General features: G+C 37.9%; 1 protein-coding gene across 2 annotated transcripts; it reads left to right on the forward strand.

Moving 5' to 3' along the window:
* Nucleotides 1-2,273: 2,273 nt before the first annotated feature.
* On the forward strand, nucleotides 2,274-45,210 carry LOC145988354 (uncharacterized). Of its 2 annotated transcripts, XM_083123229.1 has the most exons (6): nucleotides 2,274-2,726; nucleotides 12,030-12,181; nucleotides 19,276-19,553; nucleotides 31,616-31,780; nucleotides 36,003-36,439; nucleotides 44,714-45,210. In XM_083123229.1, exons 1-6 carry the CDS (start codon nucleotides 2,651-2,653, stop codon nucleotides 45,172-45,174), a joined length of 1,569 nt encoding a protein of 522 aa, XP_082979355.1. In that variant the 5' UTR covers nucleotides 2,274-2,650; the 3' UTR covers nucleotides 45,175-45,210. The 2 variants fall into 2 exon arrangements, with proteins under 2 accessions (XP_082979355.1, XP_082979356.1); XM_083123230.1 differs by lacking the exon at nucleotides 2,274-2,726 and having other exon boundaries at nucleotides 12,054-12,181; nucleotides 19,249-19,553.
* Nucleotides 45,211-72,089: the final 26,879 nt, after the last annotated feature.

Below are 72,089 nucleotides of genomic sequence, written 5' to 3' on the forward strand. Positions count from 1 at the left end.
GTGGATACGACAGAGCACTCCGGATTTTTTCAAAGAGGATTTGAGAGTTGGGTTCAACGATGGCGCAAATGCATTCGCTTTAAATGGACACTATGTTGAGTAGCTGGTTTGTATAGAGTAAGAGTCACTCCAACTACATGTGCAATTTGAAAGATCTACATCAGTTAATAAAGATGTTATGACCACTTTTGCGTTACTTTCGGTACGACCCTCGTACATACATACATACATACATACACACATACACACACACACATACTACTTCACAGCATGCTTATACCTAGGTATAATGTGAAGGCATGGAAAATATTTCATTTTAGAACAGTACACACGAATTTCCTGTTGATCCAATCACTTGAAGGGGAAATTGTGTGCAACGGCGCCGCCAGGATTAATCATCAAGGGGTGCTGAGGGGGTGCGGGAAGAAATATAGGGGGTGCGATGCTGAAAATAGAGAAAACCATGAAACACGCATGCAACCTGGTAGCCATACAGCGTTATTCGGTGGAATGCTTCAATTTTTGAACTTTTCAATGTAACCAATGGTGGGTACCAAATACATAGTACATTCTGTCTTCCACTTCAGGACAAAACGCGAAGTGCACAGCAACTTCGTCTTCGTTAAAATCCCTTCTGCCGCACTATACCCAACAACAAACTGTAAACTTTCTTCGTGAACATTGGGCCTCTTTTTAACGGGTTTTGAAAAAAAGCCTGAAATGGTACGTTTACTAGACATGTTACGTGGAACAAATACACAGAACGTATTAACATGAAAACTACCCTTCACGTTACAACTTGCGTTAAATGAAGTGCTCGGGTGTAAAACATGGTAAGTGCCATTTTGTTGATTTCTGAGTTCATTAAGAAAAAAGGTTATTGTTTACCGACTTCAGAAGGCTTCACTGAGTCCAATGCAAATTGTATGACATGGCAATTTCACTCGAAAATTGAAGGATGGCACATTTTATTTTGTAACTCAAGAATAACAAAAATGTCACTTACCATGTTTTACAGCCGAGCCCTTCAAATCATTTCCGGACCACGACTTGGTGATACCTTGAAAGCAGCTGAAATTTTTACTCCAGCGTGAGGAAAAACAAATAGGCGGAAAATAAACCGTTCATCAACAATGCAAAAGAAAAAGGAAGAAAAACATAATTCACATCAATCTGTAGGCAATTATCGAAAACAACAAACAAAGGAAGAAAAATTCATAACAATAATGCTGACGAAAGAAAATAAACGGCCGCTGATTTTTATAGAGGCTGCCGCCAGTACAGGAAAGCATGTACATCGGCACCTCTTTCAGTGCTTGCCTGATGCATACAATAATAACGGTCTTACTTCATTACCTAACATTCGACGCTCGATATGACGACATGACATAATATGATATTCTAAGGGTTAGTGTTTTTCAGTTGAACGTAGGGGGTGCTGAAGAAAATCAAGGGGTGCCCCCCTGATTGTGTGTAAAATTCGAGATTTTCAACGCATCGGGTAATTTCGAAAATTTTCCGACCTTGTCGGGAAATGGAGATTTTTTTCAGTCCCGAACGTCAGAATTATTAACATTACCTTTCCAATCCCATCCGGACCAAAAAAAATTCCGTCCCGCACACCCCTAGTCAAAATGTTTCTTGTGAAAACTTTCGTTATTTTGTTGGACATAGAAGTTAATTGCTGTAACTGACGGTCTGTAAATAACAGAAGACAATATTATTTGCATTAAAATATCGCTACAATTTTACCATTCGAATTAAACAATTTTTTCCCAGATATCTCAGTGGGGAAAGTGCCCTTTGCCCCTGCGGGAGCCCTTGTTACTAACGATAACGATCACGAATGTTCTTCTCTGGCTTTCTGTAAGATTGCACTGTTTCCTTCAGATGTCGGCACAGTCTTAAGGGAGGTCATATACAGCGAAGCGTAGTAGCCGATCAGCAAACTAACAAGGATTCAATGTCTTTCGACTGTCAAGACTATGTAATTCATACACTGTGATAGTTATGGATTTTTTTTTTTCAAAAGTTATAAACTTCATTATGTATTTTCCACTTTCATGGAGGACAAATAATAAAAATAACAAAATAATAGAAAATTCCACAAACCCAGCCAAATACTACTACTACTAATAATGTAATTATGATTTAATTGCATCTTGTGCAAGTGTGCTGTATAAACAAACTCTTTAAACCTTTCTTGAAGTTATCCACGAAATGGTAATCAGTGACAGCAAAATTGCAGTGTTACAAGCTACGTATTACTTCCCCCCCGCAAATCCAATTATTCAATGTTACATAATACTTACGAATTCGGATTTTGGAAATTCGCATTTGCGTTGAATGTACTATATATGTATGTATAAATGTAAGGTTTTCCCACATAATATTCTTACATTGTATACATATTCTTAAGGTTCTTTATAATATATGGTAACACTGCCATTTTAACGTTGTGGACCAGCTATATGTAGATATCTTCACATATTTACAACTGCATGCACGAGCATGTGGTTATTCCTTCATATGTCCGATATGTCATCGGTTTCAATAAATTTTGACAAATAGGAGGAGGTAGGAGGAGGTATATCTGTAGCACTTGAAGTGAATACTGTCCAGGCACAGAGTGAATGCAAATCCTTAAAAAATGACATCGCAGTGGAATGTGAGACATAATCGTCAGCCACCTATCCAAACCGTGGATACGTATATGACGAAATCAGGTAAGGAATATAATTTGGTAAGGTGTTTGTGTAAGTTGCAAACATGCATGAATGTGAGTTACACTGTCTGTAGAAGTATTATTAGTCATAACTTGCAGAATACTGTTGTCTCTTGGATGTCACCACCGAATTTCCCGTTTTGGGCAACAGCTACCATGATTAGGGTTACCAGATCGCTATAAAGGAAATGTAGAACATAAGGTACCAGTTTCATAGATCGGAGACACATTAAAATAGGATATTTTGTGTTTCGCATTGTTCGTACTTACCAACTGTGTATTGCGGAACATAGTTCAAGGTGCCATTATGCTTTTTACACGAAAACCCGTTACCCCCACACCCCCTATACGCCTTCATGGCGTGGTGCTATGCACAGGGGAGCACTTTACTTTTTTTTTTACACGAAAACAAACATTTTTCTAAGTAATACCGAACGCACGTAACGGTGCGATATCGCTTACTTTGCGAACGATATCGCTTCTTTTGTTTTCGAAAATCAGTGTTTCCAACCTTCTTCACCGAAAAACACCTCCTATCGGTTTCGTCACGTGTGCAAATTGTACATTATGCACGAGTAGCTGACAGATAACGCCACAAACCATCCCGATAAGGTTAGGTTAGGTTTAGTTAGGTTAGGCAAGCACAGTTAAAAAAAAAGTGGGTTGGAAACACTAACATGATTTCCCGGTCAAATAGATACCACGATGAAAGAAAATACCTCGACTAACGTTGGAAACCTTAGAGAAACTCATTTCCATAAGTAGTTTCTTCTGTAAAAAATGAAGAAATGTGTTAAAATGTAGGGGACAAAACGGTAACGATAGTATAAGCCGGAGACGGATTTCTTAAAATTTACAGGAGAAAAGACGAGAAAGTACTTACGGAATTGCGTTCTTGAGGACTTTCTGAAGCCGGGGAAATTGTTTTTTCGAATCGTGCAACTTATTTGGCCTGTAAGTAAGGTATTTTTCGTCATTCATGCATCTCCGTTGTACGATAGCTCGTGCCACCATTACCGTCGACTACGTGAATCAAATGTTCCGTGCGTTCGATCATGTAACCCCCTGTCAGTGTAGCAACCACGCGGTAGTTTTACAAGATGACGTGTGAGCAGTTTTTTTTTTCCAATTTAAGGTAAGACTCTAGTTTACGTCCTTTTCCTAAGGAATACGTGTCATTTATCGTTGGAAAGCTTATTTTATAAGGAATTCAACAACGTAAATCCCAAAGCGAGGAAAAAATTCCTGAAGGAGTGAATCGAGAAAAACCGATGTTGTCCGGATGTGCGTAATAGAACGTACTCTAGTAATTTTTTAGATGATGAAGCACATATTTAGGGGTGAAATGAGTGCTAATGGAACCTAACCTAACATGCCTAACCTAACCTCGTAGGCATACCTCGACCCCGTGAATGGATAGTGGGGCTATCGTGAACAGAAAGTGTAAAAAGAAAAAGGTACGGTACTAGTTAGATATAGTAAAAACACATTTAACTCATGTTGTAGTGACCGCGGTGGCTCAGTCGGTAACGTGACTGACTACCATGCTATAGGTCCCGGGTTCAATCCCCGGCCGGTTCAAATCCGGGAACTTTTCTAACATTGGAAGTGGCCCTGGTGTCCACCCAGCATCGAATAACATGGGTACCTGGGGGAAACCCTGGGGGTTAAAGGCGGTCAGGGGTGTGATGCTGATCACATCACCCAACTCACGACTGGATCAAGAATGTGTGGGGCATTACCCTCACACCCCTATACACCTTCATGGCATGGTGCTAAGCACAGGGGAGCACTTTAGTTTTTTTTCTTTTACATTTAACTCATTTATTTTCGAATTATTTACATTTGTACTTACCTGATATGCATAGCGGAACATTTTTCAACTTGGGATTATGTTTTTTTCACTGAAAAAAGCGTAATTTTTCACATTACAAGTATGTATTGGTCGGGCAGGCAAATCTTGACTCACGTTGTCTATTGTCAGCTGATATGCATTGTTTCCAAACGTATGAACCAAAAAATGCCGCACAAACTATTCACAAAAGGTGTTTAAGCGAAAATTGATCCACAAACCATTCACAGAAGGTTAGGTTAGGTTCAGTTAGGGGTAACATTATAGTATAGGTGAGACGGATTTCTTCAACTTTATAGGAGAAAGTACTTACGGAAACCATTTTCTGTAGCATTGTGGCAGTTCGTGAATGTAGTTTTGATCCATTTTAATGCGAATACATGTTGTTTTCTGCGAAAATCTCTGTCCGACACGATGTTTCTGCTGCCGCCATTTGCTTTCTGCACGAGAGCACAATGCTTTGTGTGTTAAGATGATGTAACCCCGTAGTCAGTGTTTCAAACTCGCCGTGTTTTCACTAGAACATGACGTGTCGAGTATTTTTAATTTTTTTGTAACTATGCTTGCCTAACCTAACTTAACCTAACCTTACGGAAAATTGTTTTTGGGGCTAACGTGAATGGTTTTTGGGGCTAACGTGAATGGTTTGTGGGCTAACGTCAAAGGTTTGTGGGGCTAATATCAAAGGTTTGTGGGGCTAATATCAATGGTTTATGAGGCTAACATCAATGGTTTGCGTCGTATTAGCATAGTTTCAAATCCGGGCACGAAAGTAGGTATTTTCGGGTGAACAAGGTTGCAACACTGCATAAATCGACAAAACACTCGCACAACGTGCCCTGAACCAGTACGCTATCGCCCGCCGTAATGTGTTACAGAATCGAAATAACAAGTAAAAGTAAGTACTCGTAAATGTAAGAAATCGACATTATCTTAGTTAGAAATGCATTATTTCACCTTAGGAAATGTTCCGTATTCCAAAATAGTACATTAGAAATGTAAAAAAGTGCGAAATATATGATTTATAGGTGTCTCACCTATACTATAATAGTACCCAGTTGGGTTAGGCAAACATAGAAAATTAAATTGGAAAAAAAAACCCGCTCACACGTCATCAAGTAAAACTACCGCGTGGTTGCTACACTAAGACTTATTAACCGAAAAATGATGGTTTTTAGGCTAACATTGATCCACAAACCATTCATGGAAGGTTAGGTTAGGTTCAGTTATGTTAGGCAAACATAGAAAATTAAATTGGAATAAAAAACAACCCGCTCACAGGTCATCTGGTAAAACTACCACGTGGTTGCTACACTGAAAGGGGGTTACATATTCGAACGCACAGAACATTTGATCCACGTAGTCGATGGTAATGGTGGCACGAGCTATCGTGTAACGGAGAAACATTAATGTTGAAAATGACATTATTCATTATTTACCGGCCGAATAAGTTGCACGAATGGAAAAAATCAATATTCACAGCTTCCAAAAGTCCACAGGAACTCAATTCCGTAAGTACTTTCCCGTCATTTGAAGAAATGTGTTTTCACTATATCTAACTGTTACCGACAAAACATTCACAATAAGTAATACAAATTTCCAGAACCTGTTAGACAATAATTTAAAATATACAGTTTTCAGATTTAAAAAAAAAAATGTTAATGAATTCTTAAATGCAAAATTTCTAAACTTGTAATCCTGTTTTAACTGATACTTCTCAGAGAAGCAAATTTTTATTAAAATTTCAGGTTGTCAAAATATATGTATGAGACACTGAACAGTCAAACTATGTGAAATTATACTGAACCCTAGTACCAAACATGTTACAGACATTTTGAAAAAAATATTCCCCTCGTGACTTCGTTATGCTGCTGGAAATAAAGGTAGGCCTACTGTCTCATTATGACCTGGAATGGCAAATATTTAGCAATTACCATAAATTGAAATGGTTCCAAAAGCTTCATCTAGGGTAGTTTTTAATTCAATAGCTTTGTTCTCTATACCTCCTACTTTAAGAATAGGAAACACCTTGTTCCATCAGTATAAACACCAAGGCAAGAAATTCCACTCAGGCACTCAACAGTGACATCATCAGAATGCGGCCCCAAACTTTGTTCATTAATTGCTTCAGTTTTTGTTATTGCAGAAACTTTTAATTCTTTTTGGATAATGACTCAATCAAAATAAATTTCATTATTGAGTTTGGAAGTGCAGTACATAGACTTGTAAATTGCATGATTTCTCTTTGTGTAACTAAAACATGTACAGCATGTCCATAAAGTCATGGTGCACTTTTGACCGGTCACAGTAAAGCAACAAAACAAGATAGAAATATGAAATCTTCACCAAATAAAAGGAAAACTCTCCAAGTTTCCGTATTATGATGCGCAAGCGTGTGCGCACACAGGTGATGATGCAATACCTCGAACTGAGCAGCAGCGGATCAGCCCTCGCCCACGCCAGTTGAGATGTGGATGGTACAGAGGAAAGTCCAGTGTGTTCTGTGGCTTGCGAAGTTCGAATCCGTGAGCAAAGTGCAACGTGAATATCGTTGCGTGCACAACGAAGCGCCACCACATAGGAATAACATTAATCGGTGGGATAAGCAGTTGAAGGATACTGGCAGTTTGTTGGACAAACCCTGTTCTGGTAGGCCATCGGTAAGTGACGAGTCTGTAGAGGCTATACGGGAGAGCTACCTAAGGAGCCCTAAAAAATCTGTGTGTGCGTGTGCTCGATAATTACACCTAAGCAAGACTACAGTTCATAAGGTGTTAAAGAAATGTCTGCATTTTTCAGGTTACAAATTGCAGCTGTTGCACGCTATCAAACCGGCGGATAGACCCACACGATTCGCGTTTGGTACAGATATGCTTCATAAGATCGACAATGATGAACGATTTCTGCAGAAGATTGTGTTTAGCGATGAGGCGACATTCCATGTCTGTGGACATGTTCATCTCCATAACATCCGAATATGGGCTGCTGAAAATTCTCGTGCCTACGTTGAGTATGAACGTAACACCCCTAAAGTGAACGTGTGGTGTGGCCTGATGCATGATAAAGTAATAGGCCCATTTTTCTTTGCGGAGCAGACTGTGATGGCAAACAACTATCTTGACATGTTGGAAATGTATGCATTGCCACAATTTCCAGAAGGTGTCATCTTTCAACATGAGGGCGTGCTTCCACACTACGCCAACATTGTTTGTGAGTTTCTGGATACAACATTCCCCCAGCAGTGGATAGGCAGGGGTTCTGTCCAGCCATGGCCACCACGATCCCCAGATCTGACGCCCTTAGACTTTTACTTGTGGGGTTATGTGAAGCAACATGTGTACAGTGAACATATCAACGACATTAATCATTTAAAACAGAGAATCACAGACGTTATTCACTCTGTTACACCAGACGTCCTTAACCGTGTGTGGGAAGAACTCGAGTATCGTTTAGATGTGTGTCGGGCAACAAATGGAAGCCACATCGAACTGCACTGAATAGGTAAGAAACTTGGAGAGTTTTCCTTTTATTTGGTGAAGATTTCACATTTCTATCTTGGTTTTTTGCTTTCCTGTGACCGGTCAAAAGTGCACCATGACTTTACCGACACACTGTATTTTCCTAATTAATATTATGTGACGCTCAAAATCTAGGACATTTATGATATTTTTCAAATTCCTCCCGGACGCCGAACATAAAGCTAAAATGTAGGACATGTCCGGGAAAAACCGGACGTCTGGTAACCCTAACCAAGATTGTATTTGTAGGACTACCCAATACTAAGAAAAAGTGGTTTCAAAAAATTGATAAGAACTTTTTTTTTGCAGATTTAAAAAAATCTGATAGAATTGTATTTTAAAACCTTTCTACCTGCACTGTGTTTAAATTTTATCACTATTTGGACCACAAGTTTTTTTATTTGTAGAATTTCAAAGAGCAGTCATTTGGAAAACACCAAAAAAATGGTAATTTTTTTGGTAACAGTATGGTATAGGGAAAACACATTTACTCATTCATTTAGTAATTTTTTACAATCGTACTTACCTATTATGCATTGCGAAACATTGTTTAAGGTGGGATCTTGCTTTTTTCACGAAAATAGCTTCAATTTTCCACATATTGAGTAATTATTGTTCGTTCCTCTCACACACAATATGGCGGAGAAATCTTGACTAGCATTGTCGATGATCAGTGGGTTTGCAGTGTTGCAACCTTCTTCACCGAAAAATACCTACTTTCGTGTTACTCATTTTGTATTTTTTTCCGGGTTCGAAAACCCCATGAACCATGCACGTGTAGCCCCACACACCATTCACGGATAACCCCACGAACCTGCATGGATAGCCCCACAAACCAATCATAAATACACAAACCATTCATAAATAGCCCCACGAACCATGCACGCGTAGCCCCACACACCATTCACGGACCATGCATGCAAGGTTAGGTTCTGTGAGGTTAGGCAAACATAGTTATAATTGTCATGTTCTGACAAAACAATGGCGAGTTACGTCATTGAATGCACGGAACATTTGGTTCACGTAGTCGAACGTAATGGAGGCAATAGCTTTTGTGCATCGGAGAGACATTAATGTCGAAAAATACATGAGTTACCAGCCGAATAAGTTGAACAAAAGGAAGAAAACACTTCCACGAGCTTTCAAAAGTCTACAGAAAGTCAGTTCTGTAAGGAGTTTCTCCTGTAAATTTGAAGAAATGTGTTTTCCCTATACCATACTGTTACCATTTTTTTTTAGCCAACCTAACTAGACTAACCACGATTTTATTTTTACTTAAAATATCTGTAGAAAGGATGTTTCTTTTAGTTAGGAGCAGACTACAATGTGAATTTCATCATTAGTACTGAAATGTCAACATAATTCAGATTTTAAGTTTTAGGAAAAAATTACAAAACTATTCATGAGGGTAGTACCATTCATCATGAAATCTGTTAATCATTCATGTCTCGCCAACATTCAAATTGCACATTTCCTACATACATATGTAGTGCTTTTCACGATCAATTTGTTCCGTGGAGCGGCAGAGAGGATGCCAGGCAGTGAGAGTGCATCTGCCAGCAAACTTCATGCAACATATATGTAACTAGAACCGCTAGCTATGTAATTATATTAAAAGTTACAATTCAAATGAGCATGTACCTTGTTCCGAGAGATGTTGGAGATGTTCTCCTGCATCCACACAGTTACGGCAGGAAATTTTCACTAATATGTATCAGTTACTCTTCCAAAATTGCTTCAATTTCTGTCCTATCATTTTCTTTCAATTTTTATAATGCATGGCTTCAGGTTTAAAAGCTTGGTAGCTCGCCATCCATACGTCATGGAAATATGTCTGTCTTTCATATGCAAGGTGCCGGAGGGATCTTTGAGGAGTATTTTCCAATCATGCTCCAACGTCATCTAGTTTCTCCTCAGTAAGCACATGCTGTTTCACTCTGCTTCTCATCAAGAACACCCCGTTTGCCTAAATTTGTTGACAAGTTTATGAACACTGTCTCTGTGTGGAACAGGAACATCTGGGAATTCTTCTGCAAAACACCTTCTAACTTCCCTACAATAATTCGTAATGCCATAAGATTTGTACATAAAACTCCGTTGTTCTAAATTGTACATATATCATGGCATTATTAGACTGCAGAAACACTTGTTATCACCTTAACACTTCACACACAAACACGTGCAAACTGGATACCGGCTGTCTGGATACTGAAGCACTGATGTGTCCAGTGCCAAGGTCAGTTCACAGATGTGGGTCTAAATGACGGCAGATGCACTCTCACTGCCCAGCATGCTAGCCGCGGCTCCACTCAACCGTGAAAAGCATTGTGTAAACACATATGTAATTTTACGTTTGTGTTTTAAGTCATAATAGGATCATTTCACATGAAATCACCCAATGGAAAGACAAAAAGTTGTTTCATAGCCACAGATTTGCTTCCAGTTTTTTTTACTGATGCATACATGGTCCAATGTGACAAATATGTAATATTAGACTTCTCCAACAAATATGTTGAAAGTTACAGATTTTTGAAAGATTTTAGATTTTCAGAAATTGGGTGGACAAACGAATGCACCATGTGACACAAAACATGTCATATCTCGGAAACTATGTGAAATATTGTGATCATTTAGGTATTATTGGAGAGGAGAAGGACTGGCCTAACAGAAAGTAACTGTGTTACCATTCTTACCTGCTCAGAAAATAGAAAAATATTCAAAGATAGAAATTTGTTGGGATAAAAATGACACTCAACTTTGGGTAATTGTTTGATGTGGAATCGCAGGTTTTACGACAATAAAAATTGTCACCCAGCATAATCAATACCTGTTCAACATAATATTAAAAAATCAGAAAGGTAATATTGTTCATAATAAAAATATCACAGGTTTCAGTATTGAATGTATGAACCAATGTTTACACTGGCATACAGATATATATTTTTGACAAATGGCCCTGAACAATGTTGTTAGAAATGTTGAATAAGCAGGAGAAACGCTGTTTCCAGTGGTTAGCACATCACACTACGATGCCAGGGGTCCTGGGTTCGAATCCCAGCCTGGGCATGGATGTTTGTGAGTGTCCATTCATCAATTTCATCATGCCATCACTCATCCACATCTTTGCTAATTAGCCAAAAGTGGCACGAAAACCAGTAGAATAAAGCAAATCAATCAAAAGTTGGAGAAGCATTACTATGATGTTTATCCACTTTTAATTCACAGAAATATGGGTCAGTTCATACCGAATGGTCCAGCACTGGTTGCTCGACAATTTTTAAAATTTTCAATATATAGGTATTTTTTTTTATCTAACCTCTCTGCAGGGGTAGTTCAAAGCAGGCATTATTATTCTAAAACTTGACTTATAAAAAGATTTCATTAGGTATTAAAACAAGCAATTTGTACAATTGAAGAGAGAATCCTTTTATCTCTTCACAACTAGAAATACCATAACTCGAAAAGTCTTCTTCAGAGCTAGGTGCCAGCTCTGAAAATCAGGTTCCAGGAAACCACCTACTAGCAATTGTGCATACTGTAAGAAGTTGAGCATCACTGTATTCAAAACATCGCTAAATCATGTGAGAAAGCTGGAAATGGAGTGGGGGGAGGGGGTAAGAGTAAGGAATAGTTAGTGATTCTATGAAATGTTCACAAAGTTGATAAAAAAAAAACATTTGCTAACTTTCGCTGTATTGCAATTTGAATTTAGAATCGTCAAAATTTCGTACGTGCAAACTTAAAAAAAATGGGAATTTTACAGCAAAAGATCACAGTCGCCAGGCTGAAATATTTAGTCGCCACGGTGATCTGGTGACTGGGATTTTTCGAGCCCTGGTTATATGCTTCTTGATTTGTATTTAAACAAAAGTATTAGTAACATTGATGATATATTAATTAATAAGCATTTTGTTTTCAAATTATTTCTTTCTAGATATTATCAATCTCCGGAATATTTGTTCAGGAGTGCTGAATGTCTTACGCAGTCAAAATGGACTCCAGCTTGAAGGTGCTATCCTGTCTAGATACATCTATCGAGTAAAATCAAGTCTTTCTGGGGATAAATCAGTGATGTATATGAAACTGGTATGTTGCAAAGAGCATGCTGCACTTTTTTTTTTGTTACTGCTTGAAAAGGATATATTTCATCAAACACTGCAGTAGATGTTACCTATGGATTAATGGCTGTCATAGTTCTTATGGCTTCTTTTCTTTTGCTTGTGTTTGGTTATTTAATATCACTTTCTTGTACGGATGAATGATGAATTTGACAGCAGTAACTTGCTAAACGTGTGCATTGCTGCATCATTTATATACACCCAAGAAAATATACAAATTGGTACAAACAATATGAAAGTCTGCGGGTATCAATGTTTTGCATATCAATAATATTTATGTGTGAAATACCCATGGTTCTTTCTACTACTTGTATCAAAATATCTTACTATATTTTATAGTATATACAGTTTTCGACACACTTTTATCAATATTTCAAAAATCAATGGAATAATTGTAGTCTATTAATATTATTTTTTTTTGTCCTCCTCCGTAGTCGAGCGGGTTAAGGCGTTCACTCGTCTTGAGATCGTTCGCTGCGGGACGGCGTAGGTTCGAATCCGGCTCTGGTCGGAATTTGTTCAGCCTGCGTATAGGGCCGGTGGCAACCCACCATCGTGAGGAAATTGGGGAGCTCCGAGTGAGTGAGCGTAATCCGGTCGAGAAGACCTACTATAACGGCTGGGGATACGTCGGGCTGAACCCCCGACTATTCCAATACTGGTTGAAGATCTCCACGCTTAGAGGTGACGAAGGAAAGCGTGGGAGGGAGATCGGCAGTCGGTAGGTATGCCTAGGCCCTTCATGGGCTGTTGCGCAACGGATTATTATTATTATAATATTATTTTTTAGAATATGGCATTTGTCAGATTGTCAATTTCATCTTTTCATAATTCATCCTCATGGTTTGGCAGAGTGGTTAGCACAGCATGTAATGATGCCAGGGGTCCCAGCGTTGAATCCTGACCCAGGCATGGATGTTCTTTGTGAAATCATCATCTTCATCATATCACTCATCCTCTTTGTGATTAGCCAAAAATGACAGAAAAGAAAAGTAAAATAAATCAAATCAATCATCGTTGTCATTCACCAAAAGTAGCAGAATAGTGAAGTATTAGAAATTAAACCAATCAATCATCCTCATTGTTTCAGTTACCCAAAAAAGGAAGGAATGCTACATAAAATACCCAAACTATGAACACATTGGAGATGACCATTGCATTTGTGTAACATTTTGAAACAGTGGATGACATGTCCAAACCCTGCATCTTGTTTAATGCTCCCATTATATTCCCATTAATCCTTAACTGTTGACATATGTCGGCCATAGTTCTGCTGGAATATAGCATCAGGAATGCACTGAAACAAGTGGTTGCTGTTGAGGGTATTCTCAATTCATACCAATCAAGATTGTGAAATATACCCAATCCAGCTTGAACATTGGAACTTCGGTGGCAAGATAAAACGTTGACCATGTGACCTGCTCAGCCACCGAGCTGGCAACTTTACTGATGAAAATGCCATGATACTGGATAATAGTAAGAGATTGTAAAAATGCTCACATATTGACTCACTAAAAAATAGAAATATACATGTTTTCTTGTTATATATTAAAACATGCAGTACTATGATATGACAGTTTTACTACAAAGTCACTCCCAATATCACTATCACCATCACTAAATTGCTCTTCTAACACTCAAACTATGCTACAAACCTGCTAAACTGGAGTAGCGCCCCACACATTCACAATTTTGGACATTTGTGGAGGTGATGTGATAAGCACCATGCTCCATCCACCTTTTCACCTATAGCAATTTATTAGAGGCTGGATTGACCTCATAGCGGCTCCTTGTAGGGTCATTGCTAGGATAATTACTTCCTGAAATCATCCACCCATCGAACCTGGCACATGCTTTCAATAAACCAAAAAGTACACACATTTTATATTTGATTGTCCCAAAGACCTGTATGTGGTCTTTGCAACACAACAAATACAAGGATATAATTGTAAACCTTCAGGAAATGGAAGACGAACCAAGGAAGAAAAGGTACAGAAAACCATTTGGAAGGTTTCATAGAAGATATCTGATCTTTCTTTTCTTCGGAATTACTAGAAAAACTGCTGAGAAGCTGAACCACACAGGTAAGAAGACAGCCATAGATTTCTCATTGACATTCTTTCTGAGATCAAAATGAAAATTATTTGGGTGTCCGGCGTACCTAACAAATACTTAATTTTGATTTTGGTGGATAGGCATTGGTTAAAATATTCTTGGAAAAATTTTAAATTATAAGGACAGCAAAGTTGTAGTTAGAGGGAGGAGGGCTTAGCAGGGTGATAGCTCCAAGCACATGAGGGAAGCAAAAAGAAAAAAAAAAAGCTGAAAAAGGCACAAAAATAGATTTGTTAGCTCAACTGTAAGTGTGAACATTTCTAAAAGAGTCATGTTTAGTTTTATTCACTTAAAAATTATTCCAAGAAGAGTATATAAAAGTTTGCTGACGAGTGCTCGGGCCTCCTGAATCCCTCCTCCCTCTCCTGGATGCAGAAATCTGCAAATGTATTTTTATATATTTTAGTTAATTTATATTACCTGGCTTCATCTTTGAGGATGAATGATCAAGTGATTAAATTGATGTGACAAATACCTATCCATACCCTACCAAGGATTTAAACCTAGGACCAGGACCTGTATTGTTGTGGCATCCTATGCTCAACTCTTCCATGAGACTGACTGAATCAAAAAGAAACTGCATTTCTGTCCAATAATCTCAAAAAATTTTGGACAACTTATATGTAAAAATTTAAAATTAATTAAAATGTACATAAGTGAAAATAATTAACAATAGATACATATTTGTTGCAACAAACATTTTTCATTGAAACACTGTACAAAAGTTAGGGATACTATGTAAGGCATGAACACTTCATTGTACAGTGTGCGGCACAAAAAACTAGCCCCATTCCGATTAGTATACAAAATGTACATGCGGAACTGCAAGCTAGGGTGACCAGACGTCCTCTTTTATCTGGACATGTCCTTTTTTGGAAAGAGTATACTGCATGGGCATGTGCAACACAAAGAATGTATCCCTTCATAAGGATCATCATTTGTTATTGGACTTTGTTATTTCACATCAAAAGCTTGCATGTTTTACATCGTTTGGAGCACGTTAAATATTCGAGCAATGCTTGCTGAGCATCTGAGAGCTGATCTATCATCACTTTATCCAAACATGTCATCAGTATCATAAGAGAGCATACTGTTATACAGTCTCTACATTTCCGTTATGAGTCATACATACGCGATATATGCTGCGCTTTCCAGAATCCACCGATGGACGTGATGGTGCACCGCTGATGCACGCTTTGGCTTTCCGTATTTCACCGGGTTAAACCATGACGTCATCAATTTACACCAGCCTCAAGAGCTGGTGCGACTGGTGAATCAAAATGGCATCTGCACTGAAGCTTCTTCTGATTTGTGATATGCATTCTGCAGGCAATAGTATGGAATGTTACGCCGATTTTGTTGCATGGATGGCGAATAAACTGGATGCAGGCATAAACTGTCGACACTTTAAGTACTACTACTTTTTCACTTCCACGCAAAGTGAAATAAAGTATACCGATGTATCAAAACATGCGTCCATCTTCTGCTGCAACATGCAGGAAAGCATCCATTTGCAAAATTCAATATCATTACAAAAGAATACCACTTAAATTTGTACTGCATATGCAAAATAAAATGTTGTTAAGTGAAAATATATAATATTTATTAAATATCTTCTGTGATTTAAGTCACAATCAGTGATTTTTCCCTAATAAACGTGAATATGCGTGCACATTCTGAATTTAGCTTGCATGAAGCTTTCCGTATTTCACCGAAATTGATGTCATTTTTGATGCACCAGTCTGATGCACGCTGGTGAAATCTGGAAAGCGCAGTAAGGTTTTAAGGATGGGAGAAACTAATGTGAGGCAGGATGTAAAGTAGCCAGTCACTTTCCCTTGTTAATGAAAGAGTGCCAGAAATGTTCACGGCAATAAAATTATATTTTTTGTCCCAACCTAAACTCCATAAAATATTAGTTCAGTTTTGGAAATAGGTTAAACGATCCCTAACAGTCAGGATTCCAAATGGACATTTTAAAAAGTGATAAGTTGTTGGTGTTTTCTGCATTGTAAGTGTCTCAAACTTCTTGGAATTATTTCAGAAAGAAAGAAAGAAAAGAAGAAAAACAATCACTCAAAGGGAAATGACGTGTAGAAATCGAATATTTTCTGTCCCGAAATTGCAAATTTTTCCCATCCTGAACGCAGGAATTTTAAAACATTTCCTGTGCCGATCCCAACCTGACCAAAAACTTTTCCATGGGTATCCCTCTATGTACGTTACAATCATGCAATATATATATGTACAGCTTATGGCTCGCACATGAAAGAATAAATCTAAATCTAAATCTACGTCTTTATGATGAAAGAATAAATCTAAATCTAAATCTACGTCTTTATGAAGAGGTGGTGGATCTGACAGTCCCCCCTTTTCCACCTCCCTCGGGTTAGCTAGGGTAAGAGTAATAATGGCAATTTTTTTTCGATTTTTTTGTGGTGTCCTCCTTTTTTGCCATGCTCTGTCCTCTTTTTTGAATGTATGTGTCTGGTCACCCTACTGCAAGCTGTCATGCGACATGTTATCCCGAACGCAAATCTGTCTTCAGGTTAATGGTGAGCACTTTCAACATCTATTGTAAACAGTAAGTACATGCTTCATTATAATTTCAAATGTACTGTACTTCTTGTATACTGATCAGAACGGGACTAGTCTTCCATGCTGCACCCTGTATTTGTTCCATCATCTCTTTATCAACATATCATCATCATAATTAACCTAGAGATGTAGGAAGAGGTGCTCATGATTTCTTTTTTTTTAATTCATCAACTTAGTCAAAATCCATGTACTAAATGAGCATACACTAAATAAAATACACTTGTTTAATTATATGAACCTTTCACCAATTATTTTACAAGCTGAAAATACTACTAGAACACAAGACAATTAATACACGATTGAAAAATATGCCTTCCTGCTTCATCATGTCAAGTTCAATATGGATTCTGAATATTATTTGTGTGTGTGTGTGAAATATTCCTATCACTATCTTACAATAAATATTGCAGAGCTCAATTATTTATTTTTCCTTCATCATTGTAAAACTCGTAATTTGTATTTCAAGCAAAAATATGTGAATATGTCATCGCAAGAGTTATCTTCCAAAGTTAAATATTGATTTCACTTAAGTATCTTGCATATGAATTGCAGGCCCCTCAGTAAAATATTCAAAATATATTTATTAAGACAAGACAAATTGTAATATCGTTTATGTGATACTAGTGTGACATTCCAGTCTGGTTTTGAGCTTTCTTTATTGCCTTTTAATGTTTCTCTCTATTTCTATCTCTTTTTTGGACACACACATCATATTCAAAATTTTAGATTAATGCACAACGAACGACATGTAGGGTTGAAATGTTGCTTGCAAAGGATCAGTAAGTTGTAAAATTGAAATTTGCAATTATTTTACGATTTTATGAATGGATTATATTTTTAATTAACTACAGTACAGTTACTTCCCAATAAACACATCATCACAAAAATATGTATTACTGTTTCATTTTTAAAAACTAGTGAACATTTTAGAAGTCTCACTAAATCTAAATACACTGTACGGCTGGAGAATATGTGCTTTCAACACACTGCCAACAGAAGGCAAATATTTGTACACCAGGTCGAACAATCAGGAACAAGAATCATACTTCCTATGCTGAACTGAGTAAATACAATATATAATAACCCGTGCCACAACAGCACATGAGGGACCGATTGTCAGCCTCAATCCCACCTGCCGAGATGGGAGATCATCGAATGAGTTACGGTGTGACGTGTGGTCAGCACAACGAAGCTCCACTTGTTGTTGTTGCAGGTTTCCATGACTGGTTTACACTCCTCATTTGTAGCTCCCCAATTTGCTCACACTGGTGGGTGGGCACTGGTCCCATACGTAGGTCGAAGTCGCGGGAGAAAAGTTATTCCGCTTCCACCAGGACACCGAACCTGCGTGTGTCCTGTAGTCAAAGCCCAAAGTATGACGGCTTAGACTGCATGGCTACGGTATGGAACATGCCGAACTGAGTGGGATCCACAATTCTGCAGACTTGCACAAGTCGAACAAACATATACGCTGTGTCATAAAAGAATCTCATGAGATACTCCACAATAATCCAACTCACAACGCAGGTGGAGGAGAAGCACATCAACTTTGGCATTCACTTTTGAAGAAAATTAAAAAGTAATAATAAAAGATTGATTGATTTGATTTATTTTACTTCGCTGTTCTGCCACTTTTGGCTAATGAAGATAAGGAAGAGATTGATGAAGGTAAACTCACAAATAACGCCCAGGCCAGAATTTGAACATGGGACCCTTGATGTTATAGCATGATGAGCTAACCACTCCGCCATGGAGGTTAGCTACACTGGTGACATCTGGTGATGAAGCCTAGAATTAAGTGTACTAACAAATTAACTTTATCTGGATATAGAAATTGTGAAGGAAATTAAAGTTACATGGCTAAGGTGGTTGGGGCATATATACCGAATGCCAGACATGGTGTGTAAGAACATCACATTTACAAATATGGATGGGAGAAGAAAAGTAGGAAGATCACCTTTAAGGTGGGTTGATTCGGTGGAAGAGGACCTAAGTGTGCTGGGAATTAGGAGTTGGAGAAGGAAGGCTGTGAATAGAGATGGATGGCGGAAGATTGTGAAGGAGGCCAGCATCTGTGAGTTGCCAATAAAAGTGATGACAACTTAGTGCCAGCAGAGGCATCTATATTTAATGCTGTTTGACATCCAATGGCATAAAAACACAAATTAACTAGTTCCTGAGTTGTTAGCATTTGAAAATGTTATTACTTTGCAGCTCACACTTTCTTTCTAGTGTCCCCTTGTAGACTTTGTCAAAAATTCCTGCTTAATCTATGGCCATTAAAAAATAAATGTCTTTTTGAGCAGCATAATTTTGTTACAGTTCTATTTTCTCTCCTTTTTTTTTTAGGTGAGCCGAGGCATCAAACGGTATTACTCCATGAATTTGTCGATTACATACGATTCCTTCTTCTTTTGCCTTCCTTCATATTTTCAAACAGGCAATAATAATCTTCCATCGAGACAGATGCTCGAGTATTTGCTGATTAGAACTCAAGGACTTGCGAAATTATTTCATCAAATTGTTGGCTACTGTGAAAGTGGTGCCTTTTATTTGAAGATGAGGTTTCGTCTTGGCCACTTAATGGATTATGCATTGTTTTCTTTCTCTTTGTTGAGCCGAGTATGGTATGTACACTAAATATCACATTATTCTTTGGGTAATATAATTAAGCCTTGTTTCCATATTAAGAACACTAAAGTTGCTGACGAAGGCAACTTATCTTAATAACTGCCTTGGTCAGCATCTTTAGTATTATTCTTTTTATATTTATTTTGCACCTAGTAGAGGCCTTCATGTGAGCACTTTTACTCGCTAGTAATCAGTCAAGTCCCCCCACCCTCGAGCATGTTATGCTTGAGCGTACTGCCCTCGTAGTGGAATGATTGGCACATGTGATGTGCGAGGTAGTTCTGTATTACACAGCCTAATTAAAGGAACTGCCAACCTGAAACCCAACCATGGAAGGAAACTACTTCATGCAATTACAATTCTAAATAATAAGTCCGTATATTACTATGTAGGACCAAAATATGATATATGTTAGAGCATGCAATGTCTAAGACCAAATCGTAAAATGGAATCCCTGAATACACATGCTGACAGATCTGCCTAAGCAATTTAAAATATCCTATCACAGTGCAACAAATACCTGTATATCACTGTTCACTTCGGAGAAAGATAATCATATTTTGCAAAATAATAAGATATAGTATAGTATATGTGTATGTACTACCTGGCTTTGGGAGCATGCAGCTTATTGTGCCTTGCCGAGCGTTATTCAGTCGTGACATTATTTTGAGCAAAGAACCACTGTTGCTATATTTATATATATAAATTCCCAAATTGAACAATGTTAAAAACATTGTGTGTCTGCTTTGGCTATGTACATTTTTCACCTTTATGATGATACAAAACCCTAGGTACTGAATAAAGGTGACAGTTATGTGTGGAAGAGTGTATTTTGGCAATGTAGGAGTAAGCAGCTGATTGCATCGCTCACATTACAGTCTCAGTTTTTATGGCATGATTCATAAGTGTATTTTAATTTGTTTTTGATAAGTAGATAGTAATTACATGAGTAGTTAAGAAGATGGCATAAGAATAGAGATATAACAGAACATATTCATTATCTAGGTTACATGTAGTTAAAACTTGTATAAAAACGACTGTCCTCCCAAGGAAATTACTGTCCAAAAATAGAAAAATGGAATATATCTATTGAATAACAAAAAGGATAAGATCCAGTTGATGAAAATTAAAGTTACTGATTACAATTTTATTCATATTATTATAAGTAGTAGTGCATAAATTTTCTTTGGTACTGTTATTCAAAGCCATATGATCCCAATCTAATCCTTGTCTTCCAGTAAGTTTGGTGGAAATAAATAACTTGACTGTACAAGAAATGCCAAACAAGTATATTATTGTACGAGGGGAGAGTGAAAAGTTTTGAGCCTCACAGGGAAGGGTTGTTTGAGCTACAGTTTCTCATGATTTCTGTACATAATTACATAATCTTTATAATCACCCCCCAGATCAATGCACTTATGCATTCTGTGCTGCAATTTGTTTACAGTCATCTGGTGGAATGATTTGTCCTGAGTCTCGCACCACTGAATGACCACCTTCGTCTGTGTGGAACTGATGCCCTCTTCATAGCAGAGGAAAGATGAATTGACGGGGGCAGGTTGGGGGAATACGGTGGATGGGGAAGTGTGGTGAAGCCACACTCGACCAAAGCAGCCTGTGCAGTGAGGCCTTTCCGACAGAGGTACCGAATCACGGCCCTGTTGCCCACTGTCGTCTCTGACACTTTATTCATTTTCAACCTGACAAAAAAATTGAAGAAAACATGAATTTCATAAAAGTTCACACACAGTGTCCTAAAACTCAAACTTTACATCCTCCAAAATTTTAACTACCTAGCATCACTCCTTCCATGTGAGGCTCAAAACTTTTCACTCTCCCCTCGTAGTACCTGGTAACCTTTTGTGTGAGAGAGGATTGTGGTCTGGAACCCCCCTTTCCCTTATATACATCTTTCTTTGGAAAATATGCAAATGTATCTAATGTTGTACTAGAGATTGAAAGAAAGTGCACTTAGTTTGATAGGTTTTTTTTTTTTTTACATCATTATTATCTATCACCTTCACGATGACAGATTCTTGAGTGCCTATCCTTCTTCAATTTAGGTGTATAGTACGAACACTTTATATGCAATACATTTACACAGTGATCAGAATGCTACATTTTAAAAGTAGCTTCGCTACAGCTACAGCTATTCTTCCAAAATGTAGCTTCGCTACAACTACAGCTACATTTACCAAAAAGTAGCTCGCTACACTACTCCTGTTCGCTACTCGCTACTTCACTACTTTTTGTGCTACTTCTGGATAAAAAAATAAAAATAACCATGTGGATATTAAAAAAAATCCCTCCTACTGGTAAATAGATTCTGTTATTTATTATCATGATTCCCGTCATTCGATAATTTTGAAAGCAGTGTTACTTCAGTTACTTATTTTTACTATAGTTTTTGAGATTAACGTACCTATGCAAGTGGCATTTCAATTCAAATTTGATATATGAATATTGCAATTAGAGTGTTACCCAAATTAATGATTACAACTATACACAAATGAAATTTGGTAGGATTGTGTATTTATGTTTGCAACGTGCCACCACTCGTAACTCCAGGGTATGGAGATCCGAATTGGCAACACACCGCTCCTTGCTCCGGCTGGTCATTTGGGAGCACCAGTTCTCACCCAGGGATCGGGATTAAGACGATCCACCCTTCCTCCAGGAAGGAAACCACAGAATTGCGACACGTGACAGTAAATAAAATTCCAAATATTTTATAATTAAAATGTCCAAAATCTTTAATCACGAATCGCGCGCGTACATACTGATTCGCACAAGTTAAAAATTGTATTCTGTTGGGTCTTGCATGCTCGCAGGCAGTGATAAGCAATTTATTTAACACGAGAGTCCGTGCACCGCCTTCACAGTTAATAGCAAGACCTCAACTGCCTCCCTCAAGCGCGAGGCGCAGCATAACAGATTGTTCTAACTTACAATACAAACTCATAACATAAAATAACACAAGAAAAACTGATAATTTATATAACACATCAATGTTAATTAGTGATAGTAAGCTAAAGTTCAGGTTGGCAACAATTAAAAATGCCAACGTGGAAGTTTTTACATCGCCAAGAACAGGAAGCATGGTTCCCCCACTCCTAACATAAACAGCCAATAGGAAAACGATATTTTATTGAAAACGAGGGAGAAATACTTTGCTATAATATTACAATGTTAAACTATATAGAAATAACTAAACTGATTTTATCAAATAAATCATATTTGCCCTTGCACATAAAAATGATTAAATAAAGATTTAGTTTATAACGAAGAAAAATTACTTCAATCTTGTACATTGTTCAACAAAAATAGATATTAAGAAGAAATGTATTTAACTTGTGCTTGAAAAACAATGAAAACATTGCATATATTATTTGGGATAATTATTAGCCTATAAATTCTGAATAAATGTTGCAAAAATACGCAAATAATATTATAACATAAGATAAATCGTGAATATATACATGAATTATAAAAACAATTAAGTATAAATAATTTAATAAAAGTTCTTAACTTGAAAGTATACGAATAACATAAATGCCAATATACAACTTAAATCTGCCTAACATGGCGGTCGTTACATGTTCACATCAACATATTTTTTTCATGAGAATAAATATTTCATTTTTTAATAGACTGATATGAAGGCAGCACTTTGAATAAAAAGTACCTGGTGCCCTTTGTTTACAAAAAGGCTCCAGGTTCGATACCAAGCGGAGGCACATAGTGGCTCGGATCCAGTCTCGATCAGCTTATCTATGCATAAAATGGACTCACAACAAAAACTAGGAAAGACGCCAAGTTGGAAGGATGGGATCCTCCTGCTCTTCCATTCCCCACACTGCTCATCATTCATCATTCTTCCTCGTTCTCACAATTATCCGAAAGTGGCAGAAAGCGACTATAGATAAGAGAATAATTAAATAAATCATTCATCCTCGTTGTCATGATTGAGAAGAGTTGAAGAATAGATGAGGAGGTAAACAGAAGAGGACAATTGGGTGGTGGACTATATCAAAGCGTTTGAAGATTAATATGGAACAGAGATGTATCTATGAAATGCAAGAAGGTAATATATAACACATACTATGTGCCAATAATTACGTGACATAGAGAGACAAGAAAAAGATGCAGTCAGTGAAGATGAAATTTTTAAGGAGTGTATGGGAGAAGACTAGAAGGGATAGAATAAGGAATGAGGAGATCCGACACACAGTGGGTGTGGTGAAGGTTCAGGACAGGATAGATCAGGCACGGTTGAGATGGTTCGGGCACGTGAAGAGGATGGATGCAGAAAGACTACCAGTAAGAGCTTACCATGCACAAGGAGTGGGAATAAGGCCAAGGGGGAGACTAAGATGTCGGTGGAAAGAGCAGATAGTGGAGAGTGTTAAGAGAAGAGTACAAGATTGTAACACTGTGAAAAGAGAGGAGTGGTGGAAGACCAGGAAATAATGGAGAGGCTTGACTACTATGCCGACCCAGTCAGAGGCAGGAAACGGCGAAGGATGATGATGATGATGATGTCATGATTAGCAATGGTTACAGAAAAGTGACGCAAAAGTAGGAAAAATTCATAAATATGAAAACTATGTATATTAACTAAAGAAAATTGTCGTTTCTGCAGGGAAGTCAATAACTCGTACGTACTTTTTACAATATGATAAAATATACTCCCTCTGTCCCATAATTATTGTCCGGTACATTTTTGTTTGTTGTGTCATAATAATTGTCCGATATTCAAACTGTGACATTTGTGTATTCAGAAGAAGAACATGAAACACGGGAATGAGTCATACAACTTTATTACTCAAGGATCAGTACAAATTGTGCTTTCCATCTGCCTCTTCGTCTGTTAATCCTGTACTACCATTTTGGCATACCGGACTATAATTATGGGACAGAGGGAGTATTGAGGAAGCTGTAGTGTAAACCCAAGTGTTCTAAACGTATTGTAATTTTAAAATTTGTGAGCAAATATTGCGAAAATAATTGTAATTCCAGATTTTCCTATCATTCTTGAACAATAATTTCTTGCTGGTGAGATCCTATGTACTGACAATGATCAATGCTGTTAACGTACTGAACCATTTATTGCTGGCACTATTCCTTTGTCAGTGCAGTTGAAAATCCATCGCTCGTTTTTGTGCTGCAAGTTGTGTCTTACACAGCAATTAATGACATTTTGGTGTCTCTTACACCATGGATATCCACAGGATTTGTTCCGGGGGTGATGTAAACGAGGCACTTTTTTCCAGCGGTGCAGCTAACGAGGCATTTTTCTCCCTAAAATAGTGATGCGGCTAAAAAAAAAGTAGCTGTTAGCTGGAATATATTCAAATATGTCAGTTAGTTATCTGGATAACTGAATTATTCAGATACTAATTAAATAAGATGCAGATATCTATAATCTACAATCTAGATAATCTGTATTTCCATATAATAGACTTTGTCTTTATGAACCTCCTGCAAAATTAAAGGTTATTGTCGATTTTTCTGATGCTGTTGCCACATTCAAAATTCACCTCAAAACGCTGAGAGAAAAGTGTAGCTGTAGCGAAATTTTCACTACAACTACAGAAATTTTGTAGCTTCGCTACCGCTACAACTACAATTTTCAAAATGTAGCGTTGCTACAGCTACAGCTACAAATTTTGTAGCTAGCTACTGTAGGGACGCTACAAGTAGTGCGCTACTTCTGACTATTGCATTTGCATATGTGAAATCACAACATTCATGCTCTCATGATTTTTTATTAATTACTACTTCGCTTACGGAAATCTACTGTAGAGGTCCAGTGTTGTTAAGCCCCAGTACATAATGTTTATTTTAAAACCGACCATTGTCACTTAATTTTTTTTTTGTTTTAAAAGATAGTACTGTGTAACTAACAGTACCATTTGCACATCTTGTCCCTTTTTTTATATCCAAGGGCACACGAGGTTCACAGATTTCAAGCAATACCCAATTCCCTATGGTCATGTCCATTTTTCACTTGAAAGATAAATCTCTGCAACTATATTTTCCTTTTTTTTTAAAAAAAAGTGGTGCAATGTAAGTTTGCAATATTGAAACACCTTGACTGATTTCATTCAATGCCCAATATTTAGCTGCTATGAAAACTAACAGCTCAAAATATCTAATTTTAAGGAAGTTGACATAGTCGAAACATTGACAACTGCAGTGCCGTAGTCTGAAAATTTTCAGAGGGCAGTGGCATATACTGGGTTAAAAACCTGGACTATCACACCATATCATAGTGTTCGAATGGACAAAAATTTGCTGGTGGATGTTTTTTTTTTTTTTTTAAACTTATTTGGGGTTGCAGGTTGAAGTGATGTGACACTGTGATTAAAGATATATACCTCATAAATAAAATATGGGAATTTACACTATGTCAGCAACGAAAGGATTTCAAGAATTTCATTCTTATTTGCACAAATAAGAAAGGCCATATTGTGAAATATTATGTAGGCCTATATACGAGAATAAATATAAAACTTCTACCTACCTATTTTCACGATTTGAAGTTCAGGGCCACCTTGTTGACACAGTGGTAACGTCGTCGCCTTGAAACTAAGGGGTCCTGGGTTCAATACATGGTGGTTCAAATACCACTTTAACTGTAGGTCCAACCCCCATTAGTTTATCTGTGCATAAGGTTGACATAAAAGAAAGATCCACAACGATTTGTAGCTTATCGTCAAAATTAAGCCAAATAGACAGCTTGTAAATTATGTCCCTCATTTCAGCACATATCATTCACAAAAATACAATCCACTCTCTACCGCATTCACACGCTGCCTCTAAATAAATTCCAAGCACCAAGACCACTCGATGCGATCTAGACTAGAACTGGTCCTTGTCATTTCGGTAATTTTTAGATTCATAAACCATTCCCCGGTCAGCCAACAATTTTCTACTCCCAACTGTATCTCTAGTTGTTTGAAGGTCAATGACCTCTTTTTCATCTCATTTGCAAGCATTCAATGATGTTCTTGTCCCTACCATATGCCACACTTTCCCATTGCCTGTGATAATTTGGTTCCTGGGAAAATTACATGCTGGGAAAAATTGGTTTGCAACATTAACCCAGACTGTTGAGGTAGTTCAGAGGGAATTTTCTTGCCATATGCAACCCTGTTTCCCTCTCCTGTAACAGTTTGGCTCCACAATTACTCTTTCCTGGGGAAATTATGTTGGGAAAAATTGGTTTGCAACACTGATCGGGTGATCCTTAAGATAGCCCTGTCACATTCGCCCATTAACCTCCCTGGAGTTGCCGGCTGGTGCCAGCCACCTCGCGAATTCAACTCCTAAGAAATCAGGTTTATCTTCTTATTGAAATGAATAATTTTATGCACATTTTCTGATAGATATTTTTTTCTGTATTTTTGTCATTGAGTCTGGGCTTCGCAGATTGCCTAGATAGCCCCGAATATATGCCCCTGTTAGAGGGTATACATAAAGTTTCATGAAATGTTAAGTAGACACCACTTTTCCATTAGTTTGGATTATAATTTCATTAAATATATGCATAAAATCATTTTGCTTCTGTAAAAAAAAAAAAAAACGTTGATTGTAGAATATTAAAGATGATGATGATGATGTTGATATACCCACAATTGGCATTAAATGAAGCATATTACTGTGGAGGAGACACTTTTAAAATATGAAACATGTATTTTAATGATTGTGTTTGAACATAATGGATGCAGTACAGCATGCTATTGTGTGGCATTTTCTTGATATTGCTTTTGTGAATTGTCAGGTTGTATACTGTTAATAACTTGAACAATACTGTCAATAACTAAAAATTAAATACTTGGAAAAAAATAATTTTAAGAGAGCACTACTTACTTTGAGCAATTTAGTCTTCTTCTGAGTTTTTATGCACAGATATGCTAATTGGGACTGGACTTGCAGATAAAAGTGGGATCCGAACCACTATGTGCCTCCACTGGATATCAAACTCTTTTTGATTACTAGGCAACAACTTTAGCATTACACTATTGGTGCAGCTCCTGTCTACCTGTTGATAAGTAACTACATTTGTCACAAGAACATTTTGTCCAAATTCTTGAATTTGCAGAAAGTTGGTTTTCCAGCCATATCTTCCTTGAGGCTCATCAAGTGGTGTCAACGTTATGTTCCCGATCATGTAAAACCAGAAGTATTTGACCTAAAAATCTTACTGGAGTAATGGCCAAATACATAAAATAAATATGAACTAATGAGAGCACAAGGGATACACTTTGTAGTACAAGGTATATTCTATTGAGTAAGGTTAACAGCATACACTTCCGTATACCCTCGACTACAGCCCTGGATAGGATACCTGTACCCTGTGGAACACCCTGGCCTTCTCCAACCATCTGTATTCGAAAGTCTTCATTGCCAAGCTGTAGCAAATGCTCTAAAAGTTGCAGAATTTAATTTCTTAATCTCAATCTCTGAATCTCTATACGGAGATTTGAAAATATCACCAAAAAGTGGAGTGCTCACTCAACGTATGATAGAACATCTTGAAACATGTTTACATATTTTGCTTGAATGCTATAACAGAATCAACCAATGTATCTATTGGCTATTTGAATTTCAGCTTAACCCATTACTGGCCCACTGTCGACATTTGTCGACAAAAAATTTAATAATTCAGTATATTTTTTGGCTCATACGTTTTGTGGTATTTCTTTACAACGATAATTTTCGTGGATGAGTTGGCAACTACTTCAGCGACTGCAGCAGAGTTGCATTCAGTTTCCCTCCACAGAGCTTGGTGAGTCATTGTTGTTCACACGTGTTTCCATTGTGTATGCATTGTGCGCTATGGCTGCTAACAATAGGTATGTTTTTTTGTATTATCCTAAAACATATTTTCCTGTAGTTTACGGTTATTACAAGCATAAGAAAACAGTTTTTCTTAGTGACATTTCAGGAGAACACACGCTCCTTTCATCAGACATTTATTTTCATGCGTACATACAAGAAAAACTATCCTAAAACTTAATTAGGTTATTTTTATATTTATTTATTTACTCAGAGTTTCAGATACAGTCTTATTTCGCCATTTTACACTGAAACAAGATAAAGTAGAAACAAAAAATAACAAAAGATAAAAACAATAACAAGATGGGATAGATTTACATGTTCTTCGTCAGTAATATACAAAAATTACGTTCTGGAAGGAAAATATCTACATTCAGGGGAAGTTTGTTGTACATTTCTGGGAGCCTGTAAAACAAGGAGCATTGTAGAAGGGATAGCCTAGTGGTTGGGTTGTGGAAGAGTTGCATGTTGTGCGTTAGCTTTTGGGGTACCCTAAGTGTGAATTCACTGATTAGGAGATCTGTTCTGATTTTGCCATTTATTATCTTGTATAAAAATTTCATGTCGGCTAGATCACGACGAAACGATGGAGTGTGAATATTCAGAGCAGCCATGGTGTCTGATTTGGATACATGTCGAAAGGAAGGTATTCTATGGCGAACAATTGCAAGAAAGAAACTGAGAACAGAATCTATTTTGGTGAGATTGGTTTTTGAGGCCATTGCCCAAATTGGGGAACAGTATTCAAGGATGGGCGAGATGAAAGATTTAAATAATAAAGCAAGAGATGATGGGTTTTGAATTTCGGTAAATCTGTATAGAAGACCGAGAAGGCGCATGGCTTTTTTAGTGGTAGCAATAATATGATAATTAAAAGTGAGTTTTTCATCCATGATAATACCTAGGTCCTTTTGGGTGGAAACGTTTTGGATTGGATTGTTTTCAATAGAATAAGTAGACACCACTTTGTTCTTTTTTAGGGAATAAGTAAGGAAAAAGCATTTCTGAGGGTTTAGTTTTAAATTCCACTGACGACACCATTTAACAAGTTCTGTGAGAGCATTTTGAAGAATCATCATGTCATGATGCGATGAGATCTCCTTAAAGAGTTTACAGTCATCCGCAAACAAAAGTATATTGATAGGGAGAGAGGACAGTTTTTGAGGGAGGTCATCCATGTACAGAAGGAATAGGAGCGGCCCTAAGACACTCCCCTGGGGAACTCCAGACAAAACAGGAAGAAAGTTAGAAGAGGTATCTGAAAGAACAACACGTTGTTCACGCTCATGGAGGTAGTCCTGGAGTAAAGAGAGAAATTTGCCATAGATGTTAAATCTGGATGATAATTTATGAAGAAGAAATTTATGATTAATTTTGTCAAAGGCTTTCGAAATGTCCAAATATATAGTGTCAAGTTGGGAGTTCTTATCAATAGTTCTGGCAGCATGCGAAAGTAAGACGGAAAGATTTGTTAGGCAAGAGCTGCCTGGAAGAAAACCATGTTGTACTGTGTTGATATATGGTGACGTAAACTGAAGTAACCTGTTTTTGATGATTTTTTCACAAATATATGCATAAACAGCACATATTGGTTATATTTAAGCTGTGTTCACTTTCATTGAATGGTTATCATCATCTTCTACGTACATAGTTTTAATTTAGTGTCGACATTTGTCGAATGTCGACAGTGAGCACAAACGGGTCCACGGTTTTCATCACCGGCCGTGTTACGATTATCAGTTGTATAATTTTTCCAGGTTGACTGTGGAGCAGATCGCTTGTATATTAGAAGACAGACAATCTCTTAGATGCAATTGTATACACCGGATTTCCTGAGAATGTTCTTCTAAGCGATGCTGACATTGATGAAGATGAACCTGTTGGAGATATGATATGATATGTTATCTGTAAACGTTTCCATGAACAACGCATGGCAACTTTACCGCCTGACTGCTAAAGGAAAAGAAGATGGGCTTGATCTGCTCTCATTTACGAGGTATGAAGTATGGAATTACATGAAGTCGTACATGACAAACCGTCCATTAGCAGGAAGGCCAAGCGTTAAAGTCTCCTCCAGAGTATTGCCAGAAGTGTGATTTGATGGCACATCACATCATTTGGAAACTGTTTCCAAGCAAGTCCGTTGTGGACATTGTGGAAAGGCTAAAAGGAAAAAAAAATGTAAGAAGTGCAATGTCGGATGCCATATACAGTCTTCACAGGCATTTCACACACAAAAATAGATTGGCAACACTTACACAAAATATGCATTACTTTCTATTTCCAAAATTTACTTAGGTTTTTATTTAGTTAGGTTCGAGAATAGCAACTCAATTCAGAAATAATTGAAATAATTTTATTATGTACTGCTGCAAATGTAAAAAGTGAAAGAGCATTGTAATTTATTTTAAATATGTTCGTGTATCAATATAATCTGAATGTCAAACAATGAAAATATAAAATGTATGGCATCTAGTTATAATTACTGCCAATATATTTAGTAAAATAATCATGTTTAATAAGTTTTTGTTATTCAGTATTGATGGTGCCATCCATGCTCACTATCGACATTTGTCGACATGCTATAACTAAAAGATTATTGGTCGAAAAAAATAACAATCATTATTTTGGTATTATTGTAGACAAACTACAAAAGGCTTTCAAAGGATACAAGAACTTTCGAAAAAGAAAAATAATTTGGGCAGTAATGGGTTAAAGCATCTAAGTTTGCCACATTAACATTGTCAGAAAATTGGTGATCCTCGCTTTCATCTCTCATCCCCCTAAACTACTAACTTCATTACATGTTATAAAAGTTTCATTAAAAACTTCTAGCTAAAATGATGTGATAAAATATCAGTTGGTGCATCAACTTCCTGATTAGTACTTTACAAATGGTTTTGATTGGTACGCAAGTGAATGTCAGTGACAATGTTTAGTAGTTGCACGTGAGAAAGGATGATTCTAGTGTATTGGAGGATTAATTTTAAAGTTGGTTCTCGAAATATTAATCCTACGGTAGGGTGTAATCAGTTTTAAGTTTCCCCTCATGATCACTATCAGCATTCACTACCTACTGGAAATATCTCCCATGAATTTCCAGTAGCTCATGATTGATGGTGTGGCGATATTTCTTTATTTATGATGAATTTCCATTTAAAATATTTTTTTCTAATTGCACAATCATATTTTAATGGTTTGATTATACTTTCAGGGTTCTTTCAAAAAATCTTTTGAAGTGTAGCTGTGAGTGGTTCAGTGCACTGCTACCATATGTAAAGAAGCTAAATTACCAGGGCCCCGCATTTCTACCTGCAGGTTATGAGTTTCCAGTGGATTTTTCATCATGGCTGGATGACCTCAATTTGAAGAAGCAGAGGTAAGCATAAAAAAAGTAAAGGTAAAGTGCTCCCCTGTGCTTTGCACCATGCCATGAAGGCGAATAGGGGGTGTGGAGTTAGGGCCCCACACTTTCTTGATCATGGCCGAAGGCAGGGGTGATGTGATCAGCACCATGCCCCTGGCTATCTTTACTCCCCAGAGTTTCCTCCAGGTATGCTGGGTGGGTGCCGGAGCCACTTGAACAGGTGGAAAAAATCCCGGTTCTCCCTCACTGGGGATCGAACCCTGGTCTCTCGCATACATTTTCAAAAAGTGTTCTTTCTCATTTAGCGTCACTTGTCACATGTGGCCATTGCAGGGGCATTCCAGCATTACTCTGATTGAGTGATTGATTTGGTTTATTTTACTTCGTGTTTCTGCCACTTTTGGCTAATCACGAAGATGAGGATAAGTAATGAAACGATGAAATTGATGAAAGGACACTCACAAAGAACACCCATGCCTAAGCAGAGATTTGAACCCTGGACCCCTGGTGTAGTTGATAGAAATAAAGAAAGAAGCACTAACCACTTCACCATGGAGGTCGGGTCCAGCATTATGTGTGACATTTCACACATAAAATGTAAAGATCTAGACATGAGATTTGATTAAAATATTCATTATGAGCTGATTTCATAGAATTATGAAGTACTTTGTGGTGTCTGGTAACATTTTTTAAAAAAATGAGTATGACAGCCTGAGTGCATGAAAAACATTAAGGAAGATGTGTTACGTGTGTGACACTTTAAAAATTTAGCGAAGTTTGACTTCATTTGCCTGTTAACTATATAGGCTGCATATGCTAATAATTTTTGTTGGTGAAATATGTAAATTATGCATTTTTACAAACATTTAAACCTTAATGCAATTAAAGACAAATTATCAAATTTGACACCAAATTGAAGAAAATTAATATTCTAGTAAGTTTGCAAAGAAATAGATATAAAAAAATTTCTGCTCGCTTCACTTGCAATTTTCCATCTTGGAGGTTTTGATAAGGTGCTTGTGAAGGGAAATTTTGACTATGAAATACTTTAAGTGTAGGAGAAGAATTTGTTACCTGTCTATGGCTCTGTGTATGATACAATAATTGAATCAGTCACATGAACAAACCAGTTTTGGTTCAGACAACTGCATCACAAATAATTGGTGTGCCCGCTGGGGAATGCAGGGAGGAGGGAAGCTGCTGCAGCCCATTCTCAAATTTTGAGAAAATCATTTTTTTCAAACAAAAGCAGTAAAGGACTCAGGGAAAAAGCGAAATGGTAAATAGAAACTCCTCTTAAAATGACCTTCCGATTAACATTTTTATCTTTAAACAACTTTTAAAACAAAGGTTAAAAATTATATTTACGAAATATTTTATAGTGTATCCTGTCCCCCCAGAACGAAGCTATGTAATATCTTACAATTCCAGTTCATCTGAAAAAAAATTCTGCGAACACCAGTGGTGATCCCAGTTAGATTTTTCTCTCTGATCATCAAGTTGTGGGCTTTTTAATATTTATTCCCCATCCAAAAACACTGTTATACATAATACATAATTCATAGCGATTTCAATTAAGTGTCTAACCAATCAATGTGGTGTAAGAGAAATACATTTTAAGATATAACTGTCGACCACTTGACAGACTATTAAATTAAAATTAAAATCAATTAGTATATGTATATGTATCAAAATGATTTTGGAGGGATTATGGTTAATGAATTTTGGAGGGACTGTGTCCAGGGCCTTGGGGGTGGGCAGATGGGCACCCCTGTGTTGGAAATAGTAATAATAATTGTTATATGGACAGAATGATCTAGTGGAAATCATGGCTATGTCAGTACTGCAAAGAGGGAGATTAGATTTTTGTTTAGTGCCACTGTGGTTAACAGTGACGATGAGGATGAGTGATGGTATGATAGAATTAATAAAGGGACACTCACAAAGAACACCCATGCCCAGCGTGAAATTCAAACCTGGGACTCCTGGTATTGTAGTGAGCTGTGCTAGGAGGTAGATATAAGGACGTGAAAGCAGTGTATAGCAGGGAGCGAAGATATGACCTTAAGCTGTCTATTGAGCCATGCAGGTATGGTAAATGGTCATTAAAGCCAATAAAAGTCAAGTGTTTTCATCTTGGTCTGTAATTTATCTATTTTTCTTGAAAGTGAAGCTTGCATGTTTTTTTTTTGTTTTCATGACTGCATATATTTTTCTTTCCTATTTTGTTATTGCAGCAGTTTGGGGAATACATGAATACTCTCAGTGAAAACCAAATATATGACAAAGGCTGCTGAGGGAAATATTATCGTAGCGTTCCAACCTGAACGCGGGGATCTTAAATAGGGATGTAACTTGCCCCTCCCGATTAATACTAGTTGATGGTAGAGACAGCCCTGAACGGCAGGTACAAATATCTAACTTATCATTAAAATAGACTCATGATTCGTTTTAGACTGAAGTGAGCAATGCGAATGGCAGAATGGGTGTAGACTAGCTTACCCTGTTCGGTTTAGAAATAAGACCAGTAGCTCCTGCTTCTCCGATGATTCCAGATTAAAAGACCTCGTGTCGCTCTCATGCGCACCTATTTAAACCCTCGCTTGGCCTCTCGTCACCTCTTGCCAAAGGCCAGTGTTCTTACCATTTCCTGTGAAAGGCTTACCCAACACATTTCTGAGCAGGAGCTGACAAGGTCTACCAGGGTCAATATTTCTTAATCGAACGGGTATGGTAGTTATTATTTTGTTCAAAAAGCAATATACACAATATAAGAATGGGTAAAGATTAATCCCAAGTTTTTGTCTCCTTTCCTGAATCATTATCTGTGACTAGAATTTGTGATTGCAGAGCGTATATAACATCATGAGAGTCGACATGGCACAATTCATGCTAGAGGGCAGGGTGTGATAGGGGTGATTGCCTCTCCCAACTGCTGGGTTTTTGAATATATTATTATGCTTAATATTAATCCATAATTAGTTGTTGTGCAAATTACTCACTGATTTCAATTCAAAAAGTATTCTAAAATACAAAAACCTTTTGTACTTATGATTCGTGAGTATCTGGGTTTCCAATGAACGATGTTTTGAGAACAACTGATCCCTTCTTCAGGTTCTTAAGTTACATAGGCTATCCAAAATACACCATAGCCACGTCAATACTTTTCTCCCAAAATTCCAGGAACAAGGATATATGTTTGGAGATTAATATAGGAAAAATTGGAATCCATACTAAAACCCTTTAAAACTTCCACGGCCTTCGTTATTGTTATAAACACGGTATAAAACCATCTCAGGCTAAAATAACCCTTCCTACTTAAAAAGATAAAATTATAAAATGCGACCTCCTATTTTACTCCCTCATACTGGCTATAGGATGCCTCTTCAACGAATTTTGGAAGAAAAGTATTGACGTGGCTATGGTGTATTTTGGATAGCCTATGTAACTTAAGAACCTAAAGAAGGGAACAGTTATTCTTGAAACGTCGTTCATTGGAAAACCAGATACTCACAAATCATAAGTACAAAAACTGTTTGTATTTTAGAATACTTTTTGAATGCATAGTATTTTAGAACTCTCAAATGTTTTGTCTTGTCTGATAAGTCAATAGCTATTTTTAAGTTGGTAATACATAATATAGAAACCATTGTATAATGGTAACTATCACAGGGAATGAAATCTAATTCTGTACCATTTATGTTGTCGGGGACCAACAGAGTGGCCTGCTAGAAGCTCAGACCTCGCACCTTCTGACTTTTTATTGTGAGGCTGGACCAAAGAAGTGGTTTACAAGATGCGTCCATGAACTCTTGCTGAGCTGGAGACCAGAATCGGTTATGTTCTCAATGGAGTCCCCCAGGAGTTCTTATGAAAAGCTGTGGTTCATGTACCAAAACATTTACAGAAATGTATGAACAATGCTGGTGCTTATGTTGAGTTCTAAGAGGGAATGGATTGCAATGGCAATCATATTTGTTATTTCCAGAAATGTATGGACAAAGCTGGTGCTTATGTGTATGTTGAGTTCAAATGGTGTTGGCATGCAATGTTAATACATTTTCATCTGTTCCATGACCAAATACATTGTTCCATTAATTTACCTCACATTTTGGATGGCATTGACAATAGGTATTGACTTATCAGACACTCTGTATATGCCAATACATATTTAGTGTCCAAAATGTGTCAAGCATATTTTATTTGAATTTACATTTGAGTCTTCATTTTACAGTTTTGATACCAACTACCAGCCAGATGGTAAACCAACTGAGTTAATATGTGAGGTGCAAACTGTAGACCTTACTAAAACAGCAGATGACAGTAAAGCTGACAGGAAAGATGATAGTACATATTTGGCAGAAGAAAAGAAGCAGATTCCTTTGAAAAGAAACCATTTGGCAGAAGAAAAGAAGCAGATTCCTTCAAAAATAAACCATTTGGCAGAAGAAAAGAAGCAGATTCCTTTGAAAAGAAACCATTTGGCAGAAGAAAAGAAGCAGATTCCTTCAAAAAGAAACCATTTGACAGAAGAAAAGAAGCAGATTCCTTTGAAAAGAAACCATTTGGCAGAAGAAAAGAAGCAGATTCCTTCAAAAAGAAACCATTTGTCAGAAGAAAAGAAGCAGATTTCTTTGAAAAGAAGCATTAATAATTCAGAGGATTCTGGAGGTATGGGAAATATTTTAAATTCATTTGTCTATCTTTGCAAAGTGGCGACTCGAGGCTTTTTTTGGGGTGTAGTTTGCTGTGCTGATTTCAAGCATGGCATGTTTCTCTCTATCACGTAAGGATTTTTCACAAAGTTTGTTTGATGATAAGATGGAAGAGTTGGTCTTAATCATTCTCATTAAACTAATTTTGTATTTGAATATTCCCACAAGTTTTACTTGCAACACTTACTGGCGACTGTGTCTGTGATGGAAGTAGTCAGAATAATGTATTACAAAAGGAGACAGGGTCCTAGGTTCAAACTTGGAGTAAGCAGAGGCATCACCTGAAAGGGTTCACCACACAGACCACCAAACTGAAAATAGAAAAATCCAATTTATGTTTTGGTTGTGCACAATAAAACATTACATTTCAACACACTTATTTTACAAGGCAGTTTTTTCATTCATGATGCTTCAAATTTTCCCCCTCACTGTTGGCAAGAAAAGCTCACCATGTTAGGCAGAGAGAACCAGACGTACATCTGTCATGCGAACCTCTTTTGCTTCCTAGCTTCACCGAAGAAGCCAGGGGGAAGGTGTCGAAAAAATGGAAATCGGCTCTCACCAACCCTGTAAACCTTCTGTGAGACTTCTGTCATAGACTGCTAGGCTTCATAGATAGAAGTTACAGAACTGTCAAAAGATGGCAGCAGCTGGTAATTGTTTCTTAGAATATGCAGAGGGCATTCAGAAAATTTTATCCAAATTTGGGCTGGCTGTGAACACCCAACAATTTACTCCATGCGACAACACTGAGAGTAAGACATGGATGTATCATTGTGCTCAACTTCTTTATATTACATGAATGAAATCAGGTCATCAATGTCATTTCTCACCAAGTCACTGAGGTTTTCAAAGGACAATACTTTTTTCATACTGCTCACTAATTTTGGAATTTTATACAAGGCCATATTTTATGTGGAATAATCAATTTTTACATAATAATATGTGTAAGGAAACTTTTCAAAATAAGTCTGCAATGTTTCTTTCATGTATTTTCGCTGCAAATTCCCCACACATGGTTCAGAATGAGTGAGATGAATTAAGACAGCCAGTTGAGCCTATTTAGTATACAGTTTATAAAATTTAGGGCTGGGCATTTCACACAAGACAATTGTTTTATCCCAGAATCTATTTCTCCCCACAGTGTGGTTGCCAAAATAAAATATAATATGCATTTTGCTTAATTTCCAGGATATTTAGATTCAGTGAAAGTGTCACACAGTATTTTTTTCTTTCCCTGCGATATTTTCCGACTTTGGAAAAGTATCAGGTGTTATCTGTGATTAAATTCCAACCACTACTTTCCAATGCCTCAGTGGTAAATCAGTATTGGTATCAACTCAACCTTAATAAAAAGGTAACTCTTCTTTAGATACAACACCTCAAGAAAATTGAACATCCTTTTCACTTAAAGATCCCATTGCAACTGATCAGAGAGTGAGGAGTGTGATCAGTAGGGCTCGGAAGTTGAGGAAAAATCCTTTTTTTTTTCCTAGTGTCCGAAGACGAGGCCCAACATAATATATGTTCATTTTGGGTCATTGTACGCCAGAAAAAGGTGGGTTTTATTTGTCCTTTTTTGCCTTTTTCTACGTTTTTTGACTTATTGGTACTTTTTTAGCCTTTTTTTAGGTCAAGTAAATGCTGTAAATGGCAACTTTCTCTTGTTTTGAAGCTTTCAGCACTGTGTATACGACCAAACAGCATGCTCCTGCGAAGATCTCAAGTCAGATAAGGAGGTGCTGCGCATATTCATTAGATATGTAATTAAAACTGAAGTTACTAATTAATTTGGATCACATTTATACGTCCTTTTTTCCGTTTCTATGTCCTTTTTCTGATATTTTTAGGTCTTTTTGTAGGTCTTTTTTGGCAATTTATAGGTCTTCAACTTCCGAGCCCTAGTGATCAGAAAGGGAAAACAAAATGATGTTAATCACCACCTGACCTCATTGCATTATTAAATGATTGCAGAGGTTGCTGGTATTATCTTCATGATGCTTTATAGCCAAATTGGTATTTTTTAGGAGGTTTTACTCCTGATTTCAACCCCCTGTAACCTGTGTGGTTACAAATTTTTAGCTGTTGAGACCTTCTATGTACAATAGAAACTTGATTTTATGTTTTTTTTCTGGGAAGATGAAAAAAGTAAAATGCACAAGATGTAAACTCGGGGTTTCACTGCAAATATAATATTCTGATACTTTGAAAGAACCAGGTGTCCGATAAGTCTGGAACCATAGTTATTGTTCATATTACCCTTTTTTCTGTTACAGGTTAACTTAAATAGATTAAATAATAATAATACTAGGGTGGATCAAATGAAAACTAAGCAGGGGCCATAGAATGAAATCAACAAGGTTTATTTCAAACCTAATCTCCAAAGTTACACAAGCACTTGTCCCACTGTTTCACCAAGCGGTGAATATCCTGCTCATAGAACTTCTTTGGCCGAGATCGGAAACGGTTACAAACATTGTCCATGACTTCATTGTCCGAGTGTTAGCTCCGACCTTTCAATGCCTTTTTTTAACGGACCAAAGATATTGAAGTTGCATGGGCATAGATCAGGGCTGTATGGTGGGTGTTCCAACACTGTCCACCCAAACGTCCAGGCTGGGCCGTTTGGCCTTGATTGCTGCGAACAAATGGTGGAGGGCAGTGGGGGGGGGGGGGGGGCGACAGCTCACAAATTTGCTCTTCTTGTAATGTGAGTTTAATTGATTAATTTCGTATATAACAGCCAACATGATAAGAAATTGATATATTCGTCTTTACCGAATATCATGTTTTGCACGTTTGCACATATTATGATAAATTAATAATTATTTAACAGTAATGCGAAGATTACGAAAGATGGAAGAAGAAATAGAATTCTAACAGATTTAGTTATAGCATTTTTTAACTTAACAGAGGGGAAAATTCAGAAGAAGGGATATTAGTTTTAACACAATCTGATAAGCACGATGATGAATATTTACGTGCATTGAACGTGAAAATTACTAGTAAAAATGTTACACAAGAAATGTTTCCTGTCCATCATGACTAATTGATATGTGAAATAGGGCAGCAAAGTATATATCTCACTGGAAAGGTGATATCTGTGTTACCAGAAGCTCATGCTCTACAGTAAAAACTTCAAACTTACCAGAAATCTTCTTCAAACATGCTTGTTCTAGATTCAAATTCGGTCTACGCTGGTCTAGATTTTTTATGTTTATTTTTTTCATCCAGACTTCAGACTTCTGGTAGAAAAACTTCGCACCAACAAGTTCTCCACATAGCTCATCGCAACAAACGCACAACTACAGCACACCACCGAAAAAGCTTCATTTTTCCATGGAAAACGAAGAAACGATAAGCAAAGAGAATCAAGTATTCTCTTTGCAACAAGTGTCACTGCTATCGTCTTCCCATGCAGTCATTTTATTGCCTCGGGGTTGCCAGACAATTTTGCCAAATTTTCAGAAATTCGTAGTACACAGGTTCCTGTAGCGGCTCTTGGTGAGTTTAGATGACTAGTTTCTAATTTATTTAACAGCCGGCTTGAAAAGAAATTGTGAAACTTTGCTACACTATCAGGGTTTTTTCAAAACGTGCTAATCAAAACATGTAATTAAAGCTAATTTTGTGAGTAACACAAAGCTGTAGCCGACTTCCGTCGCTAGCATACAGCATTACAAAGCCATGGATCCTGGGTTCGAATCCCAGCCTGGACATGGGTGTTCTTTGTGAGTGCCCTTCCATCAATTTAATTATCACTTATCCTCATCGTCGTGATTACCGAAAAGTAGCAGAAAGCGATGGTAAATAACAAAAATCAAGCACCTGTCTGTACTTTTTCAGTTACCGATATTTTCTTTCCTCGTTGGAAATTGCGTTATTTATTGCTCTATGGAATACAGAATGATTTCTTTCGACGGTTGGTAATTTTCCTTCTTGTGTTAACTTCATTGCTTCTGGCAACTCTTCATTGTTTACCGTTCTCCGGAGAGAGGGCCAGTTTTGCCTAAGGGGTGGGTTTCGGACGACAAACCCTCCGTCCTCCCAGCCACAGATCCTGCGCGTGTTATTCACACAGCCTCTTATCCCTCGCGGCCGTGCCTGAGAATGCTCTACGTCTCGTAACGTGGAAGGACGGCACCCTGCCAGATTTCTCTCGAAGTTCATAATTCCCCCGCACGGTGGCGTGCAAACTTCACAATTGTTGCGGAAGAATGAATACAGAACCGACTAACGAACGATCTATAAGCAACGGAATATTGGCAATTCAGACAATGTAAAAGATAATATATAAATGTTAAAGTAATGTTTGTTCACTTGTGATTACACACGACAGTGCGGCGTCCGTATCGTCCTTATGAGCGGCCGCCCCTGGTGGAGGGTACTGCTGTAACAAGCAGCATTGATCGTTTGACCATGGTTCAGGAACTCAAGGAGAAGGAGTCCATTATGTGGTAGGGGTTTCCTTTCTTACCTCCCCTCTACCTCTAAAAAGGGTTGTCGCCACACACATACATAAATATAACCCAATACATCCACTGTTCCGGTTTCATTTGATCCACCCTCATAATTATAATAATAATAACGGTAATGGTAATAATGATAATAATAATGAGAAAGTTCCGTTAAAATGCATTTATACACAATATGAGGCATGTTGTATGTTGATGTATCTTCTCGTATGTTGAAGAATAGCGGATGTGCGTTAGTTTCAACGATTCTGGAGTCAAGGTAGCACTGTAAGTTGTTTTTCAGCACTTTGCAGAATTCACAGTAACTGCATAAAACCCAGGGACAGAAAAGACTTGTGAATGTGCCAGTGCTTGATAATGAGAAGAAGCTACTGAAATTGAAATATATGGAAAACAAATAGGAATTCTACAATCTAGGGAAAGAAGAATTGAAAAAGAAGGATGGGTGGATTGAATTAACTTTCAAATGAAACCAAAAAATGTTAGTTGTTGTTGTTGTTATTGTTATTATTATTATTATTATTATTTTTATTATGTGTTTTCATTTCTTATGACATGTGCTTCCCTTCATGTAGAAATCACGGACCGCCCCTGATCAATAGCAATTAACATTCATATCGAGGCAGGCATTTAACAACATACAGAAATGAGTCTTTAAATCTGCGCTTATGAGCTTCTGTCTGTATGTATACATCTACTCAACCAGCACAACCTGTCTCCTTTTATTCAATCTGACAACAAACTATGGTAGCTGGACTCACTGTTGAGCTTTGCAAGCAGCAGATGCACTTTTTTTTAGATGTTTCTGGACTCTAAGTGTCCTTGTTCCTCTGAACATTTTGATTCCATTGATCAGGAAACTTACAAGAAGATGCCTTGTTCAGTGCCTTTGTCCCTGCATTACCCTAACCTTGCAAACTCATCATGGGAGGAGGCAAGGTTGCCAACTCTTGAAGTACGATCATCATCTTATTGAAAATAACAATTAAATGCACATTTTCTAATGATTTTTGTATTTTAGTTTTGGGCCTTGGGCTATGCAGACAGCTGATCAGGGGTTTATCCAGGATTTTCCCTTGGGGGGGGGGGGTGTAAGTTTGGGGATGTTAGGTGCATATTTTGGACAGTTTTTAAAATGTTCACCCTAATTCAATTTGTTCATATATGTTTTCAGAGATTACCCCCTCCCCTCTCTTCCCTTCACGTAACATTTCAGAAGAAAAAAATATGTCAAATGCAGGAAAAGATGGAAAATAGAGTTTTATGATAATGTTAACATTTCAGTCTAACGTTTCGAGTATTGTTTTCCGATAATGTTTAGTACTTGATTTAGTCAATCGTTAGACAAAACACAAGAGATGACATTAAAAAACACAAAATTTAAACATATTATTACCAGGAATCATTTCAAGCAATTCTTAAGCTAGTTATAAAGAAATTGGGAACACTTGCGCAATATTTTTTAACTGTATTTGTATAGTATTGTCGCAGGTGCAACTCTGAATTCATCTTGGGAGGGAAGGGGGGTTTCCCAATTCATGGATGAAATATCAGTGAGAATGCACTGCATGGGTGCGTGCACGTTTGCCTGTCTGAAGTAGTAGTAGTAATAAGTACAGATATAATGTGAGTCTTAAAAAAATGACCAAACTGCGAGTGAAGCGAGCAATAAAATTTGTAGGACTATTTCTTTGCAAACTGATAATGCATATTATTAATTAAACATAGTGACAAAACTTTCATTTCACAGTGTCCCACAATGTTTACTCTTTACAATCTTGCTTTGCTCGTTCTGCATCCTCTTTACCTCAGCACATGCCCCCTGCCCCCTCCTGTTCTAGCTTCAGTTAGAAATGCATATATATAATTTAAATAGGTCTATGTTGCAAGTGAGTTCCAAATTCTGCTGATATTTTCAAATCTCTGTTTAAACAATGATTCACAAACTGAAATAAAGTAATGGAACTCTTTTATATATTTAGAGCGTGGCCATGACGACTTTAAAATATAGTGGGAAGGACGTTTGATAGATACATGGTATTGCTTTTGAATGAAATCGGTCAAGGAATGCCATATTGAAGTCTTATACCCTTACAAAACTTTGGAAAATACGCTTGGCGCTATTGAGAGTGTATCTTTCAAATACTGAAGAAGAGGCTCTAGGAAATTAGGAGTAATGTGCCTCTTTGCCTTAAAAGAAAACTAAATAACATGTGCAAATAGAATTTTTGCTTCTAAATTGAGGTAATGCTTTATTTTCAATTATTTGAAAATTGAGTAGCATTTATTTCACCTTCCAACACAAAGAGCACAATGAACCAAACAACTTTTTTCTCTCCACGTTTCAGCAGACAGTGGCAAGCGCTGTCGTGCCCCCACTGGTGCGCCTATGGTCACATGTAAATTTTGGACTTAATGCAAATTAAATTTCTTTTTATGTTTAATTCCCTATACTTCCATTGCTTCCTCTGAAAAGTTGGAAAAAAATAAATATGTCATTATGTCAGGGAACAGACTAGATAAAAAGAGGAACACAATTTTTACTAAATATATATCTTTGCAAACTGACAATAACTTTAATTTAATAGAGTGCCAGTAATTTCACATGGCACTATAAAGTTAACGCTTTTCCATCTTTATCTTTATCTGTTTTGCTTGTTCAGCAGTCCTTTGGACCCAGGCAAACCCCCACGTGACCTCCCCACAAAGGTAAAAACTCTTAGAGCCACAAAAATTGTCACATACATCAACTATAAACGTGAATGAATCACTTAGGTTCATGAAATACTTGCCATTTTACATCGAATACTAGGTCAATAAATTTTATATTGGTACTTATGAATATCCGTTGGAAGAAATTATACCTACATATAGTGTCACTGCTTTTCTACTCACCACTTTCGGTTTCTTTCTGTCTGGTTTTCTCTATTTTCTCCAGCCAATTTTGCAGTAAAGTTTCAGACATTGTTACACTAAGCAGAATGACAACAAATGAACTGATCTGCTACACTGAGACTGGCCTAAGGTATTTGACTGTTCTTTTCTCTACCACTCCAAAATCATCCACCTCGCCCAAGTTACAGAAAATAGTGTTGCTAACCATAGTATCACAATCACAATTCACTACAAGGAGTCAAACCTGTATCTTTTAATTTCTTCCGTTACTTTAATCGTACATTTTTCACATGAAAGAATCGAAAGTAAAATGCAACAAAATGTAAATTTCATTGACTCAGGGGTTGAATTTACAAATCTGTGACGTATTTAAGAAATATTTATTTAGGTATTCAAATGCTGAACTGTCAACACTGTGTGGGGTATGTGCTCCCTGCAAGGAGGGTGAGAGGTCAGTTTGACATTTTCCAGATGGCAGTGTCCTTTCCCTAGAGTTGACCGAAGCCTTGTTAACTGAGCTGGTGTTACCAGGAAATGACCATGCTCCATATTCCACCCTCCTTCTTGTCAATTTGGTTTTACTTGATTAAATGATCAATTGGACTATGCTTCTTGTAGAGCTACAAATGGTTCCTTTCTGTTAATGTTGAAGTATTGTCATTCTATTGTTGATATAAAAATCCATATTTACACCCCCTCCTGCAGGGGGTGTTCCACTTTTCTGCTGGGGGGGGGTGTTAGGGGTGTATGGATAAATCACTGGCTTAGATGACTCAGAATATATGCCCCTGGAGACTGCTGTTCTTGAAACTAATCTGTTATCAGTGAACTCGTGCCTTAATATGAAATTTTCTTTTCAGTTCCTGTGCCCAATGCAAGAGTTTTGCAAGAAATATCTGTGTCTCCTCAACTGACTTGTGAAGAAGTGAGCCCATGTACATCTGAGTCGAGTGATGCATGTGTTCCAGGCTATCATCCTAAAAAAGAAAAGAAACATTTGTTGACAGAAATAGGCACAAAGATACAATTACTCTGCCTCCTAAAGACTGAAGTGAGCCTCAGAAAAAGGAAACCTAAAATGGCCCTGTCAGGACAGTTAAGTGAAGAACAGTGGCGTAAACTGAAGGATAGAATGTTGACAGTTGTCAGACGACTCCAAAGACGAAAGCCTTCCAGGCGTCATATTTTTTGTAGAAAATATGTCAGGGATTCCAAGAAACTGTTAATAGAATCACTATCATCTCGAAGCAAGGATATGTCTCAAAGGCGTAAAAAAGTTTATCTGGATGCATTTAGAAACGAGTTAGATATATACCTTTGATGTAGTAGGAAAATGTAACCTAAATACAATCAATTGAAAGTGGTTGTGATTTTAGTCCTAGTGGCTTAAAATGTGTTTCTACCTTGCAACTCTGATTATGTACACTTCTGTTTAGAGAAACTGGCACACTCGTTTGAGTTAAAGATCAGCTTCGGAGCCGATCGAGTGTGGCAGTACAGCCGAAGTAAAGGTTCAGGAAAACACCACTCTGCAGTGTTTCTGACCACTAAAGTTTTTCACTGGATGCAGGGAATTTTTGGGCTTCAGGAGTGAAAAGAAACTGTTACAGGAAAACCTTGCATTTTAATTATTATGCAATGCAGTGTCCAATTTGAAAAGAGAATGGCAGGGAAAAATTCTGAAAAATATGTTCGAGATACTCAGTATCCCATAACTAATATATATAAAAAAAATCCCTACCACAAATCCTTCGCTTATGGAAAAGCTCATATTCATTTGAAAGCAGAAGAGAGTGAATGGTGGTTCCATTACCTCTTTCCCTAGCTTAACGTAACAGCAACGTCGATGTACACCAACAGGACCCGGGTTTGAATTTCAACCTGAGCATGGGTGTTCTTTGCGAGTGTCCCTTCATCAATTTTCCCATATCATCATTTATCTTCTTGGTCGCGATTAACTAAAAATGGAAGAAAAGCGAAGCTAACAAAAAAAAATCAAATTGACGTTCAAGATGCGGACGGGAGAAAATATACAATCCAAGGCAATAAGAATATCTATCATGGCCCGAATGATGTGACTTCAGGATCACTTTCGTTACTTTCTCTTACGCATGCAAACTGCTTTTCTAGCTTGTAATTCAAAAACAAGAGTAGGATAATAAAGCTGGATGAATGTCTTCTTATTTTCCTCAAAAATCACTCTTCTTCGTCAAATAGTTAGTTTAAAAATATAATTATGTATGTGCTATTGACTTAGAAGATTCATCGACACATAGCCTATCAGAATCTGCTATGTTGACAGAAGCTAGAGCACGAAGATTATTAGGGGTATGAGACACTAACCTTGCACAAAAGCACATCTTTGATATCTTCATTAATATACACACAACATTAACTTATAGCCTAATAGCAATGTGTGCACAGCATAGAGACTATACCATGAAGCGTATTGCTTTCAAATTAATGTAATTAGAGAGAAGGGGCATTGAAAGTTTGGAACCGGACAGGTAAAAGTGCAATCACCCTAATTGCATGCTTTTTCGCATCGCGGCCTGTGTCCATGTCGGTAAAATGCCAACTTTGTAAGCTGAAATCCTAGGTTCAATTCCCCGTGTGGTCAAAGTTTTTTTTTCCTTTTTCTGCCAAACGGGTGGCACGAAAAGTATTTCACCAAGTCACAGCTTTATACTGTGTTGTTGTTCGTGTGGCAAGGAGAAAATAATTATTGAAAGGACTATGCATGTGGCAAAATTTTGAGTTTGGAACGTATTTTTCTTTATTGTGTTGTTACTGAAACTCCGTGCATATAACAACCACGTCTGATGTTTTCTTCTGGTAAGAAATCTTACCAGAAGATCAAACGTTATTCCTCTATGAAAAGAAAAATCACAGAATTTATGTTTGGGTTACATCAGTAAGTGAATATTAATGTTTTCCGCCATTCATTTGCCACTTCCCTCGTTTCACCACACCCCCTCCCCTCACACACACACACACACACACACACAAACATTGACAGATTGGTTTAATGCTCGATTCTATATCAGTAATTCCTGAATGAGAGGAGGAATTTACTGTTAAAATTGTAAAGTCAAGACATTCCTGTCTGCCTGATTGAAGGTGTTTTTATTAAAAACTAGCACAAATAATCTTCAACTACTATTATTTAACGAAAATCATTGATGTTATGTTTAGAAAACAAACATAAATTCATTTTATTGATAATTAGATATTTAAATCATTTTCAGCATATAAATAATTATTTGTCATAGTTTTCATGATACATTTTCTCATCCCTCTTATCTTTGGTAGCCGCTCCTACCTCCAATAAGAATAAATTTACAATTTTTCCAATTTTCTCCATTTTTTAATTTCCAACCCATTTTTCCTTGCGTCGTATATTTTATGTTTACGTACAAGGTGAGGCATGATACCCTAACTCCCCTTCTGGACTAACGTGTGTATGCTGTTCATTTGTGTTTGTGATTGAATCAGTCAACTTATTGCCATTCATCCTCATCTTCACGATTAACCAAAAGTAACAGAAAATCTAAGTAAAATAAATGAAAGTAAAACAACCAACAAATGATCTAATTGAAACAAAGATAAGGAATCACATGTTTTCGTTGCACCTGGCTCCTTACCAGGAAGCAAGACCAAGGTTCCTTGCTGAAACCTTGGCACACAATGAGTGCATAGAGCATATGCATCGTGGGGCTGACATGTCTCGTTTTACTCTTTAAATTTGAAGTCTGAAACTTCGTGACCCGAGTTCGAACCCTGGTAAGACCAATAATTTTTTTTTTTTCAAGGTGAAAAGTTACATGTGACGTGTTTTGAAATTAGACTAAATTATTTTGGCTCAATTTGGCGTTTACGAATATGATCAATGCATAACATAATTGCAAAAGCAGCCAACTTTCAATTCAATAGCAAACATTGAGATGTCAAAAAGTAGTGCAAGGAGAAACCTATATTTTTCGTTTTTAGGGAAAAATACACAAAAAAAACAAAATTACAAGGGTAAAAAGGTAAAGTGCTCCCCTGTGCATAGCACCATGCCATGAAGGCGTGGGAGTAACGCCTCACACTTTCTTGATCTGGTCGTGAGTGGGGGTGATGTGATCAGCATCACGCCCCTGACCACCTTTACCCCCCAGGGTTTCCCCCAGGTACCCATGTTATTCAACGCTGGGTGGACGCCGGTGCCGCTTCCAATGTTAGAAAAGTTCCCGGATTTGAACCGGCCAGAACAAAATTATGACTTTATTTTTTAACAAAATATTTAATTTTCAAAGTGACATGCTTCTGGCAAACTTCTTTTTTTTTTTTGCCTGCATAATGTCTCGGAAATCTGTCAACTGTTGTAGTGTTTAAGGCACTTGATCTTACAAAGTTAGAACCTTCAATACAGATCTAGGCTGATATTCCATCATGAGTTTGACTTTTGATTTAAGGCCGTTCATGCAAAGACAGTCTAATCGGGCTAGGCCTACAGTTTGAGGTGAATCCGAACCACAGCATACCTTTACCGGGTATCGAAACCTGGACAAACCGATTGCAAGATGTCGACTTTACCACTATGCCATTGCGGAGGCCTTTGCTTCTATAATGTTTGTAGGCACGATTAAGCTAGGGAAGTATAAAATTGATTCTCTAAATAAATTCATGAATCATAAATAACATAGTTCAATAATGAAGAAGTGAAATAGCCCATGTGACTGCATAGAAAGGAGGCAAGATGGTATGTAAATTTATATCATGGTTTTAATGGTCTGAATTAAATGCTCACCAAATATGGTAAACTTGATGAGTTCAGATAGGCGCCAAACTCAAAATTGCAGTCACATTTTCAAATTAGCGACAGCCAAATTGCAACTGCATCATGGGAAAAAAAATATTATTTAAGCGTTTCCATCATTGTGTAAAAATTTTAGTTTCCTAATTGGGTAGTCCCAAGTCTCTTTCCCTTATACTATTTAAAAAGGACTTAAGAAATAAAGTTTATCCAATGTGCGTATCTCTGTGCCAGACAACAGCACACACCACCGTTTTTTTTTCAAAGTATACACATTTGAGATGAGATCCAACTTTGTAGCAATAAATGCACAATTTTCAACTCTGGTAGGTTGGTGTAATTCCCTCAATAGAGGTGAAACCTCCAATTACAGTCTTGTGCATGCGTACGAAATTTTATATTGTGAGTATTTAGCTAGTATATACTACTGTATACATTAGGGTGATGACTTTTTTACAACCTCATTTCCCTGTATCATAATTTGATGAGCTTTCATTAAAGATTACATAAAATCTTTCTTTCAAGGTGATTAGATAAAAAAACCTCACGCACAAAATGATTTTAAAAATTTTATTTATCAGTTTTTTTGGCCATTTTTTGAAGTCACTGTAAGCAGATATAACATTGAACACAAGCTTTAGAGTCACATATATACAACATTTTATAGGGTCATCAAGCACACAAGGAAGTTAATTATTCACGATAATGTCATTGGACAGGATGAATCTCAGTGGGAGGTTGTCCTTGTTGCGGCAGGAGTTGTGCAAGTCTTGCATAACTTTGATCGCACGCTCACAGCACTGGTTGGTTTGGGCAATGTTGATTGGAGATTCATCTGTTTTCTAGTGGGTTTTCAAGCATTTGAGACCTGTTGGGTAGTCATTCAGAACTGCAGATAGTTCATCAAAATCTTCAGCGCTGAACAATTGACTGCTGAACCAATGTTCAGGCCATGAGTAGGAAATGAATGAACAAATTTCACGCAGCCTGTTCCGGGTTTCAGGCATCAGAATAAACTCAAGAAGGGCTAGAATGGCACGAGAGTTCCATCGTGCATTGCTGATGTTTGGGATCTGTTGAAACTTCATGAAGGGGATCTAATTCCTGTCAGTGAAATAACGGAAGACACGAGTGAGGTGGTAGAGAAACTTCATGTCGTCTCTCCAGCTGCCTGTTTCCTTTATCTCAGTTTTACCGTTGCTGAAGGCTGCTTTCAATTTATCATAATTGCTCATCAAATCCTGCACAAAGAAGTACTCGATGTTTGGTGATTTAGTCGAACCATGGAGCTCATCGTCCATGACAACGCAAAGAACTTGATCCAGCACATGGTGCTGGCAACTGATGAACTCTGGTTTGGGGTGACCTTTCTCTTCAAAAATTTTCTGCAGCCGAACAACAACGCCCGTATTCTTGCCGGTATTCACGCTTGATGTGTCAGCAACAATCATAACACTTGATCCCCACAGGTTGAACTCCTCTAACACAAAAGTCCTTCTGCGATTGTTTGAGCTTTCCCATCTTTCAATTTGAGTACAGACAACTTAATTTCTTTTGCTTCATTCTTGAGGATCACAGCCTGATATTCAAAGCCATCAATGTGTTTGCCGTCAAAGTGTATGCTCCACTAATCCAGATGAAGCATGCTCACCAAGTGCTTCTTCATCTGAGCAGCTCTCGTGTAGATAGCCTTGTGGATTGATAACTGACATGGTGTTGGGATTTCAATGCCCTCACCAGAAAGCTGGCGGCACACCTATGCTGCTCCATGGGACGACAGATTTGAGCTTGTAACAAGGCATCTTGCAATGCCTGTTGGGTTATGCTTCCTTGTGCTCGTTGATGCTTCATTCTCATCCTCCCAAGGACTGTCTTTGCTGTTGTCGGATGAGTCCGTGTAACTGTCGGAACAATCAGATGACGCTGAGCTGGTAAGTGTTGACACAGTCGCTTCCATTGCCTTCTTTCGCTTGGATGGGTGGATGGTCTTTGCACTAGCATGTTTGCAACTGGAATAACCAACCTGGCCCTTGCTCTCAATTTGCTGTTTGTAGAGGTTTTCTCATCCTCTTTGCACATCCATTCGCCTTTCACCTTGGTCACGTCAAACAGTTCATTCAATGAATCAAAGTTTTGTTTCTTTCTGCATCGCTCATAGTCTTTCAGAAGGTTTTCTAGTTTTGCACAAATGGCTTGATCAGATACATGCGGGAAGTTCAATGTTTTGCTCCATAGGGCTTTAAGCTCCACAGCAATTAAACTGATCCTCTCTCTCCATTCTTTGGCAGTGGATTCAAGAAATTTGAAGCGTCCAATGACGTGCCTTTTCAGGGGCATGCGACTCCGTTCACTCAAGGGTGCTTCATAAATTGCCACGTTGCCTCTTCTTGATGGCGCTTGAAACCGGACTAAGTTCTTTGTCCAGGTTTCCTTGTTCTTCTCCGTGTTAGAAGAGGTCTTCTTGAACGACATGTTGTCTTCTACTCAGCAACAGAAATAGTAAAGGCCTTAACGTAAATATTAAATACCTAACAAATTAAAGAAACTGTTATTGAGTTTCCATATATTTTATTTAAAAACAAGCAAAAAACAATTATAGAAAATAAAAAAAAGACAGACACTAATAATATATTAGATGCTCAATTATAATTAGCGAGAAAGTTCAATGTAGCTCACCAAATAATACAAGGATTTCTTTATAATATACTCTGGATAATGCAAAATTGCACATTGCGCAATAGTTATAAGGCAATAATAATATTGACACCAAATTAATCTAATCAAAACTCAACTACCCGCTTTGAACACTTCGCTTATATAGCAGTTTATACCACACTGCGAAACAGCTGAAGAAAATTTTAGTTCTGTGCAGAAGCTTTCCATGTAATTACGTCAACGTGACGTCGCAATCCGGCCAGACGGCGCACAGCGTTCTATGATTTTCTGGAATATTCCATACAATTCTCTGGTGCATAAATTATTGCACAACTCTGTTTGCTAAATTATATTATATATAAATATTGTTAATACAATTTTATGAAATGGTAAAATGGCATACATAAAATTTAAAAATGGTTTGTGCGTGACCTTTTTCAATATTTCAGTGGAATATACCTCATTTTAGTCATTAATAGGCAAAAGTTCATCCATTTGTGCTACAGGAAATATTTTTTGAGAAAAAAAATGAAAAAGTCATCACCCTAGTATACATATGTGGTAAATTAGGCTACATCTCATGAATAAAACTTCCTTTCTTGTCTCATAATGCTAAAAGTAGTAAACAAAATCTCATCAGAGAATACAAACCAAGTAACACTGTAAAACTCACTTAACCTGTTCTTCAAGCAAACGCAAAATGACTATCATTTCAGTCGTTTTAAAATAAATTTTGAATATTTGTAGTGATAAAACCTTCAACCAAACATACAAGAATGTCTTGATTTTACATGGATACAAGCCGCGGTGTGAAAAAGCATGCTATTGGGGTGATTTCTCCTGAAGATTGCACTTTTACCTGTCCGGTTCCAAACTTCCAATGTTCCTTCTGTCTAATTACATTAATTTGAAAGCAATACGCTTCAATTATATATTAATGAAGATGATCGAAGACGTGCTTTTGTGCAAGGTGAGTGTTTCCAACCCCTAATAATCTTCGTGTTTTAGCTTGTGTCAACATAGCAGATTCTGAGAGGCTATGTGGCGATGAATCTTCTAAGTCAATGGCACATACATAATTAATTATATTTTTAAACTAACTATTTGATGAAGTGTGATTTTTCAGGAAAATATGAGGACATTCATCCAGCCTGTAGTGATTTTGGAAGCTTTATTATCCTACTTTCGTGTTCAAATTACAAGCTAGCAAAGCAGTTTACATACAAAAGAGAAAGTAACGAAAGTGATCCTGAAGTCACGTCATTCGGGCCATGATAGATATTCTTATTGCCTTGGATTGTATATTTTCTCTCGTCCGCATCTTGAACGTCAATTTGATTTATATTTTGTTAGCTTTGCTTTTCTTCCATTTTTTGTTAATCGCGACCAAGAAGATAAATGATATGGGAAAATTGATGAAGGGACACTCACAAAGAACACCCACTCTCAGGTCGGAATTCGAACTTGAGTCCTCTTGGTGTACGTCGACTTTGCTGTTACGTTAAGCTAGGGAAAGAGGTAATATAACCACCATTCACTCTCTTCTGCTTTCAAATGAATATGAGCTTTTCCCAAGCAAAGGGATTGAGGCATTTTTTTAATTTTTTTTTTTTTAAGTTATGGGATACTGAGTATCTCCACCATATTTTCCAGAATTTTTTTCCTGTCATTCTCTTTTTCAAATTGGACACTGCATTGCATTAATAATTAAAATGCAAGGCTTTCCTGTAACTGTTTCTTTTCACTCGGCAAGTCCTAAAATTCCATGCATCCGGTGAAAAACTTTAGTGGTCAGCAACACTGCAGAGTGCTGTTTTCCCGAACCTTTACTTCGGCTGTACTGCTACACTCGATCGGCTCCGAAGCTGATCTTTAACTCAAACGAGTGTGCCAGTTTCTCTGAACAGAAGTGTACCACAAGTGCTAGTAATATATGTGGACCCACAGTGGCCAATGCTTGAAGTGAAAATTGCTATGTGGAGGACGTTTGCTTGAATTTTGGGGTTGGCTTGTGGATGTTCCTATGCTTTAACATGGGGACGATGGAACAACTGGGGAATGCTTTGCATATTTTTTTCTAATGGGATGGGTGTACCTTCCCCTGCACCACTCTCGTTTTTGAGCACCTGCAAGGACAAAGATTTGTGTAGGCAGAGAAGAAATATTGCGATTCTCAACAATAATTTTACTACTCTAAAAGGAAGTACCTTATTACCTATCCTCAGTATCACTAGAGCCCGGATTTCTATGCAAAATGCATGTTTCATGTAGCATGCAAAAACTTATGGAAAATATTTTTTTCTTTCCGACGAACTTGTAAAGAGTCTTTTGAGATGCATATGAAAGCGCATATAAGTGCATATTTTGAGTGAATTTTGTTTTGCATGCATATTTCTTCAACTTTGCAGGATAAGGCATATTTCGAATTTTATTGCTACATACTAGCATATTTCATAGTCTATCAAGAAATAATAGCGTTGAGTTTGTTGCCCACAATAGTTGGTAAATTCACTTTCGACTGCACGGCACTAACCGAATGGCGAACATACCAATTTAATATGCAATATACACTATAGTTTTTAAAGTTTATTTTTCAGCATTTTATGTAGCACTTTTTAAACAACAGCGATCTAGCACCTTCTGATGCTTTTACAACTGTCAACTAGCGCGAAGCATTTCTCGCGACTTGGCAACTATGTGGAAAGGGTTTCTGCTGTCAGCATCAAAGGAGTTCACGAACGTGTAAGTGTTATTTTGTGTTGTGTGAAACATGCCACCTGAAAAATCAAGTAAGGCAGTATTGTTGCGTAAATACGTACAAGAATTTGGAAGTAGTGTATTTACAGAAGATGGGCCAGTTTTGTTCTGTGTGGTGTGCGAAAAAAGAGTTTCAGCAGAGAAGAAATTTCAAGTTACTCAACATGTCAATACAGCAAGACACAGGGAAGCCCTTCAAAGAAGATCGCGCAGTAAACAACAACTGCTTACTATCCCGTCCACTAATTCAACATCTGAATGCACAGTAAGTGATTCATTCTATGTAGATCTGTGTTCTGCGTTTGTGAGTGCTAATATTCCTTTGTGGAAACTGAGCAATACCCATCTACGAGGTTTCCTTGAAAAGTACACGGGAAAGAAGGTGCCAGATGAATCAACGCTATGCAAAATCTATGTGCCTGTTTGTTTTATTGAGGTCATGGGAGAAATTTGGGAAGCGTTGAAGCATGAGAAAATATGGGTGTCTATCGATGAGACTATTGACGCGGCAGGACGTTGTGTTTGCAATGCTGTTGTTGGTGCAATGAAGGCGAGTGGTAAACCCTACTTACTGAATATCGAGGTGTTTGAGAAAGTGAATCATTCCACAATTGCCAAATTCTTTAACGATTCGTTAACTTTGTTGTGGCCAGATCACATCCAGTATGACAATGTGCTACTGTTTGTTACTGACGCGGCCCCGTACATTGTCAAAGCAGCATTGCAAGTGTTGTATCCTAAGTGAGTCCATCTGACTTGTCTTTCACACGGTCTTCATCGCGTAGCAGAAATAATCAGATACCAATACCCGGAAGTAGACACACTTGTATCAAATGTAAAGAAAGTATTTGTGAAAGCTCCTTCGCGAGTACAGTTGGGAGCTGAGAAGACTGCAAGGCTGAGGAATGCGAAACTGACCTGCCTGTTGTCGCCGTGTGCAGCCAGCTCGTCTTCCCTTCAGGGTGGCAGCGACATAAATAAAAAAGGCATGGTACGAAAACGCATTGCAAATGAATGGAACATATTACATAGTAACAAGTGAATGCAATGCTAATAATGGAATAAAACTTCACAAATCAAAGCAATCTGCTTCCAACGTGACTAAGAAAGTAAGGGTGTGTGCGTGCTTTTTGTGTATTTCCTAGCGTCTTGTTAATGCTTCTTTCATGGACATTGAACAATTAATTTTAACTTATGCAGGGTAGTACATTTTCTCCCTCGTTTGTATTTACATTTTGGTATGTAGCATCGCTTTTCTGCAACTTTCGGATTATGGAACATGAACTTGTAATGTCTCGGCCCCATTGATTTATCCACCAACTACGCCCTAACACACATGGGCGTCCGCAAGGGGGGGGGGGCAAGAGGGGGCCACGGCCCCCCTGGAAAATGAATGTGTACATAAAAATTATATAATTCACACATAATTTCATTTCAATCACAGTAATTTATGTTAATTATTATAAATTCGTTGAAGAAACATGATAATTTCAGACTGAAACTGTGTTTTTTGAGGGGGCATCACTATTTTAGATGAAAATATGTGTCCTTTGCCCCTCCCTGGAAAAAATACCTTGCTTGCCCCTCCCTGGAAAGAATCCTGCTGACGTCCATGCTAACACCCCACACAATTTTTATAAAAGGACAAATTTATGGTCATTTTGGCTCTAAGTATACCTTTTCACACACATAAACACAAACTTACACCCCTCAAATAACAAAAAATCTGAATAAACATTTGCTCAACCCCCGAGTCGGCTTTCCCTCTTTTCGTTGCATGTTAACCTTCAGCGACCCAGTTTACTAGATATAGTTTGCTCTATACATATACATTTACTTATACAGCCAGAACATTCATTCGATTTTTAAAACAAATTTATTTCCGAAAACACGGAAGAAGTGTGAATTCCTATGCCGTTGCTGGTCTTTGAGATGTCCCGTGGCTGACATCATCCGAGGAGGTTCACGAATGGTTCCGAACTTTTCCGAACGCCAGACTGCACCTCACACTGTAAGTCCCGATTCCATTATCAGATTCTCACCCTTCTCACCCTTTCCTACAGGGATTTCTGCATGTCTGGCAACACTGAAAAATTGAACACCAAGTCGAAGCTTCCCTCCCCACAGTACCTCCCCGTTCACCCCCGAACCTCACCCCGCACTGGCAGTCTTCTCAGCTCCCAACTGTACGTCTCTTTCGCGAACTGGCGAAACATGTTCCGTTACCTCCGCAACCGGTATTAACACGATGGGGCTCGTGGCTAGAAGCTGTGTCGTATTATGCAGAAAATTTCAGTGAAGTGAAGGCGGTCATAGACTCACTAAAACCAGAAGATGCAGCCGCTATTTGTGTGTCACAGAAATGTTTCTCTCGAAGTGGCATTGAGAACGAAATTAAGTACATACACAACCACTTCTCGAGTATACCTGGAATTATTACACAGTTAGAGTCCCGTAACAATCCTTTGCAGCATTCACTCTCCTTGTTGGGCGAAGTATCGCAAACTTTGTCCAGTGAAACTCACGGTGTCGCCAAAATAGCGTCAGAAAAACTTCGCCAAGTATTAGACAAAAATCCCGGGTACAGAACAATCTGTGACATTGCAAATGAACTGAATGGTGAAAATGTGCACTTGGAAGAGGACCTAACACAAGAGTAAGTTTGGTGTTTCTCATATGCACCAGTGACTTGTGCTGATGTAGAAAGGAACTTCTCGATCTACAAAATGTTTCTCACTGATAAACGCAGAGGGTTTACAGAAGAAAACCTAAGGAAGACGTTCATAGTTCATTGCAACATAGGTCATTGGGGTAAGATGTTTGGAAAAAAAAATATTTGTTCATGCATATCTTAGTGCATATTTTTTATATTTTTCGTGCATATTTGCATGCATATTTTGCTGTTTGTTTGTGCATGGAAATCCGGGCTCTAGTAATCACCATGCTACCATCCTCGGAGGTGGAAGTTGTGCTATTGCTTGTCGAGCTTTTGATGTGTATAGTTTTGTGTTTATGGTCAATGGTGCTGCTGTTGTGCCTCTACTACTAACAATGGAAATATATATCATCATTAGAGACCGGATGTTAGGCAAAATGCCTATTCTTTCCTATTAGAGATATGATGAAAACGAATGTTGCGAGGGCCGGGGGGGGGGGGGGGGGAGGGATTAGCTTCATTTAAAGGCAATTTAATTTTGCCTGTTTCATACGATATTGCCTATATTATTTCATAAATGCCAGATATTTCCTATTTTAGGCATTTTCTTTAAAATTGGGACATGACTGAACTCTGTGCATACAATTTCCTGTTCCCAGGATCAGTTTCCGATGCTTCCAAGAAATTTAAAAATAACAGTTTACAGTAGAAAGCTGAATGGCCTGCTCAAGGTCAAACTCCACCCCTATTCATTGGAAGAATGTCGCCAAGGGGGTGATTGGCCTCTCCCCCTCACACTTTCCTGGGCTGGCTATCTGAGTTGCATTCCACAGGTGCACGTAGCCTGGAGAAAGCTCTTCAAGGGATCATTGTAGTTTTCTCTCTCGTGGTTTGTGGTGGAAATTTTATGTGTATTTGTGCTTTTTACTCTCAGAAATGCCCAGGGAAGCATCTTCTCTGAGAACCAAATTGAGCAACTATGTGAAAGAATTCGGGCCCAGTGCGTTTACAACTGATGGATCGGTGTTATATTGTAAGTTATGTGAAATGTCTGTGAATTGCACGAAAAAATATTATGTTATGCTACACTTACAAACTGCTAAACACAAATCGGTTTCTATTGAGAAGCAAAAGTCATGCGAGGTAAAACATGTCACTAATTACATCATACGCTATTTCTCCTCGGCAGTCTCAGTTTTCTGCAGATTTGTGTAAGGCATTCATAGAGGCAGACATTCCTTTGTGGAAATTGAAGAATGCCTCTTTAAGGGGATTCCTATCAAAGTACACAGGTGAACATGTACCGAATGAGTCAACACTGCGTAAAAATTACGTCGAAGGGTGTTACATGGGTGTCATTGAAAGAATTAGGTAGGAAGTTAGGGGGGAAAAAAAATTGTGTGTCTATTGATGAAACAACCGATGCTATGGGAAGGTTTCTTGCTAATGTTGTAATTGGTACAATGGAACACAATGTAGAGCCCAAAATATTTCTTCTTGCATGTGAGCAACTGGAAAAAACTAATGGTACAGCAATTGCTAGTTGTTCATTTCCGCACTAAATTTGCTTTGGCCGGATGGTGTTAAGCGTGAAGATGTGCTTCATTTGTAACAGATGCAGCACTATATATGAAAAAAGCAGCAACGGCTCTTAAAGTTATTTTCCCCGCTATGCTGCACATAACATGTCTCACGCGTGCTCTCCATCGAGTTGCAGAGGAAATTCGTGTATCATTTTCTGAAGTTGACTCTTTAATTTCCAATGCTAAGAAAATATTCCTCGAAGAACCATCCCGGGTTCTTTTGTTTAAAGAAACAGCCCCTGAACTTGCTTTGCCTCCACAGCCAATACTAACTATATGGGGTACTTGGATATTTGTTGCAGTATATTACGCGACCAACTATCAGAAGGTGGCTGAAGTAATTAATTCCTTATCTGAAGATGATGCAACATCAATTCGCGTAACACAGCATCTTTTGAAAAATTCTGTTCAGCGAAACGACTTAGGATTCATCACCATCCATTATTCAAATTTGCCAGACAATAACATTACTGGAGGAGAGAAGTGAAACACTGATAAATTCTATGGACCGTTTTCATTCTGCAGTTGACCAAATTTGTGCTGTACCAGATCCTAAAGGTCAGGTTGTTCGTGAGAAATGTCAACAAGTTATTGCAGCTAATAAGGATTTGGACAAATTAAGAGCAATTCAACAAGTTCTGAAAGGTGAAAATATACAAACTGAGTTAGATCCACATGTTCTCGTGTGCTTTAAGTATGCTCGGGTAACATCTGTTGAGGTTGAAATATCTTTTTCAATTCTAAAAAATGTTTTGTCCAATCGCAGACATAACTTGTCGGTTGAAATACCTTGTTGTGATGTGCAACCACAATTAGTGCTTCTTATTCAGAAACTGCCAAACCGTACAGTACAAACTTGAAATTCATTTAAACAGTTTCTTAGTTCGAACTGCTGTGTGGAATATATAGTGTAAATTTTTTAACTGGAAAAACCCTGTGTGCAGTGATAAAGTGTTTATTTAAATAATTTGCATACTGGTTGGAAGTAGCCAACAATTTCTTTTGTCAGACTATTGTGTGTAGCCATTCTACAATGGAAAATTTTGGGCTGACGTGACTCCTGTTTGCAGTGATTTATTAAGTACAATATTGGACTGCTGTCTCTAATGATGAGCTCCTGGTTTATTTTAAGCAACTATAAAGAATGTACTGGTACGTTTCTATATTTTTTAAACACCTATTTCTTTTTGAATGTCTATCTTCATTATTTTGAGTAAAATTTCATTGCCTATTTGTATTTTAATGCCTATTTTACTGCCTATTTTGAAAATTATAAATGCTTATTTGCCTGCCTATTTTATATGTTTTTAGTGCCTAAACATCCGGTCTCTAATCATTATATATTACAAATAAAAATGAAGAAGGAGAGTAAATACTTAACCACACAAAAATAAAGACGTTGATATTTCGCAGGATATACCACATTTTCACAGGAGAAAGAAGATGTGTTTCCAATAAAAAAAAAATGTAAACCATGCCTGTACTGGAACTCACATAATATTTAAGTTTCTTGTTACTTATTATACTATATACTATACTATAATTATAGTGGTTTAACTATACTATAATTAACGTCTAGTAGACATCCATAGGATGTCCCCTGGATATTCATATGTCCGTCCAGGGGACATCCATTGGATCTTCAGGAAGGATGTGTTTTGGATATTCTGGATATGTTTTGGACATTCTGTGGATCATTTTGGAACATGTTTTGGACATTCTATGGATGACTTTTGGACATGTTTCAGACATGGGCTCACGTGAACATTATCTGGATGTTTTTATTTTATTGTGCATAAGGATATATTCCAGACAAAAATTATACCTAATCTTGACATTATGCTGAATTTTTTCGCACATACTTTGGATCGAAAAGAACATTCTTGGACTGGATTTATATAAATCAAAGACCTCGGGTACATATTATGCTTATAGCAAGTACTCCACTCTCTCTACCCCTCACTTTCGGTCACTCTTTCTTTCACAGATGCACTGATGTACGTACACAAATTCACAAATGAAAGGACAAACACAAAAAACACCCATATCCAGGTAGGGGTTCGAACCCGGAACTCCTGGTGTTGTAGCGCCCTGTGGTAACCACTCTCCTACGGTTGGTTGATTTGACGTTTTAAGTCCATTTTATAAACAGAAAGGCTAATCGGGACTAGACCTATAGTTTAATGTGGGATCCGAACCACTATATACCTCCATCGGGTACAGATTTGGGACCACTTGCACTCCCTCACGGAGGTCGGCCGACAACAAACATGTGAGGAAGGTGCTAACCATTCGGATACGTGGGTATCGGTAAAGCAAACTGCATTTTTCCTGAGTAGTAATTTTCAATTGAATTTCTGAAATACCATCTTTATTTATGATTAACGTTTTTTCAAAAATTTTGCATTGCTTGATTTCCTTAATTTCCCCATCTCACGATCTCGTTACTGAAGGATCCGGGCTCGAGCCCTGGCCTTTGCATGAGTGTTTCTTTGCAACCACTCCTCACCCGTTTAATTTAATCAACGTTCATCGTCATGGCAGAAATTAGGTAAAGCGATGGAAGAGAGAAGAAAATACAAATAATTTCCTCCCAGTGCATCTGCAGGGCACTGTGAAATCAGGAGCCTAGAATTCTCTGTTTATGATTGTCCCTCACGACTTTCCAAGCTCTTAGCTACTTATTCCGATTAAATCTATACAGCTAGAAAAAGCGATGGGTAACAAAACACACCTTTAAACAAACCTTTTTTCTACTTTCTTCAATAATATTCATTTGGCTTTTTGAGTTCTGGGATACATTTTTCATTTCAATTTTTTCATTCTTCACTGCAGGCAGATTACTACACACAAGAACAAGAATGCACGCTTGTCACGAATTCCGGCCTGAATTGTTCTTTGTGAGGTCCGTTCATCAGTTTCATCATATCATCACTCATCCTCATTTTCGCGATAACCAAATGTGGCAGAAAAGCGAAGTAAAATAAATCAAACCAACAACAAGAATTAGAACGCGCGTTCACTTGCCCAAATAAATACATCCATATTTATGATTGTTTAGCTTATCCATTTTGTTATTGGAGGCCAAGAGATTAGTATATTTAAATAAAACATTACTAAAACGAGAGCAAGAGAGGGCGTGAGCAATTATTTGTTATTTAATCATTATATATTCCATATTTAAAGAACAGCATAAAATTTTTGTCTGCACATAAGACGTTCCAATTGCATAAATAATAAAAGTACATCCCATATTATACATACATATTGTACAGTGGTGGAAAAAAGTTCTTCCCCATAAGACTTTAATGGCAGTAAATAATGCCGGAAAGGTAGGCAACACACATTGCACCTTTAGGTGATCGGGTGATTGTCTGTCTCAAGGACCAACTCGTATTTTATGCAATAGCCAACAGACACAGGAAATGTAGGAAAGTCACGTGACATCAGGTGGAATGTTGTTCGTCATAAAATCGCCTTTTCTCAAGCCAGGTCGCAGAACCGACAAGAGTTATAGCCTATGTCCGAAAATGATTCCCCTAAAACCGTTGAACGAAACGCTAAAATAATTCTTGCCTTAATTACAAAGGCTACTATACTATATGTGCCGCGGTAGCTCGGTCGTTTGGGAGTTTGATTACCATGCGAGAGATCCGAGTTCGATCCCCGACTGGGGAGAATTGGAATTTTGTCCACCTGTTCAAGTGGCTCCGGCGCCCACCCAGCGTCGTATAAAGTGGGTACCTCTAGGAAACTTGTGGGGGGAAGGGGTAAAGGCGGCCAGGGGTGTGGTGCTGATCACATTATCCCCACCTTCGGCCGTAACAAGAAAGTGTGGGACCCTAACTCCGCACCCCCTACACGCCTTCATGGCTTGGTGCAAAGCACAAGGTAGCACTTTGCTCTTTCATTTACTAAACGTCCCGATTTTGTCGGAAGAGAACTTTCTAATTTCTATGTGGACTTCTTCCAAGTTCCGTAGGGATGTGAATAGGCTCCAGTTTTTCTTGACACAATTCATTCATGTTATATTTTGTTATAAAAACCACGGCCGATGTCCTGTGTGTGTGTGGGGGGGGGGGGGCTATAATTCAAACATGTGAGGTGATACTTTTCTCACTACTCCATTCTCCAATTCTTCGTATCCGAAATAACTCTCAATTCCACACACTGAAAATGTAGCATTTCCTAGATCTTAGCATGCAAATATCTAGCAACAAAGTAATGTGTAGGCACATAGTGGTTCGGATACCACTTTAAACTGTAGGTGCATTCCCGATTAGTCTTACTGTGCATAAAGTGGACTTAAGACACCAAATCAACCAACCAACACAATCCCGTGATCGTCCAGATTATTGAAACCAGAAGCTCCGTCGCGAATAACATAAGCAGGAAGACAATGTGAAATTACCCAACAGAAACGGAACCTACAACGGCTAGATTGGATTAAATCGACGATACAGCACGCGTTCTGAAATGAAGAAGAATACGAAAGTTGAAGGACCTCGATACACACACACACTTTTCCTCCCCTCAATGGTAAGATTTCTTTCTTGCAGAGAAGCCTTTAGGTAGGGATTCAAGGCCACGACGAAAAAGTGTTTACATGCAATGACGGGACAAAAACAAGGGTCTAGTTTGATATGAAAGCTGTGTTCCTCCTTATTTCGTACGTCACGCCTCGTCTGCTAACCCTAGTTTCGTAGAGCAGGCGCCTGTTTGCCACCCTTTGGTTCCGTGACCTTCGCTCGTAGTTAGCAAGAGTGAATGACTCACCAGATACCTGTTGCCTGTGAGCTTATGCAAGAATAGATATTTCGTTAGCGTTTGGAAGTATTGTTTCATCTGCAGTTATATCAGTTAACGTTCGAATTGTTTCCTAATGGTTACGTTATTTATAAATTAGTTCTCGAGAGTGAGCTTTCTATCTATTTGTATGGGGGGGGGGGTATACAGCCTGCATGTATTATTTTTTTTCCTGAAACAAGAAAAAATTCCAAGACAAAAAAAGAGTCGTAGAAGAGTAGTTAACAAAAAAGAAAGAAGAAAACGAAAATGTAAATGTTTATATAAATTATTGTATAGATCGAGTAAATAATATTTTCTCACGGGGCCTCCTCGATGGCGTAATGATAACGTCGTCACCTTATAATCAAGGGATCCCAGGTTCGATACACGGTGGATGCACGTAGTAGTTCGTATGTCATTTTAAACTGAAGGTCCAGTCCAGATTAGCTTATCTGTGCAGAAAAAGTAAAAAAAAGAAATTGTCACAGTGTAAGAAAATTTCATGTTCAACCACATACAAAAGGAATAATTTATTCCATGTTGGAGTTCACATTTATAGCATCTAACCAACACAATTATGGATCGCAACGTATTTTCTCAGATCCATTTTAATTATACGTGCATGATAAAATAACAGAAGTTGAGGAAAGAGAAAGCCAAGCAAAACACAGATGCCTTCTCCAGAATTTCAAATCTCGTTACTTAAGGTTCTGGGTTGAAGTCCCGGGCACGCATGACTCTCTTGTTCTTGCCCTTTTATCTGCTTTAATGTATTTAATCATAAATCGTCGTTATGGTTTACCTCCAGGGGAGGAATAATGACAATAATTGCCAATACAAAGCCAATAACGAACAGAACAACAACTCAATTAGGGAGATGTCAAGAAAGAAACAAGACTTTACAATGTCTCCGTCTCTCGGTTTCTCGAATTGAAAATTGCTCTCCCGTTCTCGGTCTCGGCTAGTTACATATAGAAATCGAAAAAGTATACATATATTTCATATATCCCGGTTTTATAGGAGATTTCGTGAGATATGAAATAAGTACTCTTCGATCATGTTTATTTTTATTAGTTTTGTTACGTAACATCACTTTTCTTCCCAGCCGTGGACGACTGACCATTACATGAAATTAATGACGAAATACTCAAACACCTGTGACAAGGACGGTACTCAAATCCGGGAACTTTGGTGACGAGATCGAAGGTTGACCACTTAATGAGCTTGCCCACCGAGTCTGCTTAATGTTGCTTGTGTCAGGTAATTCGAAATAACTGTCAATATCCCACATTCATTATCATTTGTTTCATAATTTATCTTATTGATGTTATTAACCCGAAGTCGAAGAAATAGTTGAAAGTCAATAATGCAAGATTGAATGTCTATGATGTTACTTCGTGCCGAATAATATGACGTGATATTATGATATGAATATATTAATAATATAATATGCCTAGTCATTCGATTGATTGATCCAATTGCGCACACAAAATATGGTATAATGTCCACTCCTAACCAACATCCGTGGCGGAGTGGTTAGCACAGCGCGCTACGACAGCATGGGCCCCTGGTTCGAATCTCGGCTTGGCCATGGGTGTTCTTGGTGAGTGTCCGTTAATCAATGTCATCATATCATCACTCATTACTCATCTTCATCGTCGCTATTTGCCAAAAGTGAAAGAATAGCGACACTAAATAACAAAAATCTAATCAAATGGAACATCTTCACCGATTTAATTCTATACCGTACCAAATTCCCAGTTTATTACTGCTTCTTGCTTCATTTTACAGCATCTCAATTGTTTTCCGGTTCGAAAACAAATGGAATGTTGTTTTGTGCAGTTGATTGTGCATTGTTTCGTTGTTTGGATTGTTTAATTAACGTCGCATTAATTAGTTTTAGACCAATCGTGACAGAGGGAATCGAGAGCACAAAGGAAGGGGAAAAGACAAGTTAGAGACCACGGCTCTCTTTAAAGGTAGGATTCCTTGAACAAGACTGAAGTGACTGCAGAATATTATGGATAAAATTTGTTTCGCTTTTTCCTTTTATTTCTGTTTCAGTTATTTTACTTCGCTTTTCTTCTCCCACTGACGTTAATCGTGTCGGTGAGGAAGAATTATAAACTCGTGAAATGGACGATGGGACAAAATAATATATATGCCTCTCCCACGGTTCGAAACTGTAGCCACAAAATATTGTCTTATTTTTAAAATTTACGTCAAATATGGTTTCACTCGTCTCTTTCTCAAGGCGTTCCATTGCCTCTCCGATGGCGTAGTGGTAACGTCTTCGACATGTAATCAAAGGCTTCCGAATTCAATACCAGATAGAGGAACATTTGGTTCGGATCCCACTTTAATCTGTAGGTCCAGTGCATAAAGTGGACTTAAACCATTAGCGTGTGGCATGTGGCCTATGATGAGAACCATAATTTCAGTGAACCTTCTTGACAATGACTAGTATCACTCGAAAAATATATTTTCTTACGAGTAGATCTTGTTAAGAAACCAGTTGCTGAAATGTTCTTCTTGAGGCCACGTAGCACCCAGCAGTTGTTTGTTGTTGCTGGGGCATGAGTCATGTGACTCATGCTATCAATGCTCAATCCTTCCCGAGAACTCAGATCCACCAGACAAACTTAAGCGAATAATTTGTTATTTGGGTTGCATAAACAACAGGCTTTAAGACGTTACGAAATTCTAGGTACCGTGGCCCAGGTAATTCTTTCTCCGACTGTACAACGTGTAAAAAGTAGTGTAAATACAGAGAACAGAAGTACTGCAGAAAAATTTCCCCTTAGTTCTTTAGAGGATTTACAAAGGACGCGAAGGGAATCCAATCCCCTATCTGTCCTATAGGAGATAGACTGGAGGACCTGAAAGCACGGGCTTTCAATCATTCGAGCCGGGGCGAGGGGGCAAGGGAGGTAGAGGCAGAAATCTTCCCTTTCCCTTCGAAAACCCGTTTCTACCTGGAACTGTGAGGCGGAGAAAGAGCGAGCTAGGCCGCTGAACGCACCGAGGGGCGAGAAGCACGTGAAAAAAAGTGTTGCATATTAACTGTCTCTTCAACAAAACAATAAATATTGTGATTTGAAAGTAATTGGAGATTTGAGATTGATTGATCTATCTCTGCTAGACTAGCTACTCCTCAGTGCACGTCACTCTTACATAGTTAGAAAATGGTATACTATATGCTTTCAATTCAATTACCTTTGAGAGGGATAAATACATCCCTGGCAGGGAAAAAAATAATTGCATTTTGCCAGGGACAGAATTCTTTGTTGGGAGCGGAGGGAAATCCCCAGCTTCGCTCCCGTTAATTCGCACATTGTGTAGCCTTGTCAATCAAAAAAGAAAACCATTTTGCAACTGAACAACTCACCGAGCCAACAGCAGGCTGTTTTCCACTAAAGTTTTCATGGCATAGTTCTGATATTTTACATTAATTGATTGATTGAAATAGTGTTTTAAGTCCACTTTATGCACAGTAAGATTAATCGGGACTTTACCTACAGTTTAAAGTGGGATCCTAACCACTATGTGCCTCCTCTGAGTATCGAATCCGGGACCCCTTGATTACAAGGCGACGACGCTACCACTACACCATCGGGGAGGCCCTCAATATGTGTTACATGTATTCAAGTTTACAAGAAACTTGTAGGTAGGTTGACAATTGAAATGTGGTCATGTTTTCGCTGTTACTAATTTGTTAGCTGTTTTTGTGTATGCATTTTGGTTTTCCTAGAATGTAAATATATGTACTAAGCGTTTCTAAATTATGTGTAATGTTATCACAAAATTTAATGGCCTAGGTTAGAATTAATGTTCTAAGGTACTTACTTACTAGTAGAACCGCCAGGCAATAACTGACTGGTAACGTATACAAATTTGCAAATTCTCCATAAAAAAACTACCTCCCGAAATGAAATCACAAATACGCTACTAAATGGACATCCTCCCCAAAACAAAAACTTTAATTCGCACACTGAGGCTACCAGGCCGGTAGCTACAATTGATCTCCAGGGGGGGCTCATCAGTTATCAGGTAAACAAAGTCCATTTTTCAAAAATTTAACAGTATTAAATGAAGATGTATATGCGTGTGTGTTGGGGTGGAGGGGCATTAACTTATATAAAATTCATAAATATCACACAGATACTACATTTTTCTACATCTTTTAAACCATCTCTTGAAGTGTTTGAAATCATCCCTTACACACTCAATACTACTTTAGATGTTACAGATATTTATATCACACACAAAAAATGCACAATATTCAATCACACTGCGTACAGTACATTTCACCCCTGGCCGAAGCAATGAAATCCCCTTCGTTCCCAAAACTTGGGATCTGTTGACCTTTGATGCAGATGCGAAAGGAATTTGCATGATCACATCAAAGCCACAGATTTCTCTCTAAACGGGAGGCCGCAACAGGGACAGTGAAGGTACAGATAAAGAAGCTCCCGCATGAAAAAACTTGCAAAGTGTAGATAATCTTCAAAATCCTTGCAGCTACTTAGACTCAGCTCATAAACAAGATGAGCGAATTTAATAGCTGCTGTTCATGTTCTGTGGATTTATCCTTGAAGTTGTGAGCTGTCTACATTTTCACTCTTCACTGCAAACAAATTATTCAAAATAGTTCCTAATGTCAGAGGGGGTTGATGCATGGCTATGGGCCTGAAGGCATCATACTCTTCAACAACGAAATCTTTCATAACTGGACCATTAATGGACACAAATGTTTTTCAATTGTGTTTTTACAATTTTTTTTTAAAATGATATACTATATGCTTTCAACTTTGAGGGTGAGGGGAATAAGAGTATCCCTGGCAGGGATAAAAGTAATTGTCTTTTGCCAGGGATAATCCCCAGCATCGCACACTGTTTCTATGTGATAAACATACTAATTTTCAGCTGCGTCATAGACTGGTAATGAGTGGCGAAAACTGTAAATACCCAGGGGTAGCACACATTATCACTGTCCAGGCGAGGGTTGGTCAGCTGATATCGAACATTTTGATCATCAATCTTTACAACCAAACCGAGAGACAGACGGATTTCTGCTCCTCTCCCCACCCAATAGCGTCGCCACTACTCTGTTCGGCCATAGTCTGTGTAGAAGGTTTCAACACACAACAGCAATCTGTAACCAAGCAAAGGATATGAACGTTGGTGAATGTCTTAAGTTCGAACGCACTCGTACGATTTGTCTCATCTGCAGGCGCCCGGTCCTAATATTTCCGCCTGACCCAATACAATCACAGCAATTTTCTAGTGAGTGTTGTGTGTTTGTGACAAGAAATGTGTGTCTATGTAAATATACAGTATGTAACATTCTTATTCGTACACATGGATTTTCAAAGAAATGCTTTAATATCTGAAAGGAAATACACTCTTTTGAAATTGTTTCTTTACAATTCAATAACTAATATCATTAGGAACATAAAATCTTACCCAAATTCTGTATTACCAATGACAATAATAAATTAAATGAAACTGAAAGAGAAACATGCCATTTTTGCACAAATTTTCTATTCGTACACTTAATAATATAAAAGAAAAAAAGTATATTCAGAGCAAATTGACTGACAGTTCTAATACTTTGATGTGTATCCTTTGGCTTTAATTACTGCTTGACACTGTTCTTCATAGAATTAACCAGTTTCCGACATGTTTGAGAGTTTATTTTATTCCACTCGGCTTGCACAACAGTTTTCAACTTTTGTTTGGACTTGACGACTGCTTTATGGACTCAACTCATCAAAATTGCCCATAAATACTCAATGGGATTTAAGTCTGAACTTTGAGCTAGTGTTTGTAGTAGTTTGGGCACATTCCATATTAGCCAATTCATATTTACTCGCTCCTTATGCATACTGTCATTGTCTTGTTGGAATCTGTAGATAAGCAGCATGTCCATTTTTTGGGCACTCTGCTTTACATTGTTCTTCAATATGACCAAATAGACATATGCATCCATGATACCATCAATAAACTGGATGGTACCAACACCTTTGGACGACATACAGCCCCAAATCATTAATGACCCACCACCGTGTTTAACGGTTGGAACTGTGTTAATGTGATCATTGTCTTTATTTGATTTTCTCCAGACCTTATTTATCCCATCTGACCCGTATATATTAATCTTGGACTCGTCTGACCATATGACAAGATGACATATCCCAAAATTCCTGGTCCTTGTGGATGTGCTCTTTCCCGAATGAAAGTCTATTCCTGCGATTCACCTTATTTACATATGTCCTCTTTCGTGGTATTCTGCCATGATATCCATGCTTCCACAAAGCACATCGGACAGTTTAATCGGACATCATCTTGCCAGCAACATTTTTTACTAATGGTCGTAACTGAGGAACACCTAGTCGGGGGTTTTCTCGCACTCTTTTTAAAATAAAGCGTTCATCACGTTTATTCAACCGTCTCTCTTTTGGTTTTCTTGGCACATTCTGTGTTGAACCTTCCTCTAAATTTGTTTACTATTGAACTGTGGAGTGTGATTTATTGACTGTTTGTCCAATTTTTCTTAACGAATAACCTCTAATGGCCAAATTTATAATAACATCCTTCAGATCGGAACTAAGTTCCTTCACATTGCCCATTTCGAACAATCTGATAGATAGACGATAGGCCTACAACAATACCTACGCCAGCATTCCACTTGACTGGGAGTGCACCTGCATGTTCAAACTTGTTACGAAGTTGCAAACTGCACGAAATCGCCCGAATAGCGGTGGCGCTTTATGCAAGGAAGATTGAAACTCTTGCCTGTACAAATAACAATGTTGCATGAAACAGCGTGTTTTTCTCTTTTCACACAAATTATATGCTCTGTTTATACACTTTGAACATACATTTTTAGTGACATTTGTTGGTGAAACCTTCATTAACATTAATTTCCAGGTACATATGAAAATGATTAAATTTACTAGTAGATATGAAATTTTTTCCTCGGAAATTCTATGTGTACAAATAACAATGGTACATACTGTATGAAAAGACTATTAAAACCAGTGACGTGCACTGAGGAGTAGCTAGTCTAGCAGAGATAGATCAATCAATCTCACATCTCGAATTATATTCAAATCTCAATATGTATTGCCTTGTTAAAGCCACAGTTCATATGCAACACTTTCTTTTCCATGCGCTTCTCGTCCATCGGTGTTCTCCGCGGGCAAAGCTGGCTGGATACCCTAGCTCGCTCTTCTTCCGCCAGACCAGTTTCCAGGTAGAAACGGCCGGCCCAAGGAGAAGGAATATTTCTACCTCTACCTCCCTTGCCCCCTCGCCCCCCGCTGGAATGGTTGAAAGCCCAGGCTTCCAGGTCCCCCAGTCTATCTCCTATAGGACAGATAGGGGATTGGTTTCTCATAATTTTTTTTTTGTAAATCCTGTAAAGAACTCAGGGTAAAAGTTTCGGCAGTACTTATGTTCTCTGTATTTACAGAACCTTTTACACGTTGTACAATATGTACGTATGTATAATATGGGATGTAGTTTTATTATTTATGAAATGGGAACGTGTTATGTGCAGACAATAATGTTATGCTTTCCTTCTTTTTTTCTTTTTCAAATATGGAATATATAATGATTAAATTACAAATATGTGCTCAGGCTCTCTCTCACTCTCGTTTTAGTAGTGTTTTATTTAAATATACTACTCTTGGTCTCTAACAGTCATAAATACGGATGTATTTATTTGGGCAAGAGAACGCGTGTTCATATTGTTGTTGGTTTGGTTTTTTTTACTGCGCTTTTCTGCCACATTTGGTTATCGCGAAAATGAAGATGAATGATGATGTGATGAAATTGATGAAAGGACCTCGATGAAAGGACCTCGAACAATCCAGGCCAGGATTCGAACCCGTGATGAGTGCGTATTCTTGTCCTATGTGTTGCAGTGAATAATGAAATAATTTGGAATGAAAAATGTATCTCAGAACTCAAAAAGTCAAATGAATATCATTGAAGAAACTACAAAAAAGAGTGTTGTGTTTTGTTACCTGTTTTGTTTCTGTGCACAAAGTGTACTTAAAACACCAAATCAACCAACCGTAGGGGAGTGGTTATCACAGCGCGCTACGTCACCAGAAGTTCAGGGTTCGAACCCGAACCTGGGCATGGGTGTTCTTTGTGTTTGTCCCTTCATTAATTTTATCGCATCATCTTCGCAATTAACCAAATGTGACACAAAAGCGACGCTAAGTAACAAAAATGAAATCAAATCATTGATTGATTGCTCGATTTGGTTTATTTTACTTCGCTTTTCCGCCACTTTTGGTACGATAAAATTGATGAAGGGACACACACAAAGAATACCCATGGCCAAGCAGAGAAGAAGAACCCAGGATCTCTGGCTTAGAGTCAAATCAATTCGTTTTTTATTTTCGAATGTGAGTGGGGGTTACGTGTACCTTTTTTTTAGTACTCATTCATAATTTTGCAATATTTTCCTGTTATTGACATTCTTTTTTTTTTATGAATACTGGGCCCTGAAGGGGGAGGGGTGTGACCCCCCCCCTTGAGCACGCCACTGACTGCTACCCCAAGTGTCGACGTCACCGCACGTCACTGATTAAAACTGTATATTTAAACGATTATAATGTAGGTTGAATGCAGTTACAAGATGTTGAAATAGACAGGAAGAAGGTACTGGTTATTGGAGCCTGGAGAATGCAACCTATTCTTCTAATAACCTTGAAAGGAAGGAGCAGGCAAGTGCACACTGATTACAAGGTACCTTTATTAGGTAAGCCATTCCCGAGCTTAGAGTATAGAAGGAATAGAGAGTGTGCAAGCGTGTTTTCTGGGTGGGGGGAATGAAGTTGTGAGGGTAAGGGGTGAGGTAAACCCGCCATCTTTGGATGTGCCACAGTTACAGCTGATACAGTGGTGGAAGTAAGGATTTGAGCGTGGAATTTTCGTGTATAGTGCATACTATATGTACATTTCAGTGACACTGAGAGTAG

Source organism: Lepisma saccharinum, chromosome 5, assembly GCF_977018435.1.
Source record: "Lepisma saccharinum chromosome 5, izLepSacc3.1, whole genome shotgun sequence".
Classification (NCBI taxonomy): Eukaryota; Metazoa; Arthropoda; class Insecta; order Zygentoma; family Lepismatidae; genus Lepisma; species Lepisma saccharinum.

Excerpts from the sequence above, each read along its gene's own strand:
- LOC145988354 (XM_083123229.1), top strand. The coding sequence starts at position 2,651 with ATGACATCGCAGTGGAATGTGAGACATAATCGTCAGCCACCTATCCAA. Across the intron at positions 12,182-19,275 it reads CAGTGATGTATATGAAACTG|GTGAGCCGAGGCATCAAACG; the intron begins GTATGTTGCAAA and ends TTTTTTTTTTAG. Across the intron at positions 31,781-36,002 it reads CTCAATTTGAAGAAGCAGAG|TTTTGATACCAACTACCAGC; the intron begins GTAAGCATAAAA and ends TTCATTTTACAG.